A 72,089-nucleotide genomic window follows, 5' to 3' on the forward strand; every position below is an offset into this window, starting at 1 on the left:
TGGCATAGCAGAGCAAAAGTAAAATTCCTATTTTACAGTATAATGACACAGCACATTGATTTAAAAGCACAGAGGGCTATTATCATTATAGCACATGACATTGGAATGATGGAAAATGGATGTTTATTTGTGCATTTATGCTTCTTTAGAAGGAATCTCCAAAAGGACTTTAAGTCAATAAAAAGCAAGAGGTTGTTATATTTAGTAACCCTTAAAATACTTGTTGAGGGTAAGTCAGTTTTTAGTGCTTTTCTTAAATTCCTCTTAGTTTTTATCATCAAATTGATAATAAGCAATTTTTCATTTATTGGGAACTCATATTTGGAGACTACTAAGCAGTAGACAAACCACCTTTCATAATTCAAATCTTTCTATGGTGAGGGTGATGTGAAGAATATACAAGAGAAGTAGTGACGCAAATGGAATAATTAGCTCTAAATTATTATTTGGTAGGCTACTCACTTCATCTCAGTTCTTTTTCCAAATTACATTTTATGTGTGACAGTATAATTATGTTCCTACTTAAAAATATTTCTTTCTGAAATTTATTACTTCCAGAAGATTTGAATACCAGCTTGATTTGAAGTATTGAATTATGCTTTTTGAATTTAATAATGGCATCTTTTTGAGGTACTAGCACCTAATTTTGAGCTCATCATGATTTGATGGAATAAAAGTCTTCACTTTTATCTATAATGTTCCTTGATAAGAATAAAATTTACAAAAATTAATTGTCAGAGCATTGAGTGGCTTTTCTTAAATTTTCTTTAAATGGAATAAATTGGAAAATCTTTTTTCAATATAGCATGTAATCATTAACTAGTCAAGAATGTGATGGATCTGTGTGCTGGGGGCTCATGTCTGTAGTTCTAACTACTCAGAATGCTGAGACCTACAGGACTGAAGAAAAGTCTAAGAGACTCCAGCTCCAGTATGCCAGAACAGTGAGGGTCTGACTGGAGATGTGGCTCAAGTGGTAGAGGACCAGGTTTGAGCAAAAAAAGCTGAGTGCAAACATGAAGCCCTGAGTGTGTGCACACACACACACACATACACACACACACACACACACACACACACACACACAAAGAAGGTGTACAGCACCTGTCTATCAGGTATAATGCCCTACATTCACATGCCAATATGACAAAAAATTTAAAGAAACACAAAAAACGATCAAAACTCAAGGACATATTTGGGCTGTATTGATGTGCTTCTTTCCTTCTGTCCTTCTTTCCTTCCTTCTTTCATCTCTTTCTTGTTTCTTCTCTTTTTTATTTACTTTCTTTCTTTCTTCCTCTTTATTTATTTATTTACTTTTTTGGTGGTGCAGAAGAATGAAGCCATAATTTTGCATATCCTAAGCAAGCACACTATTACTGAACAGCATTCCCAGCCCCCTCTTTTAAATAGCTAGGCAAAAATAAATAAATAAAATGAATAAATAACAGTGATGAATATAGAGGTAGATAAAGATCCACATTTTTTGTCTCTAAAGTTTCATTTCTTTTCAAATTAAGTGGCTCTGGAGGATTTTATACAAAATTAGTCTAACATTTTTTTTCTGTGCCTATCATTTATGCAGGTGAAGATGTGACAGTATAAGAACAGCCAGGAGGTCAACTGATTATGTCGTTCTGGCTCACTGATAATGCAGTCAGGAAATAACAATGTCAGCATTTTGATCCAGTGCAGGAGGTAGTTTTCATCCACATGTATTAGGATGCAGCCCGTGTGATGTCCATGATGGCTATCTGAAGAATTTTTCCCCATGAAGTAGTCTTCACATGTCTCCACATAAAATACAGGTCAAAACAAACAAACAACAACAACAACAACTCCTCTGGGTTCAATAGTGTTTTAATCTATTGACAGCATTTTAATTTTCTTCTTCTGAAGTATCTCTAAAAGAGACCCTGTGGAGAAAGAAAGCAGGTCAAGAGATAATTAAAAGTGAAGATCTTGCATTTCCACTACCAGGATAAATCTGTTAATTACACCAACCTAGAAAAGAAATGTAAGCAATTTTTAATTTACAAATGGCTGAGAGCTTGCTATGAAATAAATTGATTAGCAGTACTCATAATCAAAAGCTCTGGATTAGTAGTTAGTTTGTAGAATCAATTAATGGAGACAGTTATCAAATATATTTGCCTCCAGGGACTGACAAATCCTTTTCTCTGTGTTTCTGAAGATAAGGACCTCTATTCTCTGGGGGTACACCATAGCTCCTGAGGACAGGGCCCTCATGTTACTTTGAGTTCTCTGAGTTTCTTATTTCAAGAAACGTGTTACGAAAAATCTGGAATTCATATTTCTTTTTATGCATAATATCAATTCATAATGTGTTTTTCATAGCATTGGAAAATTCCAATTGCTTATTAAGGCAGAAAAAGAGGAATACTCAAAAAAATGATTTTGTCTTCCTTTTCAGCTTGCATTTGCTATCGTATTCAATTACAGTGATAATTCAAAATGACCAATCAGGATTATAACATGAAATTACAGCAACTATCTATAATCTGGTACAGCAAAATTGAGGGGAAGTTTAGATTAACAGAGAGCTCTCTACAACATTAACTTCCTTGCCACGTATCAATTTGTATTAGAAACACAGTTATACAGGACAATTTTGACTTCTCACAACAAAAGTAACTGAGTTATGCCAGTTATGCCAAGCTAACTAATACTAATCAGTAATAATTAGATAAATAACTGACATGGGTACTTCAGCATTAACAGAGTACCTTCAAAGCAAAACCTATTGTCAAGAATATAGAGGAAAGGGCTGGGAAGGTGGCTCAGTGGTAGAACGCATGCCTTGCATGCCAGAGGCCCTGAGTTCGATTCCTCAGCACCACATTAGCAAAAAGAAAAAAGCCGGAAGTGGCGCTGTGGCTCAAGTGGTAGAGCGCTAGCCTTGAGCTGAAAAGCTGAGGGACAGCGCCCAGGTCCAGACTTCAGGCCCTACGACCAGACCCAAAAAACAAAAGAATAAAGAAATAGTAAAGTAAATAAAATAGTTAATAAAATAAAAGGAAAAGAGAAAGATGCAATTGTAAATCGTGAAATATAAATAGAAAACTAACATAGAAAAACTAATAAAGGCAAAAATCAGTTCTTTGAGAAATACAATATATTGACAAATGTCTACCAGATTATGAGAAGATACAGCAATACCCACATCAGGGAAGATCTATGTGGCATGATGACAGATTCTACAACTATTAAGAAATAATAATCATGGTAAACAACTTTATGTCAATATCTTTACAACCTTAGATGAAATGAACCAATTCCTGAAAGAAGAAAAACACAGCAGAGCTCTCTCAAAATAACTCAAATAATCCTGAACATATGACAGATTGAATTTGTTTTGTAAAAGCCTTAGTAAAAAGAATAGGATCAGAAAAAGGTTGTTGGGGAATTTCTACCACTTGCTAAGGGTCACTTGATTATTTTCCATCTAAGGACAAGACACCCACGATGCACTATGAATTACCTTTTCGATATATATCCAGAGTCATCCTAACAAGGCTTTTAATTTGCCTGCATCATAAACTCTTCCACTTGACTAAATTTTCCTAAAAGCATACACCTTCTTGAGTAAATCTAGTTATTTTTTATTACATTTTTCTCTTGTTTCACTACTTCCCTCTATTCATAAAAACACTCTCATTGAAAATGTACTCTATGCCAAATCTGCCCAATATGATTTTATGCAACAATGAAAATCCAGTGTTCATAGCACTTCATCAGAAATAGTAAACAGACTAACAATATCAAGGATCAATGACCACAGGATATAACATGAACATTTCTAACATGTAAGTTTATACAGTGTTGGGGTGAATGAGAAACTTAATATTTACCAGATGTGGTATTTTCTCTGGCTCTAAAGTTATGGTGTAAGTATACATTGTTTCAAGGTTCTAATATATGAATATGTCTTGCATGACAGTGCTACCTACGTTCTCCCCAGATCTATGAAATATGCTTGCAAGTCAGGTCATCAGTGCTAGACGGTTATGGCCTCAGGAACAACTTTACTAAGAGAGTTAGTATGCAACTATTCCAGCTCTCTCCTACCTTGAGCTTTCACCCCCTCTACTGATTATTGATAGTTTCTCAGTACCAATAATTACCAAGGTCGCTTGCTTGAAAAATCATCCTTTATTGCCTTTCTTCCCTTAGAAATCTATTTCATATTATTTTACCAGGGATTTGAACCTTAAACTCCAATGGCACAATCCCAAATGCCATAACCCCAAATGCTGATATCCTATCCCTAAAGTCTAAAATCCTTTAAAGATCAAAATCCTAAACCTTTATTCTACAGAAAACTAATTTAAAAGGTATCTCTTTATATTTCAAAGAAAGGGTTGATTTGAGATATAAATAAGAACAGAACAGAACCCATCATGGTACCTGAGATGCTGGCAATTTAGCTCAGTCTAAGTTTGAGGATGTTAGGTAGGCCTGGAGTTCTGATGTTATTGAAAGGTTAATACTGTCAGAAAGCTTTTGTATTTGTTCCCACAAGCTTTTATTCAACTGCATAGTGTGTGTTCATCTTGAGAGTGGATCTTCTCCATCTAGCTGTTAGACTCAAGTAACATCTCCTCTGAGAACATCCTCATAGACACACCGAGAACAATAAGGTTTTGCCATGTTCCTAGGTATTCCTTCATCAGTCTAATATAACTGTCATGTGTTTAACTTAAGAGGCACCAATTCCTTTACCCTAAAACTAATTTTTATTTCACAGGGTCCTGTGTTCAGCATTGCAATGGTATTATGGATTTCAGCATTAAAATCATCACTACTTTTCTACAAGTGTTTAACCAATTCTGCCAGCACCAACCAGCTGTCTTTCTTCTATTCTATTTTTTGGCTCCCTTATCAAAGATTAGGTGGCTGTAGGTGTGTGGGTTTATGTCTGGGTCTTCAGTTCTATTCTATTGGTCCTCAGGTGTGTTCTTGTGCCAGTACCAAGCTGTTTTGATTACTTTGGCTTTGTAGTTGAGTTTGAAGTTTGGCATTCATATTCCTCCAGCACTGTTCTTTCTGTTAAGGATTGTTTTTGCTATTTGTTTTAATTGTTCCATATGAATTTTTGGATTGTTTCTTCTATTTCATTGAAGAATGAGTTTGGGATATTGATAGGTATGGCATTGAATTTGTAGATATCCATTGGCAGTATTGCCATTTTTATGAAGTTAATCCTCCTAATCCAGGAGCATAGGAGGTTTTTCCACTTCCTTAGTTCTGCTTTAATTTCCTTTTTCAGGTTTTTAAAGATTTCATCATAGAGGTCCTTCACTTCTTTAGTTAACTCTTAGGTATTTTATTCTTTGTGTGGCTATTACAAAAGTAGTTGTTTTCCTGGTTTCAGATGTGCTCTTCTCATTACCAGGAGTATATTTATAGACCAAGTAAGTGTGCACCAATTGCTCTTCCTCTAGTACTGCCAAGAGCTTCTTGAATTGTCTTTCCTTGCTTAGAATGGTTTTACTGATCATCAAGTCATCTCATTTGTGAAACAAGGAAAGCAATGTCTTTACCACTAAACTCGTGGCTGTACTGAAACTTAAATAACATATTAGATGTTTAGTACTTCATAAACAGTAAAACACACTAAGGACAAGCCTAAGATCATGGGGAAAGGATTTATTGTTTCTTACTGAGAGTGATATAAAAATAGCCTTTCCTTCTGCTTGATTCTCTATCAGTGGAGAAATGAATGCACAGAAAACGGAGTTGCGTTCTTTCCTTAATTTTAATTATGACGTTGTTATATACAGAAGTTGTGCATAATGATCGTTGATGTCTGTTGTGTTGTTTGGCCACACAATTCATTTTCCACTTCATTCCACCACCCCTCCTTCTCTTTCCTATTTCATTTTGTGAGGATTATGAGGTTCCATATATGGGTTTCCTTGTCTAGCCAAAATCTGTGGGAGAACTCATGATAGAAAAGAAAACCAGAGCTGAAGAGCTGAGGGACAGTGCCCAGGCCCAGAGTTCAAGCCCCACGACTGACAAAAAAAAAAAAAAAAAGAAAGAAATTTCAAGCCAGGCGCTGGTGGCTCACGCCTGTAATCCTAGCTACTCAGGAGGCTGAGATCTGAGGATCGCAGTTCAAAGCCAGCCTGGGCAGGAAAGACCGTGAGACTCCTATCTCCAATAAACCACCAGAAAACCGGAAGTGGCGCTGTAGCTCAAGTGGTAGAGTGCTTGCCTTGAGCTGAAGAGCTGAGGGACAGCGCCCAGGCCCAGAGTTCAAAAAAGAAAAGAAAATCAAACAACCACTTCCTTAAAAAGAAAAGAAAAGAAAATCAAACAACCACTTCCTTAAGATTTTCTTTATTGATCCTAGTTATGCATGAATGGAGGGAAATGTGTGAAAAGTTATCAGCTGCCCAAAATACTCGCCTGAAGCTCAGCTTTTATTCTTTTTAATCAAATTAGATTAAATTATAAAAGGTGATGTACAAAAGGGTTACAGTTATATAAATAAGGTAATGAGTACATTTGTTTTTTTTAATTTTTTTATTGTATAGATACTATACAGAGGGTTACAGTTACATGAGTGAGGTAATGAGTACACTTCCTCTTGAACATTGTTACCCCCTCCATTGTTTTCCTCCTACCATCCCCTCCCTCCCTCCCTCCCCTGAGGGAGTACATTTGTTTTTAAACATTGTTACTCCCTCCCTCATTTCTCCTGCATACCACTCCCTACTCCCTTCCCCCCACCAAGTAGTCAAACATTTTTAGCTCCTCCCTTGTTTTCTCCCACTTTACCTCCCCCAATTCCTCTCCCTCCCAGATGGTAAAGTTCATTTCCAACATAATGTCTTGTGAGTATCTCTGTTGTATTGGTTCACTCTTTGTCCTTTGTCTCACTATTTTGTTATTCCCCTCCCCTTCCCCAAATCAGATAAATGTGTATATAAGATACAGGGTACCAGAATAAAAAACAGTGACAACAGGGAATTAAACCAAGGGAAAAATTGAAAGAGAAAAGAAATAACATCACATAGTACATTAAAATAGAAACCCTCTTGTTTCCATATCATGGCATTCATTTTGATTAGCATGATTTTATATGGTCATATGTACATAGCAATTGAGCTATTATGATCCTCTGCTATCCTACACATATACTAATTTGGAAAACATGGAGCTTGTATTTCTTTAGGTCTGGCTTACTTCACTTAATATTTTTTTCCAAGTCTTTCCATTTCCTTATGATGAGGAAATGTCATTTTTTATGATGGAAGTATAGAATTACATTGTGTATGTATATCACATTTCTTTGATCTACTGAGGAGCATTTGAGCTGATTCCATATCTTAGCTATGGTAAATAATGCTGTAATGAACATAGTTGTGCTGGTAACTTTAGTGTGGCCTCTTTTGTGTCCAGGAGTGGGATTGCTGGATCATAGGGGAGTTCTATATCTTTTGAGGAACCTCCATACTACTTTCAAGACTGGTTTAAAAGTTTATATTCCCACGAACCCCATAGTAGTGTTCTCTTTTGAACACATCCCCTCCAGCATCTGCTATTGCTAGTTTTCTTGATAATGGCCATTTAACTGGGGTGAGGTGGAATCTCAACATAGGTTTGATTTGCATTTCTATTATGGCCAGAGATGTTGAATATCTCTTCATGTGTCTCTTAGCTAGTCTTATTTCCTCTTCACCCCTTCTCTCATTCTTTTTGTAGGAAATTTGTAGGAAATACATTGGATTCTTGACTGCATTCACTTTATTTGTCTACTCTTTTCCCTTTGATCTCACTCCATCTCTTTGGAATACCCAATTCTTGATGTCTTATTTTGCTGAACTTTAACTTTGCCTTTCTAATAAATTACACTATTTAAGATCTCACTTGAAATCATCTTATTAATATGTTAGAAACAATAACAAGGAAGAAAAACCATTTGAGTCCTTATCTTGGGGTTCATTTCACCTAACATCCACTTATCTGTCTCAGACATATACTAGTTTTTGCAAATAAGGGAAATCATGGGACCTATGTTTCTTTGGGTCTGGCTTACTTCACTTAATATAATTTCTTCCAAGTCTTTCCATTTCCTTATGATAGGGCAATGTCATTCTTTTTGATGGAGGCATAGAACTCCATTGTGTATATATACCACATTTTCTTACTAGCTTGCTCATGTAATTGTAACCCCTCTGTATGGTACTTTCACAACTAAAAAAACTCACTTTAACCTAACATATTTCAGTTAATATATTTGTATACACTTGCACACCACCCAACATTCTTACTTATAAATGTATAAGATACACATAGCTCCCACATATAAGGGAAAATATACACCCTTTGTCTCTCAGGGCATGAGAGCTTCTTATTCATTAGAAGAAATCTCACTTCAGTAACCTAAGCTTAAAAGGCATGAATGTGATTAGCAGCACTGGCTATAAATTAGGGCAATAAATAAAAGACTATTTACCTAAAAAATGATTGAAATAGACTGAGAGATACTTGGAGATAATGTTGAGCAACTAAAATTTCTTGGTTGCTTATTTGTTTTTGAATCCTGCAATGTTTAATTTTTGGTTTTTTGGTCACAAGGTCAAAGAAAAAAGCAATTTAAATGTTCAGATTTGAGTTTGAATGGATACTATATGTTCACTATTTTGTAGGTTTTTTAATACTTAAAGTTCTTCATTAGGATGTGTGTTGGCAATTAAGTTTGTCATTTTTTTATTTATATAAATTCAACTAACATTAAGTTCTACTTATAGTCTCCCTGATGAAATCAATAAAAAATCTTTGGATGGACTTCAATTTTTTGTCAGAGGAATACTATAAAATTAGTGACATTTATCAACTTAATTTGGGGAAAAGGAAAAGACATTTTTTACACATTCATTTGATCTATCTTTTCCTAAAATATTTTAAAATTGATCAGAATAGCTATATCTATATTTGTTTTAATTATAGTGAGAATACTAACTCGTATATCATATGCCTGCCATTGTGCTTAGAGTTTTAATTCTCCCAAATTACCTTATAGTATGGCAGCAATGTCTGCTTTTTTATTTTATTTCATTGTCAAGGTTATGTACAGAGGGGTTACAGTTACATACATAAGGTAGTTAGTACATTTTTTTTGTCAAACTTGTTACCCATCCCTCATTTTTCCCTCACTTTTCCTCCATCCCAACCCTCCCAAGTTGTACAGTTCATTTCAAATATATTGTCTTGTTAGTATCACTGTTGCATTGGTTTGCCCTTTGTCCTTGATCTCATCCTTCCCTAATTCAGACAAACATATATACATATCCAGGATACCAAAATCAAATACAGTGATAATGGGATTAAACCATAGGGTAAATAAAACACAAAAGAAAAAAGAAACCACCTTTAACTACATTAAAAAAACAACAAAGTTTTTCTGCATAACCCTTTTCTCTGGAGAAATTGATTTGAAATTTTTCTTTTTATCTAAGATACTTAGGAAACATTAAAGCACACAATAATATAACTAATAACTGCTATTCATCCATATCTTTTACTTGGACAGTCATGGTATCAAGAAGCATAAGTTGCTTTATGAAGAATTTATCTTGCTAAAAGTGAAAATTTATACAGCATTTCTAAACTTATGGATTAAACAAAATGAGTTTGTTTCACTTTTTGCCTAGCAACATTTTTTCAGCTCTTTCTTCCAAAGTGCCATCAAAATGATGCAGTTATACTCAGAAAATGTTCATTAAAATGAGTTTTTCTGTCTTGTTTCATTGATGCTGAAAGTGTATGGAATGCCTGCCTTTACTTCATTTATAGGCCAGCTTTCTTCTCCTGTAATAAAATGTCTTTAATGCTTTGGTTCCTAATAAAACATCCCTGAAATTAAATACATAATAAATAAAACAGGGAAGTTGAGTGGTCACAGGATGTCAGGCTAGAATCAGGAGTCTGTGGCTCATGCCTATAGTTTTAGCTACTTAGGAGGCTGAGATCTGGTGATAGTGGTTTGAAGCCAGCCCAGGCAGGAAAGTTTTGGAGACTCTTATCTCCAATTAACCACCAGAAAACCCAAAATGGCAGTGTGGCTCAAAGTGTTAGAACACTAACTTTGAGCTAAAAAGCTCAGGGATAGCTCCCAGGCCCTGAGTTCAAGCCCCACGACTTACAAAAACAACAACAAAAAAGCCTCCCCACTTAAACTGGAAAGTTAGGCTACAATGTTTTGATCAGGAAGTTAGTGGTGATTGGAATTTCTGGTGATAGATTCTAAACTTGCTAAGATATGAAACATGTTCTTATACCTAATAATTACCCTACTTCTGTTTTGTTTTTTGTCTTAGTATTTTTTATTGTAAAGATGATATATAGAGGGGTTACAGTTACATAAGTAAGGAAATGAGAACAAGTTTTGTCCAACATTGTTACCCCTCCCTTGTTTTCTCCATTATCTCGCCTCCTCTCCCCTCCCTTCCAAGTTGTAAAATTCATTTACAACATAGTGCCTTATGAGTATCAGTGTTGCATTCTTCATTATTTTTTAGTTAACAGATGAATAGAAAACTATTGTAGACACTATATCTATCCTCATTTGAGAACATAAATATTCAGGATAAAGAAGACCAAATGGAAAAAAAATAAAAGAAACCACAGGAGATTAATAATTAACTCATGTAACTCAATGGTAATATAGTTTTATACATTCACAATCATGTGTACTCAGAGTATACATTTATTTTTCTTTGGGACTATCTTAGAAAGATAAGAATATCCTGAAATCTCCAATTGTAAAATCAACTCAACAATTTATTTGTACCCAGTGTGTGGACTCCTCGAATTCAGCTTGAAGAACTCAAGTGTCCTTGTATTTTCAGTAAGATTTACCTAACCAAACAAAATATAAATGCTACATTGTAACAGTGTTACATAATGCTTTAAAAAAATACGCAACAATGATGAGTATAAATTTGGACCTATATCTAGCTCAAACTGTTCTACATTGCATGTAAATTGGTCTCAGATATGGAGGAACTGCTTCCCCAAAGTATAACATAGGTGAAGGCAAAGCACTTATTATGGAAGAAACTGAGACAACACCTGAGAGAATTTAACTTATCCGATATCACTTTTCAATGAAACAAACTGCTCAGCATCTATACAAGTATAGCTTTCAACGGATCCACTGAGATTCAGTTACAGGAGACAAGAACATATTTTTATTTTTACAAACACCCTAGTGTATTTCTATTTTATTTGCCCTATGAAAACGAGTTTCAAAACTGAAAATAGTGAGGCAATGCTCTTAGCCTCCCAAACTTCATCTTTCATTCTACCAACTAATTGTGTGGAGCTTTATTCCCTGGCAGTTTGCTTGGGCAAAAAGCTTTCAAGACTATGTGTGTGTCAGCTACACAGCATAATAGGGAAAGCCAGTATGGGAGTTTACCAAATTAACAAGAACAGCGATCTTCTTGGACAGATTGCTCTCCTTAATTATAGCTGTTGGGGATTGAGTCAGCTGCTCGAGCAACAGGAAAAATCAGAGGGTCATTAAGATGGTCTATTAATTTTCTGTCATGAGAAGCTCCATGGCTACAATCTGTACATGCAGAATGAGAGAACATTTTCCAAGATCTCAGCCTTCAACACTCGTCTGGTAATCCTTTCAAATCCCTATGCTAAACTGAAGGATCAGAAAGTGGTGACTTTTATATGACACTTATAATAGTTAAAATTCATCATATAGAATTTTTTCTTTACCATCTTAAAGCTGAAAAAAGAGAGGAAAAGGAAATTTAATCCAACTCATTGCTTTCTTTTGCTAAAAGTGTAACTTGGTCTCATAGTTATAGCTAAAAATGCATGTTACAATCAATTTCTTGATTCAGTTTTTTCTCTGAAATAGCAGCTTTTATAAATATTAAAAAATACATTTTTGAAAAACAATTAAAAATCAAGGCATGCCAGCAAAACCATAGGGGTTGTAGCTGTAATGGCGTTTATTTACTGATTAAGTATGATTTTTTTTAAATGCCTTCAAACGACTACCAATTTATTTCCCTTCAGAAATCTATAGGAACAACTTGCAGTGACATCTCAGCAACCTTAAAGAGCTACAGCATTTCCAAGTCCTTGATAGCAACATGAGAGAGAAGTTAGAACTTGAGTTGGCTGACTAGCAAAAGCTGTGCTGAGAGTTCTGCGACCTTAATATTCCTGGAATTCACAGTTCTTAGTATCTCATAGCAGGAAAGGTCACTTTTGTTTAGATCATTTTCAGGAGCTAACTCACTCTTCCCAGATGCCAAGATGGAATAATTAGCTTTACTAGAATCAACAATTGAGAAAGAAAAGAAGTATCAACTTAAGGGAACTTTCCAATGTTTGTAATCTGTCTGCCTATACAAAGAGAAAGTTATCATCTGAATGACTAAAGTCTGGGCACCCAAGGAGAGCATTTCAGTAATCTGGTAAGAAGAAAAGAGGAAGAGTAAAGCAAAGGACCACAGTAGTCATTTCATTATATTGGATATGTGAATGAAAGTGTAGAACAGAAAAATAACCTAGGGTTCTAAAATGTAATAGGTGAATGAAGTATTACAATTATATGTTAAGTGATTTACCAGGTGCTGGGTCTTCAATAATACAGTTTTCTTAAGCTATAATTTAAATTTCTTAAGCTATAATATGTATTTCATTACTCCTTGACTAGCTTTTACTAGTTAGGCCTAGTAGCATCTCAAGAATATATTCCATTTCTTTATTTGAATAAAGGACTAAATAAGTTTGTTAAATTGTTATAAGGGAATAGTATCTGATCCTTTTTAAGAAACTTCAAAAGGAAAATCCAACATATCAATAACTTGTTATCTATGTCCCAAATTTAAATGAAACTGCATTAATTAATTTAAAATTTAAATCAGGGTCCCGCTGCATGCTTAGAGGAAAGCAAGACTATTTCATCATTGCCAGTAAAAAAAAATTAGGTGAGGGGAGCTGGAGGAATGGCTTGGCAGTGGAGCACCTGACTTGCAAGTGTAAGGCCCTGAATTCAAACTCAAAAATAATAAGTATTTTTTAAACTCTATTTTTTGGAAATACTGTAATAAGATTTTTTTAAAGAGATGTTATTTTGCCCTTATCTGTCATTTTCTAAATACATTATTTTGTAATATAATCAAGACAACAGAGGATAGTCAATAGGTGGTTATGTTAACAAATGCTCATAAACAAAGCTTGACAGTACTGGAAGGTCAGTAGATTTCTTGACACAAAATAACTTTATCACTGGAATAGCAAGCCCTCATAATATACGGCAAATGTCTTTGTAATAAATACAAATGGCAGAAAGATTTTTGCCATAGGAATACCTGAAAGTATATGTTTCCTGTTTTATTCTTATGTTGAATTTTCCTTAGTAAAATTCTCTTAAAAAGGATCAGATATTACTCCCTTACAACAACCCCACAAACATATGAGTCCCTTATTAAAATTCTACAATAATGAAAGTTTATGCCATATTAGTAAATAAGATGTTGGGAGGAAATAGTCTTGCACAATTCCACCACATTTTATTCTTTCACCAACCATGAACCCTGCAGAGATGCCTTACTCTTTATCCTTTCCAATGGTATGAACAATCATCTTAGTATGTATCAGTCTATTAAGTTTGTCTTATCTTTCCCATTGCTCTTCAACCTACAGCAATTAATATAGTGACTTTCTAGTGGAGAAGAAGATACACTCACATATGGAATGTGCCTACCATGTTAAAATTTATCTACTTATTCATATAGCAAGAGAAATTTCTCCTGGATTTATTCTTTGATTGAGTTTTAACTACCCACCTACTAAGTTAATGCTGTGAAGGATATTCAAAGTAGGCTTTCTGATTTACGTTAGTTCTTTAGGGTTTTGGGGTTCATTTGGTTTGGGGATTTTTTTATTTTTATTTTATTGTAAAGTTGCTATACAGAGGGGTTACAGTTATGTGAATAAGGTAATGAGTACATTTCTTGTCTGACATTGTTAACACCTCCTTTGTTTTTCTCCTACTTGCCCACTCCCCACTCCCCACTCCCCACTCCTCACCCAAGGTTGTAAAGTTCATTTCCAACATAGTGTCTTGTGAGTATCATTGTTGTAATGGGTCATCCTGTGTCTTTGTTTCAGCATTTTGTTATTCCCCTTCCCCAAATCAGATAAATGTATATACAAGATACAGGGAGCCAAAATCAAATACAGTGACAACAGGGATATACCATAGGGGGAAGAACATACAATAGAAACAAAAAAAATCAACCAGGCACGGGTGGCTCATGCCTGTAATCCTAACTACTCTGAAGGCTGGGATATGAGGATGGCGGTTCAAAGCCAGCCCGGGGAAGGAAAGTCCGTGAGACACTTATCTCCAATAAACTGCTCAGAAAACTGGAAGTGGCGCTGTGGCTGAAGTGGTAGATCGCTAGCCTTGAGCTGAAGAGCTGAGGGACAGAGCCCAGGCCCAGAATTCAAGCCCAAGATGAAAAAAAAGAAAAGAAAAGAAACAAAACATAGTATACTAAGAACAACAACTAAAAACTTCTTGTGTCCATATCTTGGGGTTCATTTCAATTAACATAATCTTATATGGTCATATGTACATAGCTCTTGAGCTATTCTGGTCATGTGCTAAGATCATCCTAGACATATACTAATTATTGCAAATAAGGGGAACCATGGGACCTATAATTCTTTGGGTCTGGCTGACTTCACTTAATATGATTTTTTTCCAAGTCTTTCCATTTCCTAACAAAGGGGCAATGTCATTCTTTCTGATGGAGGCATAGAATTCCATTGTGTATATATACCACATTTTCTTAATCCATTCATCTACTGAGGGCATCTGAGTTGGTTCCATATGTAGCTATAGTGAGTTGATTTCTTTTTCTCTGCTACTTCATTAAAATAATAACAGGAAAATATAGCCTGGTTTATTTTGGGAATATGACATAGGTTGGAGCAGGTCAGTTTGAAATTTTGTTAAAAGATAAAAACAAAGTTAAAATATCCCTGTTGCTTTTTAGTTGACATATTTAATGACAAGGGACAGAGCAGATTTTAATTTATTGCATTATGGTTTCTATAGTGCTCCTAGGTATAAGCACCATATGTGAAAGATGTTTCAAGGTATCATAGATCATCACTAATGTATAGATATTAAGATATCTACATAATACTTATTAAAGTACCAAGAAGCAAATGTTTCTGATGTGAAAAGTATGTATTGAGAACCCTCCAGCTAATAACCAATTTCACAAGATAAAGAAAGTATAGTACAAAGAATATAGGTAATTTACAGAAAGTTACAAGGCATTCCATAACAAAATAAAAATGCTGGTCTCCTAAAATAGTCCTGTTGTGACTGAAGCTAGCTCATAAATTTTCTTTTCTTCCATGATTTCAGAGACAGATTGCTGTAGGTCTTTCAGGTCTGTTCTAGGAGAAATCTGGAGGAATAGACAATTGGTCCAAAAATACTTTTTTAAAATTAAAATCAGTGCTTTTCTTCTTGTTTTTGCTTTCTTGTAATTTTCTTTTCTTTTTCTCTAAGCTTTCTATTAGCTATTCTGTAAATAGCCTCATTATACCTACTTGATCTCACTTATTTTGAATGAATCTATACCACTATCATCAGTTTCTTCTGTAAGTTTTCCCTCTTTCTTAAGATCCTATTGTATCCTTCACAAATGCTCCTCTCAGGGATTCCTCTCCAATACCCAAAATGCTTCTCCTTTCTTCAGCCATGCTCCTTTGCTCCAAGTTAGAAAATAGTTTTTTGAGCTTAGTTCATCTTTAAATATATATCTTCTATTTCCTAACTCTACAGAAAATTCACTACTTTGGCTTCCACTCTATTTTCTACAACTACAAAGGAATATATAAGATGATTTGTCACTCCATTTTGCTTGTTGAAAAGTCACTTGGAAGTTGCCATTAGTTTAAAATGTTTAATCTTAGTGCAACCACATATTTCCCAATCTCCTTCTACTTAACTAAACTTTGAACAGTTTTTTTCTTTCAGCACCATTACCCATTTCCTTAGCTCATCTACATTAGAAAACAAGTTATTCTAACCTGTTTTCTTTATTCATTCCAGAGACAAATATTCTACCTCATAAGCATGGCTTTCTATAAGACATGGGGGAGAGACTCCTTTCTTAGAAATATAATCATCAAGAAATATCCAGATAAGGCCTCTATAAACTCGTCTTTGTGAGTTGATAGGAGATTACTTTGAGTAGAAATTAGAGAACACAAATGGCCTGATTTCATGATCAATCTTCCTCAGAGGTCCTCCAGTGATTTTCCATTAGCTTACTTCTGAGTTTAAACATCCTCTTGCTATCCATCCTAACCATGTTCCTTTCAATCTTTCTCTGGCTCTGAAATAGATTTAATAAGGTCTTCCTTATCTATGTAATTCAAACTCTGACAATTTTTTGTACAACACCTTCATGAGCATAGTACCCTTCTTAAAAAATCTCTTAAATGCTCTTCTACTTGGGATCTCATTTTTGCAAATGACATTATTAATTGATATTTAGTGTCCCAATTTTCTCTATTTCCAGTAAGACCTGAAGTGACTAGACACTAGGCAGGTTAAAATGGAATCTAATTTAAATACCATGACACATTGTGTCTCTAGTGCAAGTTCTGTTCTTTAACAGAATTAAGTTCTTAAGTAAACAATTGACTATCTCTATTTCCCCATTTTTTCATTTCTGTAAGTAACAATAGCAATTATTTTCTTCCTCATGGTACTGGAATTGAGTAATGTCCTTAATGGAACCAAATGAGTTTTGTTCAAGAAATTATAGATAAGTTAAATTTTACCTGGAAATTTTAATGAATGAGATTATGGAAAGAGCATGTTACCTTTTAGATAAATGACAACATATAAAAAGAAAACTTACTGGAAATGAATGGAATTAGTTAGTATGTCTTAAAAGTAAAGACTAAACCAAGAAAGTGGTTTCATCATAAATAGAAGCAAAAAGCTTTTGAAAAAGTAATGGAAGGAGGGGATGAAGGAAGGGAGGAAAAAACAAGGGGAGAAAGGAAGAAATAGAGGAAAAAGGAAGGTAAGGGAAAAGAAAAAAGGAAGGGAAGGACAAAAGAAACAGTATCTTTCTCTGCTAAAACAAAGTAGCACAAAAAATGACAGAAATGTATATTTCACAACTCTGAAAACAGGGAGTCTGAGATCCAGGTGAAGTATGTTTGGATTCTGATTTATAGATTTTTCTTTTCTGGGATGGAACTGTTATCTTCTCCTTCTGTCTTCTCCTGGATATGTATGTGTGTGTGTGTGTGTGTGTGTGTGTGTGTGTGTGTGTGTGTATCTATATATACATATATATATATACATTAAAGAGTTAATGAGCAATACTACTTAAAGATTTTTTAAAACAGGAAAAAGCCATTATCTTAATTATCTTCTACTTTCTCCTTATTTAAGATTGCATAGGTCAATAGTTGATTTTTCCATGTTCCTTTGTTCCTTCAAAGCATTTGATCAGTGACAGTTGACCTGATACTTCCATACACACTACCTTAAGAATATACTTTCAAAAATAAAACATTTCACAAAATCTAACATTTCTTTTTGCTGCTTTAATAAAAATGTATGTTTCTTGGCATACAAGTGAATTATGATCATGAACTCTCTGGTTAATTTTGTGGTACCACTTTTGTATAAGTCTTGTTCTTCTAGTTATACTATTTGACTCAATTCCCTGAACTCTACTTTGTGATCTCTTGCCTTAGTAGCAAAAAAAAACCCTACAAATTCCTGTCTATAGCTATACTACTCTGAATGCACCCAATGTTTTCTGATCTTACAAGCCAAGCAAGATCTTGTTAAAAATTTGAAAAGTTTCCAAAAGTTTGAGAATTCCCAAATATGAGGTCACATGTGACATATTGTAGGATCATGTAAGAGATTTCACAACAACCACCATCAGAAAAAGAAAAAGAAAACCCAGTGAGCCCTAAGCTATGAAATTCTGAAAAGGTTTCTGAAAACCCTCAGAATTTAACGAAACACATGACAACAATGACAGTAAATTCATTTAATTGAATTGCAGTGCAATGTGCTGTCTTCATACTATGTGAAATTGAATAGAAATTTCTAGTTCTACAAAATAAATATTTTCACATGAATCTGTTTCCCGTGGGTGGCATATTTCCATCTTCTCTTTTGTAGTCAGAACTTTAATGTCTCCATATAATCTGTCCCAGCTAATTTCTTCAGTAGTTCCCTCTTCACACAAGGCATTCTTATCTAGTGACGTATGCCCAAAGTCACCTGTACTTTGTTAAAGTAAATGTTATTTTCCTTTTTTTCTCTTTTAACAATTTGGGATTCATGAATACATGTTTTGTCTTGTTTTTCTTGAAATTATATCCACATCTCTTATCTCAGATAGAGAACTGTTGATTTTCCCTTCCTTTTCATCAATTTTCAAATCTAGCATTTGAAAATGCTCAAATTTTCAAAGCTAGCAGGACACTTCTTTTCACATTTGTCTTTCACTGTCCAAGCCTTGAACTCTATTCTCTTCTTGGTTCTCTTTGTTGTTGTTGCTTTTCATATGCATTTTCACTGTTGAAACATATATCCACTTCTATGATTTCAGTCGCATTCTAGCTTTATCTCCAAAAGTGGTCCCTAAACACCTGTAGGGTGTTTTCTAATTAAGTACTGAACACTAAATCCCCATCATAATTTTTCCCACAGAATTTTAAACTTCTTTTAAGGTCCAGGACAAATTTCAGCTCCTTTTGTTGCCCTATTTAATCAATTCTTTTCGAATTTGAAAAATCTATAGAATGTAAGATTTTGAGAAAAGTTGTATTTCTAGTTGTGACTTTATCCAGGCCATTAGTAGAGGACATACTGCACAATACTAGAAACTACAATTTTATAGTCAAGATTCACTTAAATCCTTCAGCAACCTCACTGTAGAAGCATCTTTCTGCTTACAATGTTGAAATGTAAATTCAAGGTTATTAATCAAGACCCTTAAAAATATTATAGACACTTTAAATGAAGGTTCACATTGAGGAATAAAAGGAAGCTTTCTAAATAATGCAATCTGAGAGGAAGCTTACAAGATGACATTGAGTTAAGAGAACCAATTTACTGTACACCTGTGTGATTCTGTTTATGGTATAAAGATGATGTGTAGTTTGATTTAATGAGTTGTAAACCAGCACAGAGTATGAGCCATGAAACTACAGACAGGAACTTTTTCAAAAAAATATTTTATGCTAAAATTGAATTTTGTTTTGTTTCTATGTGCTGGTTTGGGGTTTGAACTTAAGGCTTGGATGATATCATTGAGCTTTTTGCTCAAGGCTAGTACTCTACCACTTAAGCCAGAGCTCCAATCTTGTTGCTTTGGTGCTTTGGAGTTGAGTCTCATGGCCTCTTCTGTCCTAACTGGAATCAAACTAAGAGTCTCAGAGCTTAACTTCCTGAATAGCTAGGATCATAGGCATAAGCCATGATTAATACACACATATCTACAGAAGAGATGGATTTTTTGTGATGGTTGCTTCTGTGTCAGTATGACTGTATTGAAGGACACTGGAATTCCTTGAAAACACTGGGAATCAGGTAAACTAGTAGTATGTCCTTTTTTTTTTTTAAGTTGTGAAAATACCATACAGAGGGGTTACAATTACATGGGCAATGTAATGAGTACATTTCTTACCAAGCATTGTTGCCTCCTCCTTTGTTTCCCCTTCCCATCCCTCCCCATCTCCCCCTATGCCCTCTTCCCCCCAGCACCTCCACCCACCCCGCGTCAAATTTGCAAAGTTTGTTTTTCAACGTAACATCTTGTACATCTCATTGTTACAATGGGTCCACCTGTAGCCCTATTTAAACAATTTGTTTTTTCTCTTCCCCTCCCCAAATTATACCAACATCAAATATAGAGAAAACAGGGGTTATATCGTGGGGGAGAGACATACAAAGCAACAAAGAAATCATCTTATAAATACATTAGGAACAATAGCAAGCAAGAAAAACCATTTGAGTCCTTATCTTGGTTTCCCTTATTTGCAATTACTAGTGCATGTCTGAGACAAGCAGAAATGGTAAGATAAGTTGATGTTAGGCAAAATGAACCCCAATAGTATGTCTCGAACCAAGTCTAAAGTTCTCAGAACCATGAGACTCTCAGACTAAATTCAAAAACTAAGAAACCTTAAGTGCAAGTTTTGGATTCCCAAGGCCAAAGACAATGGAATACTCACAAATCACTAACTGTAGCAAAGGAAGTATCTTTGGACTTCTATATAAGATTTCACATAGATATATTCTAAGGAGCATTTTGAAAATTGTTAAGTTTTGAGGGATAAAATAATGAAAACTGCATTTAACCCAAGTAATATAGAGGAAGAGTAGGTGAAATCAATCATCATATCCAATGTAAGTAATTATGTAAAAATGGAAGCAGGTGACTTGACAGGATGGCTAGGGTTAAGGAAAGATGAGGAGAAGGATGAAAATGGCAACATTGATCAAGACTCATTGTACTTAAAAACTCATTTGTTGAATTGAAACCCCTTACAACTACTTAAAGAACGCAACTATAAATAAGTAAATAAATAATACAGCAATGCAAAGTATAAAAATGATTCTTTTAATGCCAAAGTTAAGAATTAGACATTATCTTTGGTGGAGAGGGGAGAATTGGGTGGGGGGACGGGGGGGAGGCGGAGGCTGGGAAGGAGTGTGAAGGGTAAACAGAGGAGGAGGCTGCAATGCTTGATAAGAAATGCACTCATTATCTTGCGCATGTAATTGTAACCCCTCTGTACAGTATGTTAACAAAAAATAAAAATAATAAAAAAGAATTAGACATTATGTAAGGCACAGGGTTCCTGCACCATTCAAACCCAAATGTATTTTTTCATATCTTATATCTATCAATGTTTCCATCACTCTCAGTACCACTGAGACCCCCCCACACACACACTTTATCTGCGTGTTTGTGTGTATCTATCTCTCTTATCGTTCTTGTCTCTCTTTATTTCTGCCATTTTCTTAGAACTCTTTTTGTGTATGTGTCTGGTCCTGGGGCTTGAACTCAGGGTCTCGGGACTTTCCCTGAGCTTTTATGCTCCAAGCTAGTGCTCTATGACTTGTGTTATACAGCTCCACTTCCATGTGATGGTTTACTAGAGAAAAGAGTCTTATGGACTTTCCTGACTGGGCTGACTTCACACCACCACATTCCTCAGATCTCAGCATCCTGAGTAGCTAAGAGTATAGGTGTGAACCACTGGCACCCTGTAGCACTTGCTATCTTTTTATAATTAGGTCTAGATTGTATTTTTCCTTCTTCTGTAAGATTTTTTTGTTTTGCTGTAATTCTAGATTTCCTTAGAGTCCACTCTAATTATAGATTCAGCTCTAACCTCTTACCTCCTTGGGCATTTCATCTCAAATGAAGTTCTCTTCTTTAACATCTTAACACCTGTCAATACTCTAACCTTATCACCTATACAGTCATTAATTCTAACATCTTACCTTCTGAACATGATCTTTAATTATTCAGATTTGCTTACTCAGAAACCTAATTGCATTTGCTCCTTTGTCTCCTGCAATAGTGTCTTCATAAGCACACTAAATTTCACTTTTTTAATTTACTTTTATTGTCAAAGTTATGTACAGAGGGGTTACAGTTTCATGCATAAGGGAGAGAGTACATTTCTTTTTTTTTTAGTTTTCTTTTTTTTTAATTTTATTTTATTTGTGAACATGCTGTACAGAGGAGTTTCAATTACATGGGCAGGATAATGCGTACATTTCTTACCAAGCATTGCAGCCTCCTCCTTTGTTTACCCTTCACATCCCTTCCCAAGAGTACATTTCTTGTTGAAAACTGTTACCCCCTCCATAGTTTTTCCTCTCATTTTCCCTCCCCTCCTAACTCTCCTTGCCCCCAAGTTGTAAAGTTCATCTCAAACATATTTTCTTGTGAGTATCATGGTTGCATTGGTTCACCCTTTGTCCTTTGTTTCACCTTTTTGTTGTTCCCCTTCCCTTCCCTAATTCAGACATATGTATATACAATACACAGGGTGCCAAAATCAAATTCAGTGACAAGGGATAAACCATAGGAGAAAAAAAGAGAAAAAATGAAAGAAATAAGAAATAGCTTCACATAGTACATTAAAAACAATAACAATAAAGATGTAAGCACATGAATGCATATTATTTCCTGCTTCTTTCTCCTTGCCTTCCCCATGCGTCATAGTAAAACTAATTATGGAAAACCCAAAGCTGAAAGAATCAATTAGCCATCATCTTCTTGACTTAGGACAATGAGTGGAAACTTCTCAGAGAAAACACCCAAAGATGTAAACTGGCAGTCTATCTACTAATCATCTTATTTACATTCTGAATTTTATGTTTTTAGCCTCAGAAAGCGTGCCTGAGTATACAATTTTCTTCTGCAAGGTAGCTGATTATTAAAGATGGTAAAGAACTTGTCTAGACAAGAATGTATCTTTCATATTCATGTCAATATTCCCACATCTACTGTACCAAGCACCTTTTTGTCTAGCTCTCACTTGCAAAGCTAATATTTTTCTATCCCTAAGTTATTCTTTGATGAAGTCCCAGCTAATTATAGATCACCCTATAGCCTAGGGACATTACTCAGATTAATCAGTTTTAAACTCTACTTGGCCATGATTTACCTTTCCATGAAGACTTTGGCTTAGATTTTCTCCTTACTTCTTTCACATGATCAAACTTAGTATTTTCCCTGTTTTTCACTTTTAGAAAATAAAAAATATAATAAAAACCTTCTTTCAATTACATTGATCTCTCCCTGCTAACACTCACCTTAATAAACTAAAATCTTGCAACTGTATTTTTAACAGAGCATTATAACCATTTATTTAATAGATGCAAACTATTGTTAGTGTAATGATTAGATCATTCTACCTCCAGTCAGAAATTATAATTAATAAAATAACATTGTACTGAAAAAACTAGCCTCAAATATTTTATGTATATATACATATATAGGTCTCTATATTTTACATTGTTTATGATATATTCATATATTATGTTAAAAAACCCATCCTACAATCAGTTTTATGAGGAAATTTCTGACCAGTTCATTTTCCCGGCTCTCTGAGCTTCAGTTTATCTGTGCCATGCTCAGTATATAAGGATACTCAATGCCAGTCATAGTGTAGGACTCTTCATTTAGAAAATAAATGACCCAGTTAAAATATCTGGTTTGACATCAAATCTACATACTTACTTTAAGTTTTATCTATTATCATTCCCTCCAACAATAATGTAAACTTTCCATCTCTAAGATCATCCCTTGCCATAATGTCCAGTTTTTCTCTTTCACTAGTTTCCTGGATCTTTGTTCATCTCCCTCCAGGTTTGATAGTTCTATCAGCATTTGGACATTCTTTAATAATTACAAATTTCAAAATTATAGAACTCATTGCATACCATGTATCCCTGGATTATTGTTCTTGACATCATTAATAAATTCTTATTTCCTTATTGCAATGGACACTTTTCAGTCTTTTTATTTCAGATATTTTATTAGATTTAACCATTTTCTACTTATTGAAAGCTAAGGTTTAAACTGATTTTCCTTATCATGATGGTTCTAAGTCAATCTTTCTTTCTGGTCCAATTTAAAATGCTAAATTTGTCCAGAGTCCAGTCTATGTTTACTTTTCTGTGTATTCCATCCCAAACACACAAATTACTTCTGCATTTTTAATCACTTCATATAAGACAGTATTTTCAGGTTTGTAATTCCACTGAAAATGTTCTGAGATCTGTTCTCTGTTTTACTGCTTAGTATCTGAAGCAAGCTGGAAAAGTAAAACTCTGAAGGAATTATATATTTTCTCCTCAATTTACCATGTGTCACCCAGCCTTCAATATTAAAAACAGGTATTCAAGGGAAAAAAGCCTAGTATTCATTTCTCTCTTTTTCAAAAGCATGTCAAATATTTACATGATACTAAAGAGTTTTTTGAAAATTTTGCCTTTGCCATAGAATAATTTATATGCTAAACTGAACAAAATTTACAATTTAGTGAGTGTGGCCAATCTACACTCCCATCATTATTAACAATTTGATCAAGAAAATATTTCATCACCTCAATAAGCTTCTTCTCTTTTCTATATCAATATCTGCTATAGAATGCAAATTTAATTTTATACCAAACTATTTTTTCAAGGTAACTTTCTCTTTCTCTTCCTTCCTGCAGCTCTTTTGAAGTAAGATTTCTGGCTGATATGTTTGGCATTCCTGAAAATATATTTCAGGAACCTTGTATACTGAACTTGCATAGCTGTATGGAGCTCTGCTTCTCTACATTTATGTCTGTTTCTTGGTGAATTACTATCATAGCTCTCTGCAAATCTTTCTCTTCTTCAGCAAACATCTCTGGTGTTTCTCTTCTTTCTAAGATTATCCAACATCCAGTGTTTTAGTTGTGATCATTTTTCTTGAATAAATGTACATCATTGCTTTAGTTGGGCCTTGATTATTGGCGGGAGCCCATCAATTTGGTGAAATAATGCTTAACAATAAATATAGAATGCAATTCTATTTTCATTATCCTTATGTTATTGTACAGAAGAATTTTAATTTAACATGTCAGTTTGTGAATGTAATCCATTTTGATCAATGTTACCTTTTTCTTCACTCTATGCCATCTTTCCCATCCCAACCAATTCCCTTAAAAAAAACAATGCAATAGCCGGGCGCTGGTGGCTCACACCTGTAATCCTAGCTACTCAGGAGGCTGAGATCTGAGGATCGCCGTTCAAAGCCAGCCCGGGCAGGAGAGACCGTGAGACTCCTATCTCCAATAAACCACCAGAAAACCGGAAGTGGCGCTGTAGCTCAAGTGGTAGAGCACTCGCCTTGAGCTGAAGAGCTGAGGGACAGCGCCCGGGCCCAGAGTTCAAGCCCCACGACTGACCAAAAAAAAAAAAAAAAAGCAACTCTATAATAATTGTAATTGATTTACGAAAATGGGAGAGATATATGTGATATACTCTTATCATTATCATAGTCAATTAATTCCACTGAATTTTGACATGTCTAATAGGGTTTTCAGAATCATCTCTTTATAAAGGAGTCTCAGAGAGAAGATAAGTCTTACTGATCTTCAAAGTGTAAACCAGTGCTCTTTGTAATGTCTATAAATAATTTTTACTTTGTGAGGTTATTATTGGTACTGATATTATAAGGAGTTGGGAACGTTTTTTCCTGCCAACGGCCATTTGACTATTTGGATATCCAAATGTCATCAGTGATACCATTTGCTGCCATACAAATGATCAATTCAAGAAGATGGGGCTGTGGAAAAGCTGTCTTACGGAATACCAAATGATTACATGAGCCATTTATGGTCCATGAACTGGATGTTAAACTAGATTATTTCTAAACTCCCACCTCTCAAGGTATCTAGTATAATTATTTCAGGACTTCTTTCACTCCAGAAGTAATCTTTAGGTCTGAAGAAATCTCCAGTGTTGAGAAAATGACACTTGGTCAGCATGCACTATCAGGACCTGCTCTACCATAGGCATCATTCCATCTGCTCCCAGTTCTCATCATTGGAAATCAAGTTTAGTTGAAGTTATTGTCTCTTTTATTCATTTTATTTTTTGTTGCATTTTTATTTTTAATAAGTTTTTTATTGTGAAAATACCATACAGAGGGGCTACAATTACATGAGCAAGGTAATGAGTACATTTCTTTTCAAGCATTGTTGCCTCCTCCTTTGTTTCCCCTTACCATCCCTGCACTTCCATTCCCTCCCCCCACCCTCCAAAGTTCATCTTTGGACATAACGTCTTATACATCTGATTGTTGCAATGGGTCCACCTGTATCCCTAGTTAAATGATTTGTTTTTTCCCTTCCCCTCCACAAATTATACCAACATCAAATACAGTGAAAGCAGGGGTTATACCCTGGGGGAGGGACGTACAACGCAACAAAGAAATCATCTTATAAATATGTTAGAAACAATAGCAAGAAAAAAAACATTTGAAACCTTATCCTGGAGTCCCACTTTTGGGCATTTACCCAGATGACCATAAACAAGACCATACTAAAGCTACCAGAACAATTATGTTTATTGCAACATCATTTACTATAGCTAAGATATAGAACCAACCCAGATGCCTCAGTAGATGAATGGATCAAGAAAGTGTGGTATATACACACAATGGGATTCTATGCCTCCATCAGAAAGAATGACATTGCCCCATCATAAGGAAATGGAAAGACTTGGAAGAAATTATATTAAGTGAAGTAAGCCAGGCCCAAAGAAACATAGGTCCCATGGTTTCCGTTATTTGCAATAACTAGTATATGTCTGAGACAAGCAGAAACGGTCAGATAAGTTGATGTTAGGAAAGATGAACCCCAAGATAAGGTCTCAAGTGGTTTTCTTTCTTGCTATTGTTTCTTCTTGTCTCTTAACTCTTCTTTGGGTGGCTTCATCCTCAGGCCAATTAAAAGACAGATGTCACCCATTATATCTAGACTTGTGGAAGATACACAGAGATGATCATTATCTGAATCCTACCCTCCCCCACCCCCACAGCCCTTGCTTAGGGATAGTTCACCAAACGTTTTTATTTGGAGTATTGTAATGAATATTGCTATGTTGTGAATAGCGTTCACTGGAAAACTCAGGATGAAATCATGAAATCAGATCCCTCATTATGAAACATTAAGACCTGGAATAGCTGGAACCTTTAAGAGGTAATTAGAGCACTGCCCCTCATGCATGAATTAACACATTAATATAATTAATGGATTGGTGAGATAGTAGGTTAACTGAGGGTAGGTCTGCTATAAAACCCAGTTTGGCTTCTCATTCTCACTTTTTCTCTGCAGGTGATCAATGCACTACAGGGCTTCTGTATTCTGTCAGAAAACAATGTCATTATTGAGTCCCTCAACATTGGACCACAACTGTGAACTGATGTAACTTAATAAGACTGTAGTATTGTCTTTATTAGCAACAGAAAGCATAGTGTGATACCTACTACAATGTTTCTATGTATACAGAAACACAATAATCATCCAGGGAAAAAGCTAAAATAGAATTGCTGATATGTAAATATGGTCATCTCACTCAAATGCATATATTTTTCAATGTATTCCAGTCATATCTTCCAAATTATTAAAAGGTGTAAAGATAGCTTTGTAAGGTGTTTACTCTTGTCAGTTAGTTATCTTGGGGATTTCATAAAACAGCCTTCTCCATGCAGAGTATTTTCAAAAGAATTTCCTTTTCATACCTAATTTCAAATGCCTTAATTTCAAGTCTTCTCAATGTCACTTTAAACTTTAAGGCTACAATATTCTCTTCCTTGTTCAATAGTATTTTTATTTAAACTGATGACATTTTCCTTTCAATTTTAGAAAATTGCCCTTCAATAGGTCAAATATCTAGAGTCCATGATTTCACTGAGCCTTCTGCCTTTCCATTAGAGAATTTATTAGGACTTTAAATGAATAATGATATTTATATTTCTTATTCTTTAGAAGTGGCTTCATTTTCTAACACATTCACGGTTTATAGATGGTAAATGCAATTGGAATATGTCATTTTGCTGTGTTTTCTGAAAACAGTAGTATGCAAGGTAAGCACATAGCAAAACTTACATCATACTGGGCTCCAATGGCTCATGCTTCTAATCCTTGCTACTCAGGAGGTTGAAAACTGAGGATCATGGTTCAAAGCCAGCCCAAGCAGGAACATCCGTGAGACTCTTACCTCCAATTAACCACCAGAAAATGGAATTGACATCACGGTTCAAGTGGTAGAGCACTAGCCTTGAGCTGAAGAGCTCAGGGTCAGTCTTCAGGCCCAGAGTTCAAGACCCACAATCCACAAAACAAAACAAACAAACAAAACCATACATCAGGTTGAAGGATAGGGTCATAAGGAAATCATAGGTAAAACATACTCATTTGCACACATGCTTTCAACACGTCAAGTTGAATAGAGTTAAAATTAATCAAAGATAATGTCTAGTTTTTATAAAAATGTACATTTTTCCCACACCCATTTTCTGTTTCCCACACTTCTTTTACTCTATGTTTCCAGCCTATAATTGAGCTAGTTATACATAAAAGGAGTTTGTAACTCCTTCTTTCTTATACCAGCAAAATTATTTGTTTACATATCTCATTTTCATTTTTTTCTTTGGGGCATTAAGTAAGTATATAGTATAATTTAACCCTGGTTTATTATTTTTTCATATGTGAAAGTAGGAATGATGGACTTCAACCATCACAGGTTATAGAAGAGGCTGTTTTTAGTACATAATAGGAGACCAAAAAACTAAGAATTAATGTCATTGATGTCTCTGTGTATATGGCCACATATACACATTTTTTCAAGTTTTAGGATATGGAATCACTATTTTAAGTGGTGCATGGTTTAAAGAGCAGAGCAATTCGTTTTAAGATGGGTGTTAAGAATGATACCACTCTGGATGATGACCAAATCTGTTTGTCTACCACAGATAAGAAAGCTTGAGATAAATCAATCTATTAACAAAATTACTGCTACATGAATGTGTGTTTGTGTAACTGTGTGTGAAAATTTGAAGGCAACTGGGTGGAGTGTGTACACATGCATATGCAAACTCAGATGCATTTAAGATGCATTTTAAATTTAGGTGATTGACCAATTCAAATATTTAGAGATATTTGGAGCTTTAGTCTACTGTTAGGCTAGTGTTCCTCTGTAATATTATTGCAGTGTTCATTACATATGAAAATGATAACTGTTGAAATATCTCTTTGACATTGGAGGATTGAAGTTGAGAATCCTGCCTTTGTGTTGGAATCTTTCCTCCTGTTGTACTTAATATATAATCAATGAGTTCTAAGTAAATGTGGTCTTGATTGTTAAACCATCCTATATGCTTCTAGAATTAGAACCAGAAGGGTGAGAGAAATCAACATGTCACTGATGTCTTTCTGTGCTCCGGGTCAGAAGCTTCACTAAAGTGAGAAAGCAAACTGAACTTAGTGAACTAGAGTTCAAATTCTACTTATGCTAGTCTATCTCTGCTAATTGGTAGGTAGATGTTAGAAGACACACGTAACGTTTCATTGGCTAATTGTTTCCTCCTTTGTAATTGACTAAATTAAATGAGCCATAAGAAGCATCTTGAGCAGAGCTTTATGTACTTCCCTATGCATGGACACTAGTTGTTTGCATTACAAAAGACTAACATCCTACTCTCATTATTTTCAACCGAGACCTCATAGAAATATATGCAGGTTTGCATTTACTTTAGGATATTATATAGGTTATTTCCAACTTGATTTTCTCAGTATACACATGATAAAAATGAAAGATTTCTTACAAATCTAAGAGTCTTTCCTTCCACCTAAGAGTCATTTTTACCTATAAATAAACTAAGAAATAATATTAGACAAGTCCCAAATACATTATTCAGAATATGTACAATCACTCACTCAGAATAAAAACAAATGCTTAAAAACACAATATACAGGTATGTCTTTTTCAGGAGCAGATGAATAAGTAATTTAATTGCCACTTTTAATTTTTAGCAGGAATAAATAAACACTATGGTATTTTAACAAGTTGGAAAACTTGGAAGAAAATGAAGTTTCTTACTGTATTTACCAGATATGGAAGCATCTTACTTTTATAACTTGCATATAAAGCAAGTCTTAAGGTGTATCTTATTCTGGCCCAAATTTTTCATCTACAATTGAGGTGAAGTAGGTTAAGATTTTTCTCAAGTTATTCCAAATTCCTTCTCTGCAAACTATGTAGTAGCAACCATTAATACAATAAACTTTGCATTCCCTTTCTAGCAATAGTTAAGAATTCACTTCTAATCTATCTGTAAAATGAGTACTGTTGCCCTTAAGCTATGCCTCTGGTATGCTCTTTCAAAGTCATTACAAGATACAATCCTTATAATACTTTTATGTCATTGAAAAGTAGTTTAGGTATTCTTTTATTAAAAAAATATGAGTGGGCTGCCCCTTTTCAGACATGGCTGAAGCTAGCGTGGCCAAAATGAAGTTTAATCCCTTTGTTACTTTGGTCAGATTCAAGGACTAGAAAAGGCATTTCAGTACACCCTCTTACATTTCCAGGAAGATTCCATCTTTTCTTCTTTCCAGTGAGTTTAGATTGAAGTACAATGTGCACTCTATGCCTATCGGAAGGATGATGAGGTGCAAGTTGTGCAAGGACACTATAAAGGTCACTACATTGGCAAAGTGGTCCTGGTTTACAGAAAGCAGTGTGTCATTTACGTTGGACAGGTGCAACAGGAAAAGGCTAATGACAAAACTAATGACTTTTACCCTAGCAAGGTGTTATCACCAGGGTTAAGCTAGGATTACAGGCATGAGCCACCAGTGCCCAGCTCAGAGTTTCTTATATTGTAAGATTTTCAGAAATATTTATAGAATCAATTTTTAATCTTTTAAATTTAATTTTATTGTCAAGGTGATGTACAGAGGGGTTACAGTTACATACATAGTGAGTACATTTTTGTGGTAATCTTATATGCTACTTTAATTATAAATTTCTTAAATAAAAATGGGTCAAATTTTTATCTATTTTATGCAGAATATTATGCATATATTTACACATACATATTTATGTAAAAAATTTAAGTGAGAGTGACTTCTTTTATCTAATAAGCAATCATCACAAGACAATACGTTGGAAAAGAACTCTGCAACGTGGGGGGTGTGGAGGAGGAAAATTGGGAGAAAAATGAGGGAGGGGGCAATAATGTTTAACAAGAAATGTACTCATTACCTTACATATGCAACTGTAACCCTCTGTACATCACCTTGACAATAAAATTAAGTTTAAAAAGAAAAAAATCAATGGACTTTTAATAAATTTCTTTAAAATATATTACCACTAAATATTCTTTTCACTTTTTGTGCGTAGAATAATTTTAAGGAATAAAATATAATGCCTATTAGTGGGCTATGAGTATATATCATGAACCTACCTGCAAAATGTTTTTATCTAATTTAACTTGAAATAACTATACTTAATGTCAGTCCAGAGTTATAAGTGAATGCATCTTCAGATTCTACTTATAACTATTGTCAAGAAATTCTATATATGATTATCTCTCTTAGTTCATGTTTCTGCTGCAAATTGCCAGGTACTGAGAGATCTGGGTACTGTCATCAGGTCGGTGAAAACCGACCTCCTGGCTCTTTATGGCTGCTTCCCTGCTTTAGCTTCACAAGTTGGAAAGAGAAAAAGAAAACTTTCTCCTGTCTCTACATATTAGGGTTCTCTAATCTCATCATGTGTGTCTGACTTTGTGCCAATGACATGCAGATACAAGAACATTAGAGATTAAAGCTTTGACATTATTAATTTGGGGAAGGTTCAAAGTTACACTTCATAGCAATTTACCTAGACTCCCCCAAATTTGCTTTCATTAATTTCATCTACTTATTTCAACCTGTCAACATCCTAGCTAGGATGGTTAATTAGGTCTCTTGCTCATATCCCTGCTAATCTCTTTGGCAAATAGCAGCTTGGCTACATTCTTAATATTCTCTATGTTATGGAAAGGCTCAGAATTTTCCACATCTTTAAATTGTGGTTCCTTTGGCATGGTAATGCCTTTTCTCAACTCATTTCAATTTTCTTGCATTTTATTATAAGCAGCGAGTGAGGAGGAAACAAGATGCTCTTGCATATTGGTTTTTTAAAAAAATCTCTTCAACAAAATATCCAAGTATGTCAGCCACATTTTCTATCTTCTATAAATTATTGGCATAAGCATGCAATCTAACAATGTTCCTTCCACCTTGTAACAAGGATTGCTTTATCATTGTTTATCATTTCCCTCGGAGACCTAATTACAACAGCCCTCTCCTCTCCACAGTGCCTATTGGCATTGTGTTTATGATGATTTGTATATTCTCTAGAAGACAGTGTCTTCTGTTTGGTTCTGTTTTTGTTCTGACACATCCTCAGAATCATTGCTCTGTCTCTGCTTGGCAATACTGTTCTGTAACTGGAACCTCAAAACTCTTCCAAGTTTTCTTTAGTCTGTTTTTTGCTATGGGATTAATTGCACTATGAAGATTCATTCATGAGCTAACATCTTTCTACAATTACTCTCTTCCTGAAGACTAGAATTCCAATATGTGAATGGAAAGATCTTGTATATTGTTTCTATAACATAAATGATGAAAAGTTGTAAATCTATTTTTTGTCATCCAAAATATTTGGAAAAATTGTTATTAAGTAATTGGTTTATAAAACAATTTATTCTTTTACTGTAAAGATGCATTAAATACTGAGAATGATCAGAATTTGAAATCAATGAAATTATTTCACATGATGTGCTTTTGAACAATGATAGGTTTTCAGTAAGAGTTGTGTATGTGTGGAATGCGACCTCTCTTGAACCCCTGCATACTCCTCTTCTACATCACCTCATTCTTGTTTCTCTTTTTCTTTTTCCGTTTTTGTTTGTGTTCCAGTTGTTAGCCTAACCACTTCCACCTTAGGAGCCCCTGTGCTATTGATTTACAGCAGGGCCTTTCCCCGAAATCTGGTGACACAGACCCTTCCCCGAAATTAGCTGACTAAGGCCTTATCAGGTGACACAGGCAACTGCAACCATACAGCCTCACCGCAACAAAATCCCCTGCTTTCACACACACACACACACACACACACACACACACACCACCACCACCACCACCACCTATGCCGCACCCCAACTCCATAGAAACAGGGTTGTAGTCCCCTCTAGCTGCTACTCTCATCCCATCAAGGTAGCCTGTCAGGTTATTGACATTAACTTCCTTTTCCTGTGTATCTGACAATGTGTCTCAGTTATTTTTCTTGGGGCAGCCTTTCACCTGTCCTGAGGCTTGAACTCAGAGCCCAGGCTCTGTCCCTGAGCATTCTTGCTTAAAGCAAAAACTCTATCAATTGACCCATAGCTCCACTTCTTGTTTGGAGATTGGAGTCACACAGATTTTCATGCCTAGATTAGCTTCAAACTGAAATCCTCAGATCTCAGCCTTCTCAGGAGCTAGGATTACAGGCATGAGCCACCAGCATCAAGCCTTCATCTCATTCTTGATCCTGACACATGCCTATACTCCCAGTTGCTCAGGAGATAGAAAGGAGAGTTTGTGCTCAGCGCAGGCTAATTAGAGAGATTGTAGCTAAAATCAATGTATGCATGGTATTACATTAATGCAATTCAGCTTTTCAGGAGGCAGGTATATGAGCATTGAATAAAAGACCACCAGCCTAGGCAAAAGTGTGAGACCCTGTCTGTAAAAAATAAAAGCAAAAGAATTTAGAGTATTTTTTAAATTGATAAACAGGAGGAAGAGGCCACCAAAGAGTCAGTGAGTACAAAGATAACCTTCTGTTCAGTGATGACATGATCATTCATGGTTTTCATTCCAGTGAGAGTAATGAGGATAACAGTGCTACACCTGAAAGCCCCAGCAACTAGACCACAAAGGCCACCAATAGGTCCATATAATTCTGTTCAGCAATATCTTAGGATTGGGACATATACTCAAACAATTCTTGAAGATTTACTGCCAGAAGCAGCACCTCTGCTTGAATTGAATGATATGACACTGTGGCAGATTGTTATTAATAGCCTTTCAGAAGCACCAACAAGGGGGAAAAAGACAAGCTATTAATACAGTTGGAGATGCTGTGAAATTACTTCAAGAGTGAAAGAAATAATAATAGTTCTAAAGGAAGCTGAGGTAATTGTTTTATGCGAATACCTGACTTCAGATCAAGAAATGGTATTTATGCTTTCAGCAGGTCTTCCAGACGTTTCAGATCCTCAAGCAATGCTTGATATTATTTCAGAAAAGATTTAAGAGCATTCTTCATGTTTGCAAAGGAACTATATCATGGACAGTTCCAGCCATCTCTCTGTCACAAATTCATAGTCTTGTCAGAAAAGGAAGGAAAACTACTTCACAACTATTTTCAGAGTATGGATAACTTGGAACAGGTTACAATATTCCAAAGGATAATTCAATTTCATGGTTCCTTTGCAACAGCATCTTGCCTGATTTGTAACTATAAAGTTGACTGAGAAACTGTACAAGATATTTTTAGCTGGGTATTTCCTTGATGTCTTAAGTGTACAGCTAATAAATCACTTGCTCTCATGAAACCAGGTTGTCATTTTTGGTGAAAATTTACCAGAACAATTTCATAGAGCCATGAAATATGGCAGAGATGACATCAGTCTCCTCATTGTTAAGTAAGACCAATAGCACTAATTCCAAGTTCCATGCCCCTATGAAATGCTCCAGATATTAATAGGGAACCACCATTGTCTGATCTGCATTTTGGTGTCAAGCTTTTTGGAGGCTCTGATACCATTATTAATGAATGTGTCATAGGTTATTTGGAGAATATGCCAAACTTTGCTGTAATCCTGTTAAACTTTTGGAAATTACTGAAAAACCTCCATGAACACAAAAAGAGTCAGTGAATTTATCAGAGTTACCAGTAACACCTTTTCATATTGTAGAAGAGTCAGGCTGAAGTAATTGTTACACTGTTCAATCAAGCAACTAAGAGTAAAGTAGATGATTTGAACCTATATGAATCAAAAAGTTGTATGAAAGAAAAAACACAGGAAGCACATATTTCTACTAAGAACAATAACACAGCTAAAAACAGAGTAAGCACCTTAATTTCTTGTTTATGGGTGAGAAACAACTGATGATGAATGCCAATACTGATAACATAGGAGCTTTTGACTCCCATTTTCTGAATGAAGAGTGGAAAATGTGTCTCTATTTCTTACTACTTTAACCCTGAAATATAAAAATAAACACTTTGCTAAAACTTAAATACAAAAGAATGGTAATATAACCACCAACACAATGTAGAAGTAAACAAAAATTCCTAAATCAAAGAATAGAGGTGGGAAGAACTTAAATGATAAAAATTAGAAACTGTAAAGTTAGTATATCACAAATGATTGATGAAAGAAATAAAATAAGATTAAGGTAATCATGTTCATTGTGTAATTCAGCCTCTAAAAAGATGCTATTCTCTCTTGAGAGAGAAAAAAAATAACATCAGTTCTGAGCTAGTCAAAATAATTCAAAATATAATGACAAGAATGAAGCATAACCAAACAATTTGACAAAAATTACACATCCCAACTTGGTGTTACTGAAGTTTTAGGACTGAAGCCCCAGCTCCCTGAGCTCCAGTGTACCAGGATGGGCCATCTGTATCAATATGACAAGGAGATTAGCAAGACAAGACAGGAACACCATCAGTGTGATCACATTGGTTAGGACAATAAATAGGCTCCATGATTCTAGCTCTGTCTTCAAGGCTGAGAGGAATGTTGGATTTTTAGAAAAATAAATGAACAAAAGTCAAGCTTTGGGTGTTTTCTGACTGACAGAGCTGGTAATCTTGTAAGTTTGTGGTGTGGTTGATCATTATCTGAATTCTGGTTCTTCAAAGTGATTCTGGACAAGTCATCACTGTTGACACTTGGGGGGAAAATCCGGTTGCCATGAGATTATTACCCCTGCTTAGCGGTACAGACTCAGGTCCCATCACAAAATAATTACTCCCACTTAGGGGGACAAATATCATCATGGATGATTTGCTCTGTGAGAATGGCTGTTGCTTGGGATAGTCTCTTGCGACAATTGTGTTTATTGATCATGCTGGTCATTCCTTGAATCCAAGGGAACTGCAGAAGAGAATGACTCAGAGGAAACAGGGTTGGAGAAAGAGAAACTAGAGTTAGGTCAGGTACCCACTTTCATTAACAAAATAACTAATATCACTCAACGTGCTCATAGACTGAAAACAAAATTGTATTTTCTCAATAAAACAAAGCAAATTCAACACTATTTCATACTAGCAGAAAAAGAAATAGAATTCTTAGCGAATTAGAAATAAATAAAAGTCTGATAGAGTCTGTCAAAATTATAGCAAATGATTTAAGTAATTGACAGATAAGAAGACCACTTAATTTAAATTAAGAAATATGAGGTATAAAAACCACTTAGGCCAGGTGCCCGTGGCTCACACCTGTAATCCTAGCTACTCAGGAGGCTGAGATCTGAGGACCGTGGTTCAAAGCCAGCCCAGGCAGGAAAGTCCGTGAAGCTCTTATCTCCAATAAACCACTAGAAAACCAGAAGTGGCGCTATAGCTCAAGTGGTAGAGCGCTCGTCTTGAGCTGAAGAGCTGAAGGACAGTGCTCAGGCCCAGAGTTCAAACCCTTCGACCGACAAAAAAAAAACCAGTTTGGCAAGGTAGTTGGATACAGCACGAACATTAAAACCAACAGTAACATAAACATAGAAACAAATGATGCATATGATGAAATGAATTACTAGTTATAACATTGATATAACATTAGTTGACATTTTATTGAATAATGTGTAGATTAAAACCCTTTACAAAATGTTGTAATCGAGTCTTAGTTCTGAAATAAATAGAACAGAGAGCTCAGATAATATGAATGAATGAATGAATGAATTTTTATGAGTTTTACTATTTTACTAACAACAGGTTATTATTATATAATAATGAAATTATTATTTAAATTATTTAACAATAATTACAATAAAATATGAGTAAATATTTTATATATTTATATATAATTATATGTGTATAATTATAATTATATATACTTATATATAATTGTACAAGGTAATGTGTGGTTTTATATAATTATATATTTAATATGACTATAAATATAGTTATATGACTTTATATAATTATGGATAATTATGTAACCATATTTATGTAACTTTATATATATCTATATATAATTATAATTGCATATAACAATTTATAGTTTATATGTATTCATATATGAATAGATATAACTATATATAAGTATATTATATAATAAATACTTATATATTATATGATATATGATATATTATTATACATATAAATATAAATAAAAATAAATAGAATTATAATTATACATATATTATATCCAACTATCTATATTTATATCATTCTATATGATATAATATATAATGTATATTTATATATAGCTCAATATATAAATATGTATTATACAATTATATATTATATAAAATATATGTAATTATAATTGCATGTGGTTATATATTTATATATTATAATTATATATAATTTATTATATATAATATATAATATGTACATATATAATATGTAATATATTATAATTATAAAATATAAATTATGTTATATATAATTATAATATATAAATCATATGTAATTATTTAAAATTTATATATTATACATAATATATAACATATATATAATTTATATGATGATTACATAAATATATATAATTATATATGATTGTTTATTGTTCTCAGTAAATGGCAAAGAGATGCAGGAATTCTTACAAATATCAATCCTTAACTGTTAACATATAAAAAATTAATATTTCAGTTATAGTCTTAATAAAAATTATTAAAATTTTCAAAGAAATTTTAAAAACTAAAGAGAGTCAGATTTATTTTTAATATGTTTTTTATTGTAAAAATACTGTACAGGAGGGTTTCAGTTACATGAGTAAGGTAATGAGTACAACATCAAGCTTTGCTACTTCCTCCTTTGTTTTTCTCCTATGCTCCACTCCCTTCCCTCCCATCTCCACAGCTATACTCTCCCCTTCCCCCCATCCTCGCCCTTCCTACCTAAATTGTAAAGTTCATTTTTCAACATAGTGTCTTGTACATCTCATTGTTACAATGGACCAACCTGTATCCCTATTTGAGCAATTATTTTCCCTTCCCCTCCCCAAATTAGAGAAGTGTATATACAAGATGCAGAGCACCGATATCAAATACAGTGAAAACAGGGGTTAATCCGTGGGGGAGGGACATACAAATAAACAAAAAAATCACATGGTACATTATAAATACTTTAGGAACAATAGCAAGAAAGAAAAAAAACCACTTTTGTCCCTATCTTGGGGTTCATTTCATTCTTATCTGGTCATATGTATATAGCTTTTGACCTTTTCTGCTTGTCCCAGAAATACTAGTTATTGCAAATAATGGAAACCATAGGCCCTATGTTTCTTTGGGCCTGGCTTACTTCATTTAGTATATTTTTTCCCAAGTCTTTCCATTTTCTAACAAATGGGGTGATGTCATTCTTTCTGATGCAGGCATAGAATTCCATTTAATATGTGTGTGTGTGTGTGTGTGTGTGTGAGTGTGTGTAATATATATGTATATGTATATCACATTTTCTTCATCCATTCTTCTACTGAGGAGCATCTGAGTTAGTTCCATATCCTAGCTATGTTAAATAATGCTGTAATAAAAATAGTTGTGCTGGTAGCTTTGGTATGGTCTTGTGATCATTTGTGTAAATGCCCAAAACTGGGATTGCTGGATCATAGGGTAGCTCAAAGCAACAACTGCTCCATAAACAAGTGGGCTAAAGATTTAAAGAGGAACTTTTTTGAAGAGGAAATAAGAATGGCAAATAAACATATGAAAAAATGTTCAACCTCTCTAGCCATAAAAGAAATGTAAATCAAAACAACATTGAGATTCCACCTCACCCCAGTTAGAATGGCTATAATCAAGAAATCTAATAACAACAGATGCTGGAGGGGATGTGGACAGAAGGGAACTCTACTGCATTGTTGGTGGGAGTGTAAACTTGTTCAACCACTTTGGAAAGCAGTATGGAGGATCCTCAAGAGTCAGATTTCTTAAGACACAAAAGGCACAAATTTTTATGAAAGCAAAAATATTCAACAAAATTCTTAACATTGAAGTGCATTAATGTTAAAAAAGTTGAAATTCATTTACATTCAACATTTCTGTAAGAAAAATAAAAATATAAACCATGAACTGAAAAATAATGTATATGAAAAATCATATTTAATAAAGGTGTATATTTTAGCCCTGTGAAACTGCTATAACAAAACATCATTTGCCTAATAGCTCATAAATTTCTCACTGTTCTGGAGCTTAGAACTTCAAGATGAGGGTGGTTTCTTCGTTTATATATAGTTGTTTCATCCTTGTGCTCTCCCTTGACAACATGGCGGTGGTTGTGATTTTAATGTGTTAGTAGAAGCTTATGTATTGGGAAAATTCACACTAAAAGTGTTGAAGAGGTGAGATCTTAAAGAGATGTTTAGGTGAAGAAGGCAAGCCTTTATTAGTTGATCACCATAATTATGGGAGTAGTTTCCAGTCTGTGGAAGGGAACTCTTGATAAAATGATGTGCTTGCACTTCTGCTTCCTTGTACATAAAAACCTCTTGATTTTCTGCCTTTCACCACGGAATCACTCAGCAAGTAGATTCTTGTCAGAAGTGAACTCCTCAATCATGGACTCAGCAAACTCCAGAGCTGTAAAGAAATAAATCTCTACTGTTTTATAAATTTCCCAGTCTCTAAGCAATTCTTTTAGCATCACATGAAACACAAAGACATGTCCTATAATCATTCCTGTGGTCTCCAACAAACACCATGACTTAATCAATGTTCAGATACCCACCTCTGTTCATCAATCTGAGGGCTAGGATTTAACACATGATTTGGGGGAGCACCCAAAAATCAACATATTACAGAGTGATATCTAAAAGTACAACTTTCATATTCAATGATAGGAATCCAAAAATTTGTTAAAATAATGAATGGGATATTTGGAAAGAGATTGTGCTGAAAATAAAGAAAATGTGATTAAATATTTTTAAAGCCAGTCAGTTTTTAGAAATTAAATAAGATCTCAAGAGAATACTGATGCCTATAAGGATGGCTAAACAAAAATGATGATAACTACCTATTGGTGGCAATGTAGTCATGAGCTCTCACACACTATAATGGGCCTTCATGATTTTTACAGCACTTTAAAAGAGTTTGCAAGTTTCTTATACAGTTAAAAATCTCCTCATCATATATTCCAGTATTTTCTTTCCTGCTTTCGTACCAACAGAGAAGTGAAAAAACACACACTCATATAATACCTATAAATGGATTGTTTTTATTCCATCTTCATAATCACCAAAGAGAATTGGAAACAAGGTAAACATCAACCAGCAACCAGTAGGGAGCTAAAGAAAGTGTGATACAGTCCTATAATAGTAATAAGCAAGGAAAAGAACAAATTACTAGTATATGTAATAATGTGGACCTCATATCCTACACTAAGCGAAAAAAGTTAAACTCAGGATCATTCATGTTGCATGATTCTATCTGCATGATAGTCAAGAAGAGGCAAACCTGACTTCAGAAGATCTTGGAGAAATTTCATGATTTTAATTGCAATGGTATTACTGTGAATGTTTTTAGAAAGCATAAGAATTACTTTAGAAGACATTGTGGTGGTTCATGCTATGTGTTAACTTGACTGAGCTAAAGAATGAAGATAGCTTGGAAATATTTCTGGTCTCTGAGAAGATTTCAAGAAGATATTATCATTTTATTCAACGGAATGTAGCTTTTTTCCCATCAAATTTTGAGTTTGAACTGAAGTTATTCCACTGGCAAATGCAAGAGTAAGCTAATATTCTCTAAAATATTCTGGATGTTTATTGTAATTCCACCAAAAGTTTAAAGTGATTTTACACAAAGTGTAAAATTGGTAATAGCAAGGAATGCATTCAGGCAAGGAAAAGAGAGAGATAGTAAAAGAAGAAGAAATGGGAGATAAAAAGGGGTAGATAATACAATTCTGGAAACTACTAGATATTTAGACTTAATATAAAGATATAGCTAAATAGTATAATGTGGAGTTAGAATAAAATGTAAATGTCAGAGAGGAAACTATATTGTTGTATATGTCATAGCTAAAACAAAGCTCCTAATAGATGTGAATCCTCAGTAGATATATAAATTATTAAAACTTTAGAATAAATACTAGTGATTGGATTTGAAACAGCAAGTAAAGCATTATCTTATAATTAAGATGGTAAAATAAAATTTTAAAATACTGTTAGCCAGATACCAATGGGTCACATCTGTGATTCTAGCTACTAAGGAGATTGAGATCTGAGAAATGAAGCTTGAAACCTGCCTGGGCAGGAAAGCCTGTGAGACTTCTATCTCCAATTAATCACCAAAAAGGCCAGAAGTGGCAATGGACTAAAAGGGTAGAGCACTAGCCTTGAGCACAGAAGCTCATGCTCTGAGCTCAAGCTCCAGGATCACACACACACACACACACACACAGATACATACTTATATATGTATATATTTACATGTGTGTATACACATATACATCCAATATATTAATATATACAGATATATATGCATGTGTGTATATATGTTTTCATATACACACATGCATATATATTTATAACATATATACACATATATATGCATATGTGTATATGTATATATATGTTTATATATCTCCAACGTCTGATAACATTGAAAATAAAATATAAAACATTGATACAAAGATACCATAAAAATCTATAAAAGTATTAGCAAACTACAAAATACTTATAATCTAACAGCCAATTATAAGAATCAAAAATATAAATAGTAACATTTTTATATTATTGGAATCTCAAACATCATCATTTGCCAAGTTTCAAATAAATAATGGAGAGAGTTCTGCTGTGCTGTTGTATAATGTGTCTATAGTTATCAATAATATGCTGTTTGTTTAAAAAAAAGAAAAAAAGGATTTTGAACATTTTTATTGTAAATGATATATATTTGAGTAGACAGATATGCTTAACCCTATTTAAATTTTATGCAATGTATGCATGTGTTATAACATGACAGAAACTCAGTAATAGGTACAGCTTTCACATTTTAATATACCAATGAAAAAAATAGTTTTAAATGCACATAGATCAATATCCTAATTTCAAATGGACAAAAGATAATCTATATGTATATAAATATTTCAATTTTAATACAATTAAATAAAATGGACAAAAGATATGAATAAAAATATACAGACAATCCCTATAAAATTGCTCATAAATGAAACACAATCGGTACCATATTTTGTATATATTAATTGGTAAGAATCTAAGTTTTACAATGCAATGTATTGGCAAGGTTGCAAAACAATGAAAGCTTTAGACAATGTTCAAGTAAGTCTAAATTTGCATAACCACTTAGGTCTGCAATTTTGAATGCAATAGTAAAGTGACCCAATAATTCTATTTTAGTTATATAACCTAGAAAGAAACTTTGAATACATGCCCAAAGATATATATTCATTCTAGTGGTATATATATACAGATATATATATATATATATATATACAATATCTGAATCTTTAAAATTATAAATGCCTTGATAAAAATGTTTTAAACTATCATGCATGTATATTGACATGTATGCATGCATATTAGAATATATGTTAAATATGAAGCTCAAAATGAGCTAAATCACATACATGCATATAGGCTAATGTGAGAAATATTGCTTAATATTAGAAAACCCTGTTGCAAATAATACCATCATTATACTTGCAGATAGTAATACAGAACAATGTGTATGTGTATGTATCTGTGTCTGTGTGCATGTGTGTACTGTAAGAGTGAGAACATACACTGAGTTGGTGCTCATTTATTTCAAAAAAATTGTTATGCTTGAAAACAACTATGTTACCGCTCAAAGAAAGAAAATCAATGCAAACTTGCACTACACTGATGCAAAACAAGTTAAATTTAAAAAGCATTGTCAACTCCATACCTCTATATATGGTGACAGAGATTGTACTTATTTGCTATAAGAATCATGTATATAGGACATAAATGAACTTGAATTCATTACATGACTTAAATTTCAATAATTGATATTATTCCCCAAGATTCATCTATGTCCTTTATAAATTGCTAGCCAAATATGGTTATACTCCAAATCATTGTATCTGTATACACCAACTCTGATAAAGAGCACTGCTCAAAAAAAGAAAATGCAAATTAAAACAACACTGAGATTTCACCACACCATTAGAATCAAGAAAACAAACAAGAAGTGCTGGCAAGGATGTGCCCCAAAAGGAACTCAAATATACTGTTGGTGGGAAATTAGACTTATTCAACCACTCTAGAAAGCAGTATGGCGGTTCCTCAAAAAAAAAATTAACATAGAACTACCTATGACCCAGCAATTCCACTCTTGGACATTTATCCAATAGAACCCGAAGAAGATGACAGAAAGCCAGTAGCATGATCATATTTACTGCAGTACTATTCACCATAGCCAAGATATGGAATCAGCCCAGATGCCTCTGAGTGGATGCGTGGATTGAGAAAAATGTGGTATATGCACAGTGGAATTGTATTCATTCATTAGAAAGAATGATATTGATCATTGTAAGAAAAATAGAAAGACTTGGAGAAATATTTGAAGTGAAGTAAACAGGACCCAGAGAAAGAAACAAACAAAATAAAGATACACAGGAGGCACACTACAGAACTTCAAGAATGATGTTTTTCAATAAACTTAAAACTTGATTTGCATTTCTTTTATGGCTAGAGAAGTTGAGCATTTCTTCATGTGTCTATTGGTCATTCTTATTTCCTCTTCAGAAAAGTTTCTCTTTAAGTCTTTAGAGCTAGTACTATGTTATAGAAATAAACACTAAAAATGGTAGGATTAATTCAGTATTTGTAGTGTAATTTTAATTAGAAAAAATTGACAAGCAAAACTCCCTCTTAAGTGTTTAGGTTTGAACATTTTCTTTATAAGCAAAGGAAAATGCAAGGAAGGATAATTGGGCCTTCATAATTATTTAAATTATTTAATTTTAATTTATTGACAAGTTACAAATTCTTAAATTAATCTGAACCTCAAAAATGTCTTTTATGGAATTTTACCTTAGTGATTAACTGGCCCACATAAATAAAATAGCTTCCAAAATGAGTATCTCTTGACTATTTCTTAAATTGAGTTTCATCAGAGTACATATTTTTACACAATTAAATCTTATTTCTGCCATGATGCAGAACTGAGGAGGTTGGGAGAGATGTATACCTACATTCATAGACATATACACACATATACATAGAGTACAGCTTCTTTTTTCCGTTAGTATAGGAACTAGTGCAATTACCAGAGGTAAACCTTTTACAAAATGTTATTTATTGCAGCTATAAAAATTCTTGAAAGCTCAGTAAAAGAATTTCTAGAGAATTATAAGTATGAAAGATGCTCAACTATAATCACATTTACAGGTGGGAAAAGCTATTTATGTATGTCACACTTCAGCTGTCATATAAAAGTATTATCATACTTCTTTTATTTCTATGTGATTAAAATTTTTGTGTTCCTTCATCTTTTAGTGTTCTTTTCTTAATGTACATTTGGAATGTGTACGGATTTAGTTTTCTTTTTTTCCTAAGTACACAGAAAATAAATGATAGGTAGACAGACAGCCAGACAGATTGATAGATGGTGTGATTGTTAATCTTAGTTATCAACCTGACTAGATTGAATGAAGCCTAAAAAACCTGGTAAAGCACACTTCTAGCTGGGTATGTGAGGGTGTTGTCAGATATAATTGGTATGTGTGTTAGCAAACTGAGGGGAGATCTGGTCTAAGTGTGGGCAACACCATCCAATAGACTAAAGGCCCAGATGAAATTAGTAGAGGAAGAAAAGGGAATGCTACTCATGCTCATAAGCAAAGTTCTTGAACGAGTTCTTTCTTTGTTGTTACCAATTCCTATAAATGTCAGATGCCAGGTTTTAGCCTTTGGACAGGGATGAATGCCTGGATTAATGATAGGTAGATGATAGACAGACAGACAGACAGATAGATAGCTAGATAGATAGAAGTTGGAATTTTATCACTATCATATATATTAGTAACTCAGCCACATATTAATAACTAATAGCTTCATAGAAGTTGTTTTGTGAAAAATAGCATCAAACTTCGTACTTGGCAGGGATGGGGGAACTGTCTTTGAGATTGCAAATAAAATTTGAATTATCTTCTGTCAGGGATGTGGCACAGACTTTTTTCCTGAACAGGAAACCGTGGACAAAATAGCATCCAAATCCAATTCTGGCACCAAATTATATTATTACTATTTCTAATCAAATTATTTTAATTTAAAATCTATTATGTGGACATGATGAGTACATCATGACATAATGCACCAAGAAATGCAGTGTTAAATCTCAGCAACTCAAATCCGAACTAGGATTATTTCACAGAGATCCTAGATCTTTGGTTTTCCTTCTCCAATAATTCTATGAATGCGGACAAGTTTCTTTAGTGTCAGGAAGGGTATTTTTAGCACTTACACACACAAACATAGTAAGTATATATAGCTACAGATAAATTCTAGTTTGAATTTTGTATAGTTAAGCTTTGACTGGCTGGAGGGCAAACACAGAAACCCCAAATAGAGACAGAAGCCATGAATTGATTACCTGGAATAAAAGACAGGATAATAAAAGATACAAAAAAAGGAGAGAAAATGAAAGCAACTTGCTTTTCAGTAATAGATCCAATCCAGCACCTGAGGACAGTAAATATCATAACCAATGATTTGGCTCAAGGAGATTCTCTTATGCTCTCTAGCCAGGATTATAATTGTTCTCAGCATATCGTTGGATCCAAAGATTTAGAGGAAGACAAGGGAAGCACTGGATGAACATTCCTAGGTGTATGAATGACTAAATCTCTTACCAAATATGGTGGCACTTATGATTCCATAGACACATTTTGCCTTAATTAATTAAATCTTACTGACTGCAATAACTAGTAATTCCTTTCTTTACTTTTTGGGGAATACTAGTAGTTCAACTCAGAGTCTTGTGTTGCTGTTCACACAGCAAGACTCGGGAACGCAGTGTCTGGTAGGCAGAAAGGGACCATACCATGCAGGATATAGACAAAGTTTATTGACACATCACATGTTTATATACAGCACACAGGCAGGAGAAGCAAATCTTTAGTCAGGGGACAGAGAGTTAATCTTAAAACAGTTAGACCGGAGCACAGACAATGAGAGTTTAACTTTAAGTTAGTAAGCAGGAAAAGTTAATCCTTGTCAACAAATGTGGAGCAGTTCCAGTAATCAGAGGTTGTAAAAGTAGGTAAAGCACAGGTGAGTACACAAAGGGAGTCTCAAGGCTTTATTCTACAGGGCTAACTAGGAGAAGCACGAATGACACTTCCCACAAACCATCACCTGAATCTGATGCCAGGCTCAGAACCCTTGCCCCCCCATGGAGGAAGGGGCGCCTTCCTTCCCTCCCTCCCCAGAGGAATGCATGCTAGCATGTACCCTTGTGGCACAAAAGAACTCAGATGGGGTCATGTAAGTTGATGCCTCCGACGGTCCTGCATGTTTAACCCTTTTGCTTTAGATAGATTTTATATAATCTCTCTCTCTCTCTCTCTTCTGTTCCAGGTGCCCTAAACTTTGATACTCCTATTTAAGCTTTGTGCATATCTGGGGTAACAGGCATGAAACATCATCCTCAGTATATTAGCTGAGATGGGGTCTCATTAACTGGACTGTCCTTGGACCACAATCCTTATGACATCTGCTTCCTGAACAGCTGGGAATATCTGATCAGAATTTTGGCTGTAGTCTGAAAGTTGAATGTCAATAACTAGAACTCAGAAATAGTTGACTGTCTTCAAATGCAGTGGTCTCAAACACAAAGAACCAGGTATTTATTTAGAGATAGGCATATGTTAGAAATGATATATGATTTATCAAGTATCCTGAGACCTTCAAAGTCCAAAGAATTAAGAATGAATGGACATGGCTTGATGGGCTTTACCTGCCAAGTTTGTACAAGTAGGACATCAAAAAGAATAAATCATAATCATGGATTTTTAAGACTTAGCAATAGTTCATAGCAACAGTTAAAAGAGGAAGATAACCATCAGCACAAATATAGGATTGAAGGCCTGGGTGAATTAAAAACCCACCATTAGAATATCCATTGATAGATTAATTTATTCTGGTCAGGACACAGGCAAGTAAATCAATTCTTAAACCAATCAATAAAACATTATTGGGATCAATTATATTACCAATTATAGGTGACAGAATCACATTTATAACTTATTCATTAATTATTATTAATACTTATTAATTATATTATTATTATTAATAATTAATGGATAAGTATTATCAATAATAATCTGAACTCTAAAAATCAGCACAGTATCTAAACCAAGTGATTTAATTTAATACTTTCAATACCAGAAAAGCTAACATTGCCCATCTCCCGGTGAAGTACAATGTGAAATGTCTATGATAGCACCTGCAGGTTGTCTTTGACAAAGATTTTTACTGAAGATAATTATTGGGAAGCAGTATAATCAGATTGTAAGGGATTCTGAAAAGCAACTGGAGTAGGCTCTTTGAAAATGCCAGTATCTTCATTGATTTAGATGTCAAAAAACAGCAGTAGAATCTTTCCTAATAATAATTTTTAAATGAGACATTAAAACAAATTGTCCTATATGAATATGGATTGGATCTTCAATACAAAGCATAAAAAAAGAGATAAACTTTAGATTTGGGAGAATCCGAGAAACTGAATCCATGTTACTGATTAGATAATCCTATGTCAACGTTAAATTTCTCTTCAGTTCTTTAGATGTTAATTTTCCTGGTTTGGATTACAAAATTCAAAACTTTGAATTTTGGTAAAATCTGATACATTTAATTTATGAAAGAACAAATGCAGAGCTGTCACAGCTCTAAATCTAAGTCTGTTTAGACCCAACCACTTCTTCTATTGTATACCAAACTGTAAAAATAAAATAGGGAAAGGTGTTGTATTTATAGGTGGTTTAGTTATAGAATACTAAAAGTTTCCCAGAGTCTATTTTTTTCCAGAAAACTAGCATTTTTGAAAGCTATATAAGTCTTAAATTTCTTGTCTATGATTTGATTGTATGTAATAGATATTAAAATATAGCAAGATGGTCCCACACTATTAGGAAAAGCACGATGGCTTGAAAAACATTTATTTTCCCCAAATTCATATTGATTATAATCCCCATTGTAAAGTATTAAAAGAGCAGATTCACCTGTGACAGTATTTACAGGTCATTGGAAGCATGGGTAAATATTTCAGCTGATATTCTAGGAAGCATTCTGAGCACCCCTCAGAAAGGTTACCCACAGCTTGATGCAATACTTCAGTACTATACTGTCAGACTTTACACACACCTCCAACACATCTTTCTACTTGCCCCTTCAGTTTTCTAATAATTTACACCCTAGTACATGCTTGAGTTTTGCTTTTTATTCTTTAAAGAAAAAGGCTTTAAAATGCAAGTTGTTACACAAATTATTTTTTTAAAAAATAGATACTGTGACAGATTGTTGGAATGGATCAGGTCCCACCTTGTTTTGTGGCTCTTAGGACACATAGTTTAACATAAAGGGTTCACATGACTAACTATGGTGCGAGCACTAAAATTTTTTTTTCAAAAATCTGAAATGTAGCACACCTATGACTCCAGCCTATAAAATTAGCTATTCAAGACTGAGATTTGAGGATCTCAGGTCAAGGCAGCTACAACAGAAGAGCACATCAGATTCTTTTTCCAACTAAACCCAAAAAAAAGCAAGGCTCGAGTTATGGCTCAAGTGGTAGAGCACCAGCCATGAGCAAGAAAGATGAATGACAGTGTGAATCCCTGTGCTTATGCCCTAGAACCCCCTCTTCCCCCAAAAAAAATTGAGATGAAAGAACAACCTTCCAGAAGGGACATAAATGACAAAACATGTCTCCATGACAAACATATAGAGGCTCTTACCAAATCTCCATCCTTCATTAAACAGTGAGCTATATCACCTCACAAGGGAAATCCCATGTTATTCCTGAAGCTCATTATTCAGGATGCATTCCAAACCATTTACATTGTTCTTTAATGCATAACCTTATTGGTAAGGAAGCCCATTCATATTATCTGGTTGACTAAATCAGGACAGACACTTGGAGAATAGGCTTAGTACATACAACTGTAAGACAGTCTTTTGAGCCCATAACAAAAATCTGACTCTCCCCAAGAGTAATATCTAGGATGTCTCCTAGCACAAACCTCCTCATAGTAAAGATGGGGCAACCTACAGATTTCTTCATAAAAGCCTGCCATTTCTACAGGTATGTTGGACCTCATCTGCTATTTCAAATCAAAGTACAAAAACAATATTCAGGTAAATCCCACTTCTAGCTAAGTACATCATGTTCCTTAGAAACAGAGTTTAGGTTCTTCAAAGAAACTCAATATCTATGCCTTTATGTCAACAGAATTTGAAAGTTTTGCTTCACTAAGATATTCTTCAAGAAAGTCCATCCAATAGAATTACCCAATATGGACATTGTAAGTCATATTCAAAGTTATATGACCATGGGCTGGGAAGGTGGCTCAGTGGTAGAGTGCTTGCCTTGCATGCTCAAGGCCCTGGGTTCTATTCTTCAGCACCACATAGGCAAAAAGAAAAAAGCCAGAAGTGGTGCTGTGGCTCAAGTGGTAGAGCGCTAGCCTTGAGCTGAAGAGCTGAGGGACAGTGCCCAGGCCCAGAGTTCAGGCCCCATGACCAGACTAAAAAAAAAAAAGTTATATGACCATTTACTAATAAACAACTGTATTTGCAATATCTTCCATGTAAAAAAATATAATCTGATTAACTTGTATATTTTCAAATTTCCTAATTAATTGCTTTTTGGTCCTTCTGAGGATTTAATTCTTAGGACCTTTCTTTTTCAGTATACTTTTATTTATTCTCTTTCTCTTGTTAACATTAGATAGATATAATTGACAAATCAGAATGAGGCAAATTTAAAGTGTAAAATTTTTTGAATTAGTTCTTTTTTATTGTCAAGGTGATGTATAGAGGGGTTACAGTTACATAACTAAGGTAAAATGTACCATTTTTGTCAATTTTGTTACCCTTTCCCTCAGTTTTGTCCTACGTTCCCTCCCCCCAATCCTCCCACTCCCGAGTTGTACAGATCATTTCCAACATGTTGTCTTATGTATATCGCTGTTATATTGGTCCCCACTTGTCTTTATCTCACCATCCATTTGTTCCCCTTCCCTTCCCTAATTCAAATAAACGTATATACACTACCAGGGTACCAAAATCAAGTACAGTGACAACAGGGGACATACCAGAGGGGGAAGTACATACAAAAGAAACAAAAAAAAAATCACACAGTACATTAAAAACAGCAACAACAAAGAAAAACATTTTGTATCCATGTCTTGAGGTTCCTTTCACTTAGCATCATCTTATAAGGTCATGTATACATAGTTATTGAGCTATTCTGCTCATCTGCTAAGATTATCCTAGATGTATACTAATCATTGCAAATAAGGGAAAACATGGGACCTATGTTCCTTTGGGTCTGGCTTACTTCAACTAATATAATTTTGCCCAAGTCTTTCCATTTCCTTAAAAATGGGGTGGGGTCATTCTTTCCATTTTCTTGATCCATTCATCTACTGAGGGGCATCTGAGTTGGTTCCATATCTTAGCTATAGTGCATAATACTGTGACAAATACACCTGTGCTATATCTAAAAAAAAATGTCAAAAAATTAAATCCCCCAGAAGGGAAAAAAACAAATTGTTTAAATAGGGATACAGGTGGACCCATTGCAACAATGAGATGTACAAGACGTTATGTCGAAAAACATACAACTTTGGACAGTGGGGAGGGGAGGGAAGGGGGAAAGGAGGAAGGGGGAGGGGGGAAAGGGAAGGGGAATGGGAAGGGGAAACAAAGGAGGAAGCAACAATACTTGATAAGAAATGGACTCATTACCTTGCCCATGTAATTGTAACCCCTCTGTTCAGTATTTTCACAATAAAAAAAATTATTAGAAAAAAGAAGAGCCAGAAGAAAGGGAGACTATAAAAGAGTAATGTAGGTGGGTGAATGTGATCAATGATACTCTTTTGTATAATTTATGCTAATAAAAATTTTAAAAGATAAAAAATTAAAAATAAATAAAAAATTAAATCCCCCCAAATCAAATCCTCAAAGAAAAAAACTGCCCCATTAATAAGTGGGCTAAAGACTTAAAGAGAGACTTCTCTGAAGAGGAAATAAGAATGGCCAATAGACACAGGAAGAAATGCTCAACTTCTTTGGCCATTAAAGAAATGCAAATAAGATCAAAACAACATTGAGATTCCACTTCACCTCAGAATGGCTAGAATCAAGAAATCTAGTAACAACAGATGCTGACGGAGATGAGGACAGAAGGGAACCTTACTGCATTGTTGGTGGGAGTGTAAACTTGTTCAAGTACTCTGGAGAGCAGTATGGAGGTTCCTCAAAGACTCCCCATAGAGTTTCCCCCATAACCCAGTAATCCCACTTCTGGGCATTTACCCAAATGATCACAAACAAGACTATACTATAACCCTTGTTTTCACTGCATTTGATTCTGGTGACCTGCGTCTTGTACATACATTTTACTATTTGGTGGAGGGGAAGGGAAATAACAAAATTCTGAAATAAAGACATAGGTTTACCCACTGTAACAATGAGAGTTACAGACACTATGTTAAAATGAACTTTACAACTTGGGGGGGGAGGGAGAAGTTGGGGAGGTTGGGAGGGAAAGGATGGTAAGGGAAAAACAAAGAAGGAGGCAACAATGCTCAATAGGAAATGTACTCATTACCTTACTCATGTAACTGTAACCCCTCTGTACACTATTTTTACAATAAAAAGATGTAAAAAAACTATACTAAAGTGTCAAATTTGATTAGTTATATGTAAGCATTACAAAAGAAATTATCACCATAATCAAGGTAGTCAATATATCTATTATCTCTTAGTTATTTCTCCTTCCTTCCTTTCTTCCTCTCTCCTCCCTCTCTTTCCTTCTCTCCATCCCTTCCTCCCATTTGAGATATATCATCTTAGCAAATCTCAAGTTTGCATTACAATATTGGTGACGTAGTTAACTGTGTTGTACTTTAGATTTCCAAGACTTATTTTCCTTATAGATTAATATGTGGTATCCTTGGGTCAATGCTTTTCCATTTCCACATCCCTATCACCCTGGCAATCTCCATTTACTTTCCATTTGTGCAAATTTGAATAGTTTAGAATCCACAGAGAAGTGAGATCATATTGGTTTTGTCTTGCTATATCTGGCTTATTTGCTTGTTGCCAAATGCAGAATTTCTTTTTTTATGACTAAGTAATACTTTATTGTGTCTGTATATGTACCACGTTTTCTTTATTTACATATCCACTGTCAGACACTTAAGCTGCTCCATATTGTGAATACTGAAATAAATACTACTTTTTGTGTTTGTTTATTTTGTCATCCTGAATCATGCAACACTGGGATTAAAAGCATATTTTTAGCATTCCATACTTTTAGCCTGTCATTATTGGAATTATCAACCTCCTCACAGCAATAATCTAGTGCCTGTCCAGTCAAACTGTTATATCCTAGAGGATACTGCATGTAACATAGCAGCCAAATCCTAATTAGGGTCTTCCTGTCATTCTTCAAAGCTAATTTTACAGCTTTTCTCATAATCCATCATTTTGTCACACCAAATCTCAAACAGTTTTCAAATTTGGGATGCTGGTTTATCCATTTTTGTGAAGTACATGATCATAAAGAGCCCAAGTAAGAAATATTAATGATCATTCATTGGACACTCAATAGAAGCCAAACCCTGCATATTAATGGAAGAAAAACAGGAACAGAAAACAGTGGGAGTTTGAGACTCTTCTAATTTATATTTTACTTTTAGCCTTACACTATGTAGATAAAACACTGCTTTTCATTTCACCTGGGTCACCCATTTTCCTTTTAATTTACGTTAGTGTGTGACATGATTGTTTTTTAACAGTTATACATATTTGTCCTCATTCAATCTTTCCCCATATTTGGTCTATGTTATTTGTGTGTGTGTGTGTGTGTGTGTGTGTGTGTGTGTGTGTGTTATGTATACAAAAGATCCCCCTCCACACAGTACAGTTCTGAGTTCTGACAAATACACAGAAACTTGTCTTACTATGTCAGTCAGTTTACAACAGACATCACAAAAATTGTGCCTTTATAACAACCCTACATTCTGACCCCAACATTTTCAGCTAATTAATAGGTACTTCATTGCTGTTTCCTTAGCCCTTGATATTTTTTAAAGGCTCTTTTATGCCAGGCACCAACTACTCAAGAGACTGAGATCTGAGGATCGCATTTTGAAGCTAACTGGAGCAAAAAAGACTATGAGACTCTAAAAAGCTGGCAGTGGAGCTGTGGTTCAAGTATTAGAGTGCTAGCCTTGAGCACAAAAGCTCAAGGACAGTGCCCAAGCCCTGAGTTCAATGACCAGGAGTGGCACACACACAAAGAGTTCTTTCAAACATATATTAACCCCTGTATAAAACCTGTCATTTTTCTCCAGCTGTTTTAAAATTTTCTTTTTGAATAAATTACACAACACAGGTATCATCAAAGGATGTATTAAAATAATTTTTATTTCTTGAACCACAGCTCTAGTTCTAGAACTGTCTGTCTGTCTGTCTGTCTGTCTCTCTCTCTCTCGCTCTCTCTCACCGTTTTGTGGTTGATGGGAGATGAGTGTCATGGATTTTCCTGTCCAAGATGGCCTTAAACCTTGATCCTCATATTTCAGACTCCTGAAATACATTGTGAGCTACTGGCATCTGGCTAATGTATTGTATCTTGGATGAATTAAGAATTTTTGATTATATTAATAATAATTTTTGCATTATATAAATGATAATTACTTTGAAGAAAATATTAGGTATTATTCTTTCAGGTTTTATTCTTTTGTCTGTTCTGTCCCTCTCCATCAAATTTTCAGTGAAATATATAGTAGACTGTCTGAAATTGACCTATGTTATTGATGATTTTCATTTCTTTACATTTATTTCTCTGTATAACAATTTGAGTAGTTGGTATTGTTTGTATTTATAATCCTTATTATATTTTCCAGTGTCTAATATTTCATTACCACATCCAGAAATTTAAAAATCTCAGATCCTTTAGTTTTCATGTTCAGATGTTTGATATCTTTCCTATTTCTGCCTTTTAATCATAATCCCTTATAACAGATTTATTATTTATTCTGATCATTCAAACATCTTTATGAGCTCTGGATCTTATTTTATTGTTTTGTTTTGCTTTTTCTCCTTCTTGTGACTTGTTCTTCCTTGCCTCTGAACATGTGATAATCTTTTTTTTTCTAGTGCCAGTCCTGGGACTTGAATGCAACACTTGAGTACTGTCCCTTTTGCTCGAACCCAGCACTCTACCATTTGAGTTACAGCTCCACTTCCAAATGTTATGTGTGTGTGTGGGGGGGGGGGGATGGGGAGAAGTTACTTTCCTGCTCGGTTTGGTCTTGAACTGCAATCCTCAGATCAGCCTCCTGAGTAATTAGAATTACAGGCATGAGCCACTTAGTTATATTCTGTCATCTTTGCAGGATTCTGATATCATTCTGCAGCAAGCTAGATAATTTTTTATTCTTCAAATTCAAATTCTTACCCTTGATTTTGATTGAGTTTATGTTTGCTATTATGATATTCTCTGTAGGTTTTAGGGCACTATAGGAACCAGAGATTGTTATTCCAAATCTCTAAAGATAGACCCTCCTGAACATTGCTGCATTAAGTTAATTTTCCTAGATTAGCTAGTAGGAAGAGCATTTATTCACATTTCTAACTTGATTTTACTAGTGTAGTTTTCGTTGGTGGTACCACTGACCCTGCTGCTGCTACTGTTGTTCCTGGGTTTGGGTTGGGGTTTTTATTGGTTGCTTCCCTGGCCACAGGTACTGTCTTCTCAAGCCTGTGGAGATGAATCCCTCACATTCTAGGAGGACTCAGTGCATGCTCCCTGGATATGCTCAGTGGTGTGTTCTCACTTCTAGACTCTTCTAGAAGCATTAGCCGCTGTGCTTCTCAGACTTTCACAGACATAGCTTAATGGAGGACATATATAGACTCCATCTCAGATGTCCCTCTCTGCCCTGAGCTTGAAACTCTTTCAAGACAGTAAAATGGGCAAATGTGAATTGACGTTGCTTCTCATTTCCATGTTCTTCTTAGTCATCTCCAGTGATTGGAATTTTTTAAAAAAGAATGAAACCTTGCCATTTGTGATAAACTATATAGAACTGAAGGGCACTGTGCAAAGCAAAATAAGGTCGACAAAGACAAGTACGTAGTGTTCTCACATATTGAATCTAAAATAAAACTGAAAACAGACAGTACTAAGAATAGGAAAGGATCTTAAGGGGAGCTGGGGAAGAAGGGTGGAAGAGGTTTGGAAAGGATCTTAACCAAGCATACTGTAAAACAAATATCACAGAGAGTTCCATGATCATATACAATTAATATGTATCCATAAAAATAGAATAGAAACAAAGCAAGTTTAGAGAGGGTATATCAAGTCCCTTTAATTCCACCTTTCTTATCATACATTCAGATTGGAAATAAAAGAGGAAAATCCACTCAACATTCTGATTCTGGAATCAGAATATTCCCATAAGCTACCATCTTCCTCTTTGACTCCTTAATAGTTCTCAGCAGATGTGTCCTGCCCTTCTTCCAGGAGATATAAGAAAGCCATGTTTGTTTCAGGAAGTCAGTCTCTGAAACAGATCCTTGTGGGCATTTATATATTCATAGCTAGTAAGTCTTAAATGATAATATTTAAAAATATTTCTCTTTTCTTTCTATTTTTTATGCAGAGGGTACGCAAGCTTTCCTCTTTACCACTTTCTCCTCAAGACAGAGCAATCATTATTTGATTGAAAAGTTTAGGTACAAGGAGTTTCAGACCTCTTTCACCCTATTCCTCCATCCTAGCCTGTCTTTAGAATATAAACATATTTTGCATCCATCATGATGAAAGCAGCAGAAAACAGTTCTCCATGATCCTATACATTACCGGAGTCTGCACTACATAAAATATGAAACAAATCCCAGAAACAAATCCACTAATGGTAATGCAATATATCAACCAAATCTTTAGATCATGTCTTGTTTATTTTGTACCTTATTTCTGTGATCTTTATCCTTGATATGCTTTAAAAGTTCAACAGGCAAGGAGGAAGGAAAGAAAGAGATTAAGAAAGACTATTGCACATGAGAAGAATTTTACTAAATTACATTTTAGGCCTGTCATAAATATCACAAAGAAGTCCCCTTTTTACAATACATTTTTGCTAATAAAACATTTTTTAAAGTTCACATGAATAAAGAAGAAATTATGTTCTGGAAAAGGAAGATTGTGAACAGTGGGAAAAGAGGAAAAGGAAAATTTAAACCAGAATTGCTATTTCTCATCTTTCTTAGCCGGTTGTTGAAGGATTTCATTCTTCCAAGAGCCTATGAGACAGAGAGTCAGAAGTGATTGTTGGTAATAAAAAAGTTTTCTAAATTTTAGAATAGGGTCGTTTAAAAATTTTATTTTAATTTCTGTTCTGAGATTCTCCCATATTTTATGTATTCTCAATGATAATATTTATTTTTGAAACAGTAAGTAAGAAATTCTCATATTTTCACAGGACCATCAAGAGAGTATTGCAAAAGTGAAGCAGAGGCACAGAAAGACAGTATTTGGAAAATCAACCAGGGACCGAGGGGAATGAAAGATCAGTTGCTAAGATACTGTGGTTTGGGAAGCAGAAATTTGTTCAACAGAGAAAAAAGCACTATGACAAAGGTAATGGTGTTCACCATATTTTTCCCTCATCTTCCATAACCTATTAGCAACTCAATGGAGGGCATGTTGCTATTTCTGGCCAATGAAATATGAATAGAGGTTAAAACCAATGTTTCACAGCTGTAAAACTTGAGGTGGAAGTAGGAGGATTGTGGATTAATGCTACTTCAAGCAAAAATTAAGACCCTATCTCAAAGAACCAATCTTATATACTGGTACACATCTATAATACCAGCTGCACAAGAGCTACAGGTAGGAGGAATGAGACCAAGGCTAGCACTAGGCAAAAGTGTGAAACACTGACTAAAACATACATATGGAACACAAAGGACTTGAGCCATGGCTCAAATGGTGAAGAACTTGCCTGCAAATCATGAAACTCTAAGTTCTAACCCTTGTGTGACAGAGAGAGGGGGGGAGGGAGGGAGGAAGAGGGAGAGGGAGAGAGGGGGGAGGGAGGAAGAGGGAGAGGGAGAAGGGAGAGGGGAGAAGGAGGGGAAAGGGGAGGGGAGAGGGTGGGGGAGGGTGAGGGACACAGCCAATGATATTGCAAAGCCTCAAAGAACAGGGTAATCTACTTGAGTTTATTCTATAGACCCAAGTTCCTCCCAACCCATGTAGAACTATGGTGTGCTCTAGGATAAACTTATCCAGTTGAACTACTGATATTTTGGATATCTTTTGTACTACAACATATACTACTATATTTTGATAAATGACCCCAAATATAAAGAGACAGAATGTAACAAAGGATGGAAGTAAAAATATGCATTAGAATTTAACTTAATGGCACATTTTAGAAACCTGGATGAAGCTTCTTGAAAATTCCATGACAATGCTTTATGTAATTTTAATAAATATATTACATTGAGGGCAGGAATAAACTTGACAACAATTAAAATCTGATTATGAAGAATATTATATCAGTATATAATACCACATTTACAATCAAAATGTCTTTTTAGAATATGCAAAAAGAAAATAAAGTGCAGTTTTATACACATTTTCAGAATAAAATTATTTTATTCTTCTGAAACTTTAATATTCATGAGTTTGAAATTAGGGGATTAACTATTGCTTGTGCTGAAATTCATTTAAGTTAAACTTCTGCAAAATTTATGTCCATTTTTTTCCACAGAAAAACCTCAAATCCTTCCAGCTCTAGCTGTCCTAGAAAACCAACAAGGGAAGAACTATTTTTACTTGCTTTTAAAAATTGTAGTACCATAGTACATTATCTTTGTTAACTTTCATGTCCCTGAGAAAATTGGGCTGAATGCTGGGGCTTTAATGTACTCATTCTGATTAAGAGTAGCTTAGAATAAACACAATGAAATATGGATTAATCACAATATACCTTAAGTTTTATTAGTAGGTGTTAATAAAATAATACTTGGAAAAATAATGCTGCTAGAAAATGCTTTGATAACATTGAAGAAATAAAGTTCTCTTTCAAATATATTAATTATAAAATTCTCAATAGAAAAAATGTGCTAATGGTTAATAATGAAATTGTAAATAAGAAAAGTCTACACTTAGTTAGTTCTAAGCCATTACTTCTCATCTTTTAATTGTCTTAATGAATACAATAGTTATTATATATGAAGGGAAGTGAATCCAAGATGAAAGTAATCAAAGGAAAGAAAGCTGATTGGGTTTTTGTTTTCTATCACTAAAAAGAAAGTAAGGACTCAAATATTATTTACTCTTCATCTTTGAGCACCTCTTTACTCCCTAACTCCTTAAATTTATCTAAATAACTCAGATGAGAGCCTAAGTTAAGAAAACTAGTAGTGTAGGTCGAACATTGGGCTTGCACTTTCTTTTTTCTTTACTTGGCTCATTGCTAACCTACAGTAATGCCACTACTAACAAAGCTTCTGTAGACCAACATTGAGAGTCTCAGATCCCAGGGATGAAATTCATAGACCAAGGACTTTGGTTTCAAAACCTTGGAAAGAGAGCATTAACATCATCCCCTTGCTACCTTGCTTCCCACACCCTGGTGAAGGTGGTAACCAGTCATTCTCTACTAAATATTTGTGATTTTAAAATTATCCATACTCTTTTATCAGTCATTTCCCAATCTTCAAACACTGCATTACCCAAACTTACCTGCTACCAGGTGTGCCAGGTTTTGGCCTGATATTCAAAATATGGTCCTTTCATACCATACACTTGCATTAATAGATTATGTATAGAGACAAAAATAATCAACATGACAAAATTATCATATAATAGTCATAAAACATTCAGTAATGATGATTCTTCTTTTTTTTTTTGGATGCTGAGTGCTGAGTGCGATTTAATGCAGAGGATAACAAACTTTTATAGCAAAAATCTCCATAAGAAAGGGCAAAAGGTTACATAATCTTGCTGCAGGGCTTCATTCTTGGGCGGTCACCAGCTGGTCGCCTGAAAGGGCAAAAGGTTACACAACCTTGCTGCAGGGCTTCATTCTTGGGAGGTCACCAGCTGGTCGCCTGATAGGCACTTGTTTCCGGCTTATCTCTAAGAAATATAATGGGTTTCAATGTTTGTCACCAACTAACCATTACCTTATTTCTATAGAGGCCTTAACTGTCCCATAAGATCTTTTCTGTTTCTTCTTTAATAGTAAACACCAAGGAGACTTAGATCTAGCAAGTCTCTTAGTAAATGAAAGAGTAATAGGAAGTTCTTTCTCCTAAGTAGTTATCTCAGCAATTGCCATACATTCTTTCTGTTCTAGCCGCTCCTACAGCTTTTCGTAAATCTCTTACAAACAATTCCTTCTGCTGAAGTGACTTTGTGAAACCCCAATACTTTTATATTTACTTATGACTTGTCTACTAGCCTCCATAAGAGGGGTTTCAGGGTAGCACTTAACTCTGGTGAGTTAGTCATATTTTTAAGACACTCATCAGATTTTGGAGTCGTCAACACTCTTAAGAAAGAGCTTTGAATAAGGGAACGTTGACAATGAGTAAGTACAATGAACAGCAGAAGCCTCACGACCGACAAAAAAAAAATCAAATGATTATTCTTGAGCTTTCTCTTCGTTTCTAAAAAGTAACCTAAAGAGATGACATTCCACTCTTGAAGATTAAATTCAAATTTTATAATTTGTGCATATCAAACCCCAAATTAAAATCTATAGCTTACATTGTTCACTGCTTTAAATACAAAGATAGTCCTTCAGAGATTGTACTATATGATAGTGAAAGACCCCTGACTTCGGGTATCTCCCAAATCAGGACCTCCCTGCCCCAAGCACCAGTCAGATGACACCAGATGCAAAGGCAAGAGGATTTTATTTGGGCACGCCCAGGTTCCCAGGTGCACATGACCTCGAGATCCGCAAGGTTCAGGTCAGTGTCTGGGAACCCCGAGCAGTCCCGGGGATGGTCCTTTTATGGGACCCCTCTGTCCGTTACAGGAGTGCCCGCGCTTTTTCAGCCAGTAAATTTAAAGTGTTACAACCTGGTCTGTACACAGGCAGCCAATCCTTTTAAAACAAATCATATGTTTTGTCCAATCACTGTTCGAGGGGGTCCCTTGGTGTACGTGCCCGAGTTGTGTGTCTCCGGCCCTTGGTATGAGGAAGTGACCTTTGTCCGAGTCAGCGCCTGTCCTTCGCTCACACCAGGGGGCTGGCCTGGGGGGGGGGATTAGTTAGTAGGGTGTGGGCTTATTGATTAACTGGTGAGGTTAGTTATCAAAAGGGGAGTGTTACAGAAGCCAGAAATAGCTTGGTTAAATACAAAACTTTGTTCCCCTAAAAAAAGAGGCTCAGGGCCTGGTTGGTTAGGGAGGGGGTCTTTCATTCCCCCATTTCTTTTGTTAGTGCCTCTAACCTTAGAGGCATTGTCCTTTTCTATTTTAACTACCAGTTTCCTGTTGTCTGAGGGCTTGGTATTGTTGGGTCAAAACTAGGGTCTGTACCACCGACTAGGGTCTTTTACAAATTGTATCAGGCGGTTCACAATGCAAGGGCCTAAGGTAAGGATTAGCATCAGTAGTATAAGTGGTCCCATCAAGTAGGATAATAGGGTAGTGAACCACTGAGACTTGTTTCCATAATCCTTCATACCAACTCTGTTGGGACTCAAATTCCTGCTTTCTTTTATCTAGTCTCTCTTCGAGATTGTCTAGCGTCTTGATTACCATTTCTGCTTTATTGATGTAAAAACAACACTCTTCTTTTAGGGCTGCACACAACCCACCATCCTTGATAAAGACTAAGTCTAAACCTCTACGGTTTTGAAGCACTACCTCTGATAGGGAGGTGAGGGAGTCTGTTAATGCTATGACTGATTTTTGTATAGCTTTTCCTGGTTCAAGGCAGCTTTTAGTTGTCTTAGGCTTTGTTGACCTTTCACATATGCGGCCCCTCCTACTCCAACTCCCACAATACCTGCTGCGGTCCCGAATCCCAAGAGGACAGCTACTGTTACACTGATGGGTCCTCTTTGGTATCTACAGGGGGCCAGGCCTTCAGCCAATTCTTCGAAGGATCGGGAGTCATGGTATATAACCCGGGGGTTGAGGTGCAAGACATACTCATACCATTTGCTACATACTTAAACTTTCTGAGGTTTGTCTTAAAGACAATCCTTACTCTTTAAATCCTTTTTTTATCCAAAGAGGATATCAATTTTTCCCCAATTCCTTTTCCAAGGCTTTCTTTACTACCCCCCTCTCCTTTTCAGTTTACTACTTCCATTGATAACACACTCAGGTTATTACCATACCAGAGCCAAACTAGGCTGTGACCATAGAGAGGATTTCCAGTCACTATGCACTGAAGTGCCTAAGATAAGCAAACCAGTGATATCCTTGTCCCCAATACCCACTGTGGGAAGAGAGGGTTTCTGGATATCACCCAAAAGAAAGTCCCACAAGATCTTAGATTTAGTAGCAGTCAACCAGGAAGCAGACTCAGGTGATGGAATCAGGCAGGAGTTTCTCCAGGTGGCTGTCAGGCCGTCGTTGAACTTTACCCATTAGGGTATGCAGCAGCAGTAGCAACTGCAGCAGCAGCAGCAGGGTCTCTCAGTGGCTCCAAAGGACTATCACACCTCATGCTGGGCTGTAAATTCCTACACAGACTGGTTGGTTAAAGATACATTGCATAGGCTTGGCAGGCTTTGATCCTGCTGGTGTTTAAGATCTTTAAACAATAGCCCAGGACAATTTACCAAAATCACAACTTTTTTTACTAACCAGATATTTTTGTAAAATAGACACAGAAGGCTCAGAAGGCTTAGTACAGATGCAGTCTCCACACCTTGCACACCGACAACTGTTAACACTATTTTTTATGCCTTTTTTTAAAATCTATTTTGCCTCATTTTTCCAAAATTTCTGACTCTGGACCCTTGATCTTAAAAATGGGGGTAGAAGGGTGAAGGTCCATCTTCCGTAACTTCTTCAAGCTGACTTTAGGGGCGTTGATCTTACCTAGCCAGGAACCTATAACCTTATCCTATTTTACAAAGAGGCCATCAGGGTTAGATGTCATTAAGAAGAATATTTTGACTTCTGACAACTACACAGACCTTTTCTCCGGCTACAGCGGGGTAGCTTGTTTAGCACTCTGGTTTGCAAAAACATCCTCCTAGATGGCTTAGGAATGTGATCTCTAATGATCCCAATGCCTAAGTTACCTTTGCAGGCCTTTAGACAGATATCAATAGAAACACACTCTCAGGTTTACAAACTTTTTCCTGAGCAGATGAACTTCATGTAACTAGTGTCAGCTCAATTAGAGCTGCCAATTGGCACATAAAGGGGTTGAGATTTAAACTATCCCCCACATTTTATAACATTAGCTTTTTTTTTTTTACTATCACAGAGGACTGGCAAGTTCCTTTCCCTTACAAGGTAGTCATGAACATTAGGCATGCTTCCAAACTATCTTCCTATGACCTCCCGGCTCTGACCAGTTTTGAAGGGCCATGCACAAATGACTCTAGGATCTGACATTTCTGCCATCCAAGCAGTGGCTTACTGCCTCTGGATGCTCCTCCATTGCTTTTGTCCCAGGAGTGTCTTCTCCACACTGGGATAAATGCCTCATTGGCATTTCCCTTTAGCTGGTCGCTGGACTTGAACTCGGGGCCTGATCACTGTCCCTCAGCTCTACAGCTCAAGGCTAGCACTCTGCCACTTTGAGTCCCAGACTCGGGGCTTGAATGCTGTCCCCTAACTCTTCAGTCCAGGGCTAGTACTCTGCCACTGTGAGTCTCAAGCTTGGGGCTTGAGTACTGTCCCCTGACTCTTTAGTCCAGGGCTAGTACTCTGCTGGCTGAATAGAGGTGACAGTCTCACAGGGACCTTTTTCTGCCCGGGCTGGCTTTGAACCAGTTTCAGATCAATGAGTCTTACAAAAGGCCACTTTACTCCAATTGAAAGCAACAATGTGGTCAACATAGAAGTAGCTTTTAAACATGCTCTTACCCGAACTTATTAAGAGTCAAAGTTACATCTGACAACTTGTAAGAATCCTCTGTGCTTTGCTCTGGACTTTGCTGGAAACTCAAAAAACAACCTATAAGAGCAAACTGGAATAGCAATTATTTTGGTAATCCTAATTTTTCCTTTGTGCACATTGAGGCCAATGTCAAGAACAATTTTACATTTAAACCTTATATCCAAAAATCCATTTTCTATTTTTTTAGTCTCCTATTAATCTTTCTTTAATATTGTATACTTTAGTTTTTATTTGCATTTTGAAAAGATCCCTTGAAATCTTGAGGCCAGGTGTCACTTATTGCCTCTTGGTTGCTTGTTTTAAAACAGACACACATTAAAAATTTTAAACTCAAATGACAATTTTACCTTAATGCAAAAATAACAATCATCATAACTGAACCAAAAAACTAGACTTAGCGTCTTTATGACTTTTAAAAACATCCTAATTGTAAAAGAGAATTGAAAGTAAGCCACATTATACAAATAACTTTTTACCCTCTTTTTAAGGCCTTTCTAATTTTAAAGTTAACACATCCAAGGGGAAGTTTTAGCAATACTAATCAGATCATCACATCACTCATTTTAACCATCATGTTTTCAGTCTGTATCTGCAGGGAAAAGAGACAGAACAAAGATGGGCCACTCAGCCCCTCCTATGGAATGGGCACACACCCAATCCGACTCTTTAGGGTTAGATGAACTGCGTTTGTGCCAGCTTACCCTCTTTTACCATGCGTGGACTCCTCCCAGGACCTGTCCCACCATGTATGACCAGCTGAACTGCACTTGTGCTTGTTCACCCCTCACCCCTAAAGATAGGTCTTCTGTTGGCTTTTAAGTCTTTTTTCCAAATTTTTGCCAAGGGAACTAGATCCCAAACAGCCAATGCATTTTTTTTAAGCCAGATAACTTGATTACAGTATAAACAGTCTTATGCATTTTAAAACATTAGTCTTTAAAATACCAGATTTTCTAATTTGCAAGTTAAAGAATCTTTACAAAGCCATTTAAAACAATGTGAAGATTTTTGGTAATGTCCAAACCTCATAACCTTTTGAATTTTAAATTTAAACTCACCCAATTGTTACAGCATGCTGACAATTCTTATCTTTGAACACGTTCACAGACACACACAAAACACTCACAAAGATCTTAAAGCGCGCAAAAATCAAAATCAGTCGTACATACACCTTTTAAAATTTCTAACCAAAATTTAAGATAGTATCTTTTTTTTTTTTTAACTAGGTACCTTTGTGGGACTTTATTTTCCCAGAGCTTGCTTATCTAGCAAGGCAATTCACTAATTAGTCTTTTGAATCCCTTCTGTTGGAGGAGGGCTGGGGGAGGGAGTCACCTAAAACTAAACTGGTCAGAATTTTTTTTAATCCAATTTTAAACAAGAGCACTTTACAAATTGTTACATTGTCAGGACTAGCTGAAAAAGTCCAAACCAGGCACACAGCCTTCTATACCCTCCCTGCTAGCCGCCTGCACAAGGAGAAAATGCAGCCTGAGGCTTGAAGGGAACCAAACTAGCCCAGTAACCTTCCATGCCTCACAGGGAGGGTGGGCATAGCAGGTCTGTGACCAAACCCAGCTGGAACTTTTATTCCCCCAGAGATGTTTAAATAAATAAATAACAAAAACACAGATAAACACAAAAACCAAGGATCCGCACTTAAAACTGGTACCAATTCTAAAACTGAACTAGACAAGAACTGAAGGCTGAGTTGGGAACTAATGGGCCCCAGTTTATCCCTACCAGAACTCTGTGCTGTTCTCATTCAGCAAGCTGAATCCAGAGTCTGCTGAGTGAGCCTACCACACTTACCCATAACTTCCCTAGCCCAGAAAACATAAAACACACACACTAAAGTTAACAAGACAAACAAGTGGCCATAAAGACAAAATCAGGTCTCAGTGAATGGGGCGACATCTCACCACCATTCACTTACCAGGGGACTCAACTCCCCTACTCACCTCCGGAGGATTTTTCTCTTAGATTCCTGCAGACATTGACCCAGGGGCCTTCCCAGGCGGAGGAGAATTCCCAGTCATCTTGGGGCAAGGGAAAAAAAAAATCCCTAGCGGCTGTCCCCTCAGACTGACAGGTTCTCCCCCATGCTCAGACCCCCGAGCCAAGGCCCGAGGCTGAGATCTAACTGGGGCCACTCGCAGGTGGTCAGTGGCAGCTTCATAATTGACAAACAAGCAAGTTCCTAAAACCTGACAATCTGTAACTTTCTTCCAGTGATCTAGGGTTAAAGACAGAGGAGTAACATCAACCTGACCCATATTAAGAAGAATAAGAGTTAAACCAACACTGAACACAAAAAATGAGAGGAGTAACAGCAACCTGACCCATATTAAGAAGAATAAGAGTTAAACCAACACTGAACACAAAAAACGAATACGAACAAGTTAAGACAAACGCTGCGCGGCTCCGGCTACAAACCGAGAGCAGATTTTCAGACAGGGACGCAAGCCCCCCGGGAAGGAGAGAGATTCCACGTTCCCTCCTTCCTCCAGGAAGGAGATTCCACGTTCCCTCCTTCCTCCAGGAAGGAGAGAGATTCCACGTTCCCTCCTTCCTCCAGGAAGGAGAGAGATTCCACGTTCCCTCCTTCCTCCAGACGAACGAATCTGGCGGATTCGTTCTGAGCCCCGAAAAATAGGGCCCATCTAATCCCTGAGGCATCCCCCAGGGTGGCGGGGGAGAAGTGCGAGCTCCTCAGCTCCTTCTCAAGCCACCCAGATACAGAGCTATTACGCGTAATAGTACAGACGCTGCGAGGAGACAAACACCAGACAGACAGAGACAAAGACAAAGACAAAGGCCGGCCGGCTTACCTCCTGGTGGGTCCGAGCTGGAGTGGGTCAGGGGGCGATCCCAGATGAGCCCCCAAGATGAAAGACCCCTGACTTCGGGTATCTCCCAAATCAGGACCTCCCTGCCCCAAGCACCAGTCAGACGACACCAGATGCAAAGGCAAGAGGATTTTATTTGGGCATGCCCAGGTTCCCAGGTGCACATGACCTCGAGATCCGCAAGGTTCAGGTCAGTGTCTGGGAACCTCGAGCAGTCCTGGGGATGGTCCTTTTACAGGAGTGCCCGCACTTTTTCAGCCAGTAAATTTAAAGTGTTACAACCTGGTCTGCACACCGGCAGCCAATCCTTTTAAAACAAATCATATGTTTTGTCCAATCACTGTTCAAGGGGGTCCCTTGGTGTACGTGCCAGAGTTGTGTGTCTCTGGCCCTTGGTATGAGGAAGTGACCTTTGTCCGAGTCAGCGCCTGTCCTTCGCTCACACCAGGGGGCTGGCCTGGGGGGGGATTAGTTAGTAGGGTGTGGGCTTATTGATTAACTGGTGAGGTTAGTTATCAAAAGGGGAGTGTGGTAATATAATTTTCTTAGCAAAGCATGTTACAGAAGCCAGAAATAGCTTGGTTAAATACAAAACTTTGTTCCCCTAAAAAAAGAGGCTCAGGGCCTGGTTGGTTAGGGAGGGGGTCTTTCAATAGAATTGAAGTAAGTTTAATTTATCATGAAAATAACTGTGCTAATACATACATACATGTACAAGTGTAGGCTTACATATCATCAATATGTGTGTATGTGTGTAGGTATATATGTATCTATGGATTTATCATCTATCTATCATTTATCTATCTACCTGACACTTGTCTATGTATAGATTCCCAAACTGCTAATTAAATTTAAGGATGGTTAGTATCACAGGAGTTAGAGATAAAAGCTATCAAAATCAAGTAGAAGTAAATACTACATCTTTAGAAATGTCCTCTGTTAAATGAATACAGCTGAATCTCTGTGTGGTTAGGGAATCTAACATATGTGTAACTGAGAATTCTCTATATTAACCACCACATAGAATGCAATGTTTCTTGATGGGTAACAAATTAAAATAAATGTAACATAATAAGGTATAAATGTTACAGAAATTAATAATTTATAATAAATTTAAGTTGTACCATGTAAAATGTTATAACACTGAAGAAATTAGTTTTGGAAAATTGTTTCTTAAATTTGCTTTCTACCTGAAAATATAAAATTATGCATCTTAGTAGGATGAAATAACATTTTGTCTGATATATTGTGCAATGATTAGCCAGTTTAACAAACCTATCTTCTTCAACATTTATCAATCTTTAATGATGAAAACTTTTCAAAGTGTTTCTTTGAGCTTTTGGATAATATACAGTATATTATGACTATCTTGAAGTATATGATTAAATAGATTTCAAGAACTTCTTACTCCTATGTGTAACTTCATACCCATGGATATATTCCATTTCTGTGTTCCCTCTTTCTCCCCAGCCACTGATAAATGCCACTATATCTCAACACCTAAGATACCAACTTTTTTAGATCTCACATATGACTGATATGAAGTGCTAACTTGTTTTCCTCCACCTGGATTATTTTATTTAGCATAATGATCTAGAGTTTCATTCATATTTGGCAAATGAGAAGATTTAATTATTTATTTTTTTAATTCTCTATGATTGAGATTAGTTTATTCAAAGCTTAGAATTCTTCCTGTAAACTGCAAGGAAAGCATTTTATATTGTTCACATGTAGCTTTTTTATTATATTAAGATAATATCCACATGCATTTTATAATTCTTCATGTGTTTATTGGCAACAATAGTTTTTCAAGGAAATTTTACATTGATATGTTTCTATTTGCATGTAATATACCTTGACCTTGATCAGATTCACCCCTTCTTACACCTTCCTCAACATGCCTGTCCTTCAGCTTCTACCCTAACAATTCCAAACAATCTTTATTGATCCATCTCATGCATGTAAAGTGTTTTGACTCTATTCACATTCCTTCACCCTCTATGTTTACTTTTTCGATGGGGGTACCTAGGCATAGGAATTGCAATCATTTATTTTCAGTAGAACCAATTAAATTTCATTGATACTCCCAGAGGGCATGTGGCTTGTAGGTTTTTCATAGTGGCCAGCATATAGTACATTGTGAAATGTTTTCAATTTAATTAATGGACTAATGGTAATATGTTTTTAAGGTAGTTTACATTTTGTCCAACTAGATTACAGTTCAAATAAATTTTTATTCATATATTGTTATTTCATATTTGTTTTCATGGTTAACACTAGCTATCTTGTAGTCTACTTTTTATTTCAACTGTGTCCTAGAAATTCTAAATATGATCTACGAGAAAATAATTCATTCCTTAAAGCAACCTTTTGGTACTCAGGTAGCACTAACGTAAGTAGCTATGTCTAAAAATATTTTGTACCCAGGCTGGCTTCATATGTTGAGGAACTGTTTAACTATCACGTTAGTTACCTTATCTTCATAGTCCTCTTTTTTCTAAATTAGGAAGCAAATATAAGAAACTCAAAATGAGTTTTAATATTTTAGAAAGTATTTCTTGTCAATTATTGCCCATTGAATAAAAAGTAAGGTGAGTAGAAGATAATAAAAGTCAGTTCACCATTGACAACTTCTATTTGAGCCAGAAATCTTATGAAATTACAGGGGAAAGTATAGACATTCCATTTGAGACTGAATTACTAAATAATAGAATACCCAAGGGAAATAAAGCCACATTTTAGTTAAGCAAATAAATAAAACATGATTTTAAAAATATCTGAGTACCTCATTTCAATAATGCAACTTTAGAATATTCAAGTAAGATTGAATATAAAATTTCAAAGAAATGCATTTTAATATAAAGTACTATAAATTCTGACCTGAAAAAATATGTCACTAACTTTTCCATTTAACAGGTCTAATTTGGTCTTCACTTTTTATTTTATTCTTATTTTTTTCTAGCAGAAATAGACTTTCTGGATGTTGGGAATCTACTATCAAGAATATTGCCCTAAGAACTATGTTCAAAGAGTATTTCTTGTCCCTGGCAAACTTGTTGTTGCTATTTATTCAAGACTTACCAAAAATAGAAACTTTTACAGAGATTCAATTATTGTATAGACTTGGATAAATATTGTGGGAATGTAATCATAATCATACATAGATACCTAATGTCTTCTCAGTAAATGACAACCTTTTAAAGTATTAATTACTATCATTTCTTTAAATATTCTTATAAAATAGGCACATCATAAATTCTCATCACTACTTTCCATGTTCTTTAATCAGAGAGAGATTTACATGTGGATATTAATAAATGGACACATTTGATTCACCTTTTTTTAGTTTGTCAACAATGGTCTGAATGATTTCAAATTCTTATTAATATTCTTCTTTCATTCTTGTTCCTAATTAACCTTCCTCATTTCTTTAATGTGAAAAAATTTGCACTTTCTACCTTTTGTGTTTTATCTTACTAATAACATTTTTCATCTCCATCTTTTGATGCCAAATCTAATTATTTTGAGATGACTATCATCTAGCTGTTGTAAAACCACTGTTATAGATAATTTCTTTTCATTATAAAATTAAATTGATCTTATTGTCATTCATTGCTTGACATCTGTTCTATGCTGTGACCCCAAGTTCTCTTTGAAATCATACTAGTTGTTTTCAAATCTTTGCTCCCTGGTTATCTAAATATGTCTTTACTGAGTCTTTGATTTAATCAAGCCAATGAATTTTACACCTAGCAAAAAGCACACAAACATAATTAGTTTCTATTTGAATGTCTACAAATATATGTCAAAATAACATAGTACTCAAGTATTAATATACTGGACTTTATTGTTTCTACATTTAAAGGAAAATGAGGATAATATTTAAATATTTACCATCTATAAAGACAGTTATCAGATTTAATTTAAATAAAACTGCTGTACCATTGACCTTATGGTTAGTCCATTTTACACGTAAATGTTTTATTTTAACTGTGATCTCAGCTGCCTCATAGCTGCTTCACTGAATTTGTCCACTGTCTTTAATCTCTGCCTGGCATCCTCATTTCTTAATATTCCTCTGTCTGACCTAACTCAAGTGACAGGGTGTTCCTTAGTTTAATTAAGCCAGCTCTTATTTTAGGTTTGGCACTCTTGCTCTGTTATTTGGAGGCATACAAATATGAGAAAAAAATCTGCTTCACAGATGATACTCATTGGCTTCATAGATTTATCATTTCATTAGTTTTTTAATGCATGGCATTGGCATCAACTAATTATCTTCTGTTCAATGCTGGGGATTAAGCTGGAGAACATATATGCTACATACATACATAGTTGGGTTTCATTTCATTTCAAAGGCTGGCTTCAAGCTTTCAGAATCCAAGTGCTAGAGTTACAGGCATGCACCACCATTCACACTTCAATAATTTTTTTTCCACAATGCTATAAAGGGGATCTGAAGAATTTAATGTTCTTTTCTTATTTAAAAAATTCATGAGAAGGAACAAAAGAACTAGTCTCAAATAGAATATAATTTTACCTATTTAAGTAAGATTTATTTCCCTAAGAATTGCTAGGGAGAACAGCCAATGCCTAACTTAACTTTTCTGTCTGGGCTTATTGCATTTCTAAAAAATGATAATAATTTTGATAAAAATCATTTATTGTTACACATCTGACTTATCGCTATAGAAAATAATTATATAACTGGATCAATCATTATCCTGAAATTAATTCTAGATAATTTGACTTAACCTACTACCTTCTTTATATTTTTAAGAAATAGTTTTCACTTACAGAATTCACACATTGTTTTTACAGCATCAACTGTTTCCAAATTTGGGAAGGTTTTCTTTGTGCACTGTTCCAATTCTGTCTTCATGGAAGTTTGAAAGGACAAGTTGAGTTAACCAATGGCTGTCTTGAAAACAGTTCCAATGATTTCTTTTGATTTCTGTTTTGTGGATTTTCCCTTTGGCCGTACATGCAATGTTCTTGTTAATGACAGGTGCAGAACAGAATGTATTTTTCCTTCTCATGTTTCCATATCATAATGGTAAGCAAAAGTCTATCTGCTGTCATCATGCATAGACTTCATGGAAAGTTATTCATCTAACTTCATATAAAATTTCAATTTGATAACATTTTACATTTACTTCAAATGCTCAGTAAATAATTTAAAATTTGACTCAAGAATCAGGTAAATCAGATCTATCAATCTCAATAAGAATTACATTTTAAAATAAATATAATTAACTGTAGTTACACTAATATAGGTAAAATATATTAAGAATATATATACAAAATATTCATAAGGTTTATAATTTAGTAAAATAATATGGTCATTTTTATGACACTATTTTCTTTGTAATATTAAATGATTTCAGAACTCTATCTTGTAGAATTAAACAGAAATCTGAAACTCTTTTTTGCAAAAAATATATCTAAATAAGTATTTCAACAGTATGCTATGGAAATTATGGACAATAAGATCAAATGGAAGAAATAATACCAATTTACTTTGTAGCCAGAACACAAATGTTCTTATTTCTCACTTTCTTTCTGCACATATTTACCTTAGCTTGATCCTACAAATCTCATTTTCTAAGGTCCTCCCCCTTTTCTCAACTTAAAAAAAAAAGTAACTTATTTTGGATTCACGTAAAAATGAAGTGTAGTTCTGTGGTAAATGTTGTTAGCTGGTAACTTGGCTGTAAATTACAAGAAAGTAATTAAATTTCCAGAACTCAATTCCACTTGGATAGTTAACAAAAAAAAGAGAGTATAATGTGGTGAATTAATCACTGTATTTTTTTTTGAAATTGATTTTTTTTAACTCTCAAAGTATGTTTTAGTGGTAGAAGAAAACACATGTCAAAGTCTTCGGTAAATAATAATTGCCAAAGGGACTAGTAATCGGATGCAGAATTTTTAACTACATTCAAAATTGTACTCTTATTCCATGTAAACTTTACAGAGAAACACAC

General features: G+C 35.1%; 1 pseudogene; it reads left to right on the top strand.

Moving 5' to 3' along the window:
- The first annotated feature begins 27,667 nt into the window (after positions 1–27,667).
- Positions 27,668–34,853, top strand: LOC105982578 (annotated as a pseudogene).
- Positions 34,854–72,089: the final 37,236 nt, after the last annotated feature.

Source organism: Dipodomys ordii, unplaced genomic scaffold, assembly GCF_000151885.1.
Source record: "Dipodomys ordii isolate 6190 unplaced genomic scaffold, Dord_2.0 Scaffold16, whole genome shotgun sequence".
NCBI classification, from domain to species: Eukaryota; Metazoa; Chordata; class Mammalia; order Rodentia; family Heteromyidae; genus Dipodomys; species Dipodomys ordii.